Source organism: Caloenas nicobarica, chromosome 14, assembly GCF_036013445.1.
Source record: "Caloenas nicobarica isolate bCalNic1 chromosome 14, bCalNic1.hap1, whole genome shotgun sequence".
NCBI lineage: Eukaryota > Metazoa > Chordata > Aves > Columbiformes > Columbidae > Caloenas > Caloenas nicobarica.
Genome location: NC_088258.1, coordinates 6,468,701 through 6,540,789, shown reverse-complemented (window position 1 = coordinate 6,540,789; position 72,089 = coordinate 6,468,701). Strand labels below are relative to the sequence as shown.

The 72,089-nt window shown below is 41.5% G+C and overlaps 1 long non-coding RNA gene across 1 annotated transcript; it reads left to right on the top strand.

Annotated features, from left to right (window-relative positions):
• The first annotated feature begins 27,292 nt into the window (after positions 1 to 27,292).
• On the top strand, positions 27,293 to 40,012 carry LOC135994372 (uncharacterized). Its single transcript, XR_010606989.1, has 2 exons — positions 27,293 to 27,367; positions 35,661 to 40,012. It is a non-coding gene; the product is annotated as an uncharacterized LOC135994372 (long non-coding RNA).
• Positions 40,013 to 72,089: the final 32,077 nt, after the last annotated feature.

Here is a 72,089-nt window from a genome sequence, read left to right as displayed (position 1 = left end):
GAAAGACTCAAGGTGGATTTCACGTGACATGGCTCAGACAGTAACAAATGCTGTAATATGCTACGCCAACTCATCTAAATGAGTAACTGTTTATTTTTTTTTCCCTGAGCATTATAAATGGTTCACCAAGTCCTTAAGATACATTAACCATCACGTCCCCAACCTCCCACCACCACATAAATCCCACCCTGGAGAACCAGCTCTGTCTTGAAAATCTCAGGTCAAGCGATCATGACATTTTACGAGATGTCAGTACCCTATGTGTCAAATTTGGTCCTTGATTACCTCCAGTTTAGAGACACTCATATTTCCATCAAAGGATCTGATACTCCTTGATTTAATGGCTGGGGCAGTCAAGTTTTTATTGCCGTATAGGTGTCCTTTCAGCTACAGTTATGTGAAGCAACCAAAGCTCAGTTCAATCCTCTCTAATACCAGGAAAAGAAAGTGGCCAACAGACACTTAATGTCAGTGGTCTTGTGGAGCTCAGCATGCTGCTTGACCTCCTGGTCCATGAGGACTAAGATGCAGAATAAGAGCTCACTTCCAAGAGGCAGCAGAAAAGGAGTTTAAAAAAACACCATGGGATTTAGAAAACAGGGAATGTCTTCTGTGTGGTTTGATTCTCTTTCCCTCACAAGACTATTCCCTGTAGAGATAAAATGAAGGATAGATGCACAAACAAAAAAGTGCACCTGGATCAAAGATACACGCAACAAATGTAGCAGTTTTCCATATGTTCGTCAGTTATGCAGAGAAAAGGTTTTGACTAGGACCTCTGAGGTGTAAGTCAGCACAGGTCTCAGGAGCTGGACCGAACAGCTATGGATAGATTTGCTGAAGCTGGAGGTCCCATCCTTTGAGTTCCTATTCCCTTAACTAATTGTAAGTTGGTTTAGTAGCCGTGTTAAAATGCACATTTGAACAAGTGCTGGTGGTGTCCATGCTACATAGAGTTAGGGTCTTCTTGCTATTTTGAAGTGAAATATGAAACTTTTGATGATTTCTAGAAAAAGCTTGGTTCATTACACTGTTTATGCGTAAATACACCATATATTTATAGCCTCATACGTATTGTAAAAACAAAGCTGAAGTTATGTTTTGTTTTACATAACTATAGATAGATTTGGCAGTGAGTCATTACATGAATGGTGTTCCTTTTGAAATGGCAGTGGTGGTATGAAACAGAGTAAATAATAAACAATACTAAACAATGTGTTTCTGAATATAACTCCGCATTCTCATCATGAGCAGTAGGTTGAAACTGAATACCTCCCTCTTAACTCTGAAACTGTAAGCCAAAGGGCTTTTCCTGGACTTTGTGGCTACTGAATTAACAGCAGCTCCTGAATAGACAGAGAATGAAGTGTTTTAAGAGAAGGCATGGGGAGATGGGAACTCTGTGACGGAGTGTTGTGAAATAAACTGTTTGCCAATGGAAACTTAAAAACTGAAGTAGAAGCTTCCCCCCTGTCCCCTAAACAGTGCCTTTGTATCTACCACACGCGTAACTGATTGTATGCAAACAATTCATGCTGAACTCAAAGCTGCTTCGTGCACATGACCACATCAGAGGAGTTGCAGGCCATGGAAAGACCAGAGCTGATTTAGGCATCAATTATGGATGAGAAACATCTTCAGTACAAATAAACTTGCTGGTTCACCACCGTACACAGAAAGTCTAAATAAAATAATTGATTATTCAGAGGTGGAATTTTTGAAGTTCGTCTCAAGAACATATTTTCTGTTTGAGTACATGCACACATACACGCGACCATGAACACACGCTTGGTGAAACCCCCAAACCTCAATGAAACAGAAAACAAACCTTAATCTATTGAGAATCCTCTTTCTTGAATGGCTGTAATCCAAGGAAGCAGTTTATCTGGGTTCCCTCTGAAGTCCTCTGCCATATTTGCAACCCTGAACGTCCAACTAAATCCCACTACCCCTTCAGGACTTCTCATGAGGGGCAAAACTAGAATTCTCCCTTTAACATAACTATTCTGCTTATTTGCTCAACTTCAGGGCACATTCACACATACACAGACACATGCACGTGTGTATAAATATATAGCTTTGAAGGCGACCTATTTTCCAGCTGCAAAATGCTGTCACTATCAGAGGTTTTTGTCAGCTAGGAAAGGGTATGAACCAGAGAGTTGCAGAGCAAAGTGCAATGTCTGCATTATTTAGAGGCTCAGCATGCCAGGTTCACAGGTGTTCAAACTACCCAGGCACCATTTGGCCCACTGTAATGGAAAATATGATTTTAGAGATTGAAATCAGCTGACAAGAAAAGGTGTTTAACCAACTAGCTACTGCAGGACAAAGCAAAAAGCCAAGGTTTTCTTTGTATTTATTTTTATTGGGTTTGTTATTTTTTCCCCCTGGCACCTGCAATACTTCTTGCCTGACATCCTTGGGAACTGCTGGCAGTGGATGAATTTATTAGCTAGAAAATTCCCAAAGTATCTGTAGGAAATATTATTTGCAATTGCAGCATTTCAGACAGAAAGGAATTATAGGGAGGAAAGGGACTAAAAATCAGGTTCTGAGGCTGGACCGACTGTCTGAATGGACAGACCATGTATATAACACAATACAGTACATTTTATATGTGCAGCTTTGCCAATGCAGTCACAGCCAAATATTGCTGGGGAAGGAGGGCAGGAGAAAATGGGCAGGGGCTCTTGATCCTTTCCAGTGTCCTACCTGAAAATTGTGGATCAAATTGGTGGAGTAGCAGCACCTGCTCAAAGCGTGATTTCCACCATATTTCCACACTGGACTGGATTAAGGGGAAGAGCAGAATTATTCTTCAGCAGAGACTGAAGCCCACAGAGTACCAGCCCTCAACAGGATCACACCTGCAACTGGGTGGCCAGAGAACATTTAAGTACGAAGCAGCGTTTCTTCCCTAAATATATGGGACCTGTCTGAACTGCTGGGGAGATATCAAGACTGTTTAAGCCCAGCGCACTTTGTCTTCCTCGCTGCTTCCCAGCAGCTAAAAAAAAGCTCTCCAGAGCTAGAAGTCACAGCAGCTGTGCAAAATGGAGCTCAGCTACCTCTTTTTGCCCTTACAAGTCTATTATTATCAAGCAGAGAAAGAAATATTATCGTAAATATCTTTCTGAATATGCAGAGACATCTAAAAAAGAATCTCTTTTCACTCTCTGTTCCTTCAGTTCCAACTCACTGCTAAATATACACTCACAAGTATAGGATGAAAGTGTATAAAATTGCCTCACTGACTCTGAACTCAAAATCCTATTTCTAAAGGAATTTAGGACCTAACTGACAAATAAATTTAGGTACCTGGAGGTGCAGTTAACAATATTCCCAAATATTCAGACATGGTTGTGTCCTATACTCCACTGATTTAAAAAACCATCAGACTCCTGAATCACCTTTGAGAATTGCAAGTCTGTTTCTGCATCACTTGGACATCGTGAAATATGGTCATATATTTTTGCTCACATTTCCGACTTTGCAGAAACCAAATTATTTTCTTTCCTCTAAATATATGTTTATAAATACACATACACATACTGTAGTTCTGCACTAATTGGTATTTGCAATGTAAGCACTGGTCTTTCCTTCCTTTTTGTCAATGGAAGTAAACATGATCAAAGCCTGCCAGTATTTAATGATGAAAATCTACCATGTCTCTACAGTCTTAATGTCATCGGAATGAACTTGAAGATAGGTTTACAATAAAAATAATTTTTAAAAGTATTTCATAACAAATTCAGGAGAAAAATCCATATTTAGCTTTTCTTTCCTTAGCATTTTATTTTGTCTAAGGGAAAAATAGAATAAACAAAGATGTTTTAAAATGACCTAATGAGGGGCAGAATAAATGCACAGAGATTTTATCCAGCACTTCTAAGGATCTTGGAAGTGCTACAACTACACTGTAGTTTCTTTGTTACAGCTCTGTATACATTTATACAAAAGAAAGATGAAAGCGGGGAGAGAGTGGTTGATATGGGTTGTGAGAAGTTGGTGGAATTAGATGGCAAGGGGTCAGGTTACAGACAATGTAAGCTAAAATGCATCAAAGGGTATGAGGCAAAGGACTAGATCAAAGTCTAAGAAGCCAAGTACAAGAATAAAAGAGTGATAATTGCAGGCAGCAAGAGAAAGCACTGGAATAGAAATGTGATAATGGTATGACCTCATGACTCAGTCTTTTTTTTTTTTTCAAGTCACCATTTTCCATGCACAGGCTGGAGAGGGCAGGAGTGTGTGTGGCGGGAGGGAGCAGTGAGGGGGAGAGGGAGACGAATTTGGGGATTGATAACCTTCCTGGGCTTCAATGAAAAATTCACTTTGGGTTTTTTTTTTGCAATGTGTGTCACTCATTAGTCACTCATAGGATGATGGGGCTGTCTTCATAAGCACTGTTGTGAAACAGGGAGCACAAAACCGAAGAGGGGTGCCTGGGAAGCTGAAAAACTGAAGGTCAGATCTTGCTCTCCTGCACACCAGCAGAATGTAGCAGACACCAGTGGGAGTGCGTATATTTTAAAGTCACAGCTGGGCCCAATTTTACAGGAATTATTGGGCTCTGATGCCTCTCTGTTCTGTGGCTGAGACATCATGGCTGTTGTCATCCAGAGAGCTCCTAAATTATACTCATCTTCGACTGTAGGTTTGTTCTGAGGAAGACATTTGCATTAGATATTTACTTTGATAGGAACCAAATGCATTTCATTTCCAAGAAGAAAACTTCCCCTTCGTATCTAATGAGGTCCCTCAGTCCTCACTGTTGTATGGCACGAACAAGTCTCCATACACCCACAATAGTCTAGCAGACCAGGGGATCTCTCACCATGGCTTGCTGGACTGATGATGCGGAGTCTTCTCAACTCTCACCATGCCCCATTAGGAATCAATGGCATCACTTCAGCTGACTGCATGAAGGCTAGGGTTTGTTCCATGATCCCTGAAAGGACACATTTCCACATTCACATAGGTTTTAGTGTGAGACTGAGTAATGGCCATCATCATCCATCGTGACCAGCCCATACCGACATATTTCCTGGTGTCTTTGAAGGATAAGGTCAAGGCTGGAATACTGTGCGCTGTCCCAGGCACCACAGTATAAAAAAGATATTAAGCTACTGGAGAGGATCCAGAAGGGGCTATGAAGCTGGTGAAGAGTTTGGAGAGGAAGCTGTATGAGGATTGGCTAAAGTCACTTGCTTTGTTCAGCCTGGAAAAGAGAAGACTGAGAGGAGACCTCATTGTGGTCTACAGCTTCCTCACAAGGGGAGGAGGAGGGGCAGGTGCTGATCTCTTCTCTCTGGTGACCAATGACAGAACCAAAGGGAATGGCAGGAAGGTGTGCCGGGGGAGGTTTAGGTTGGACATTAGGAAAAGGTTCTTCACCCAGAGGGTGCTGGACACTGGAACAGGCTCCCCAGGGAGGTGTCACGGCCCCAACCTGACAGTGTTCAAGAAGAGACTGGACAACATCCTCAGACACGTGGTGTGAACTGTGGAGTTGTCCTGTGCAGGGACAGGAGTTGGACTCAATGATCCTTGTGGGTCTCTTCCAACTCAGGACATTCTATGATTCTAAGGCTGCACAGGGTAAAAGCTCCTCTTGTGAACTTATCGCTGCACTTTGCTCCACGCTTGATCTATTGGACTGGATAAAAAATGAGGACAGTCACCACAGGCAAGTCTCCTTCCACTGACCACAGGGCCAAATTGTTTCCAAAATCCAAGCCCGCTCCAGCACCTTTGGAAAGAGCAAACAGCTGATGCCAGAGAATAGCAGCTTCTCTGTTGCCTCCTTCAGCAATGCAGACACCCATTTCTGTTTTATCTGGAAGGCAAAGGAGGCACCACTATCTTGCCTTCTTCCAGAACTTCTGCCAGCAGGCTGCCTTCCTTTCTCCAGTGAAGCCTTAAGACGTTTGTCTTATGAGTAAATCAAACTAGATCACTTGCTGGTCTCTCGATGTGCACACCATTTACTTCTGCAGCTCCCTCCTTTCAATGCAGCCCACTCAGAGTAATTTGTCAATGTATTTGTTTATTTTTCTGACTTAGTGGTTGAGCTCAATCTCAGGACAATGGGACAGAAGAATCTGTCAGAGGGTCTTGGATTAGTGGATTTTGAAGAAGCAAAAAATCTTTGGGAAATTCAGTGAATGTTAAAGTCTTTCATTGCTGGGCCACAGGTTTGTGTCCAAGTCTTTCTTTTTTGAAAAAAAAAATAGGCTATTGAGACATAAAAGAGAGGTAGACATAAAAGTGGTAGACAGCTCCTTCTCTCCTCACTGAACTATCTCTAAGCCTGAGTAGACTCCTTGTCCCATCTTTGTGTAACACTACTTTCCTGATGAGTGCTCAGGCAACTATTGGGTTTTCATTGAAATATCTGCACCTGTCTCATAGACATGCTTAACCAGAATTATTCTTGAATCTGTTGACCTGTCCTTTAGTTTATAGCTGAGCGAAACAGTTTAGGAGACCTTCCAGACAAAGATCTATACCTTCTCCATGTCTGAGTCAAAAATCTTTGGTTGCCCTGGACTGGATTCCTGAGAGACACTCAAGGCAATTAGCAAGTTGACTGACTTAAATCAGAAAGGTCCCTGCTTTCCAAAGCAATTTTATGTCTCTGTGTATGTCATTTCTTGAATTTTCAGCTTACATAGAATACAAAAGCTGTATGGCACATCTGTGAAATGTTGCTCTTGAGCTCAGATGCCAATCAATATTTCCAATGTTTAGTGGTTACCATGCATTGTCACTGGGAGTTGAACTGGCAGAGTTACTGGAGGAAGAACTCTGGCATTTTCAGGACACAGTGGGAGAGTGTAGGAGAACAGACAGGAGTATGACAGTTTCAGATTCAATGTGTTTTTCACAAAGCGTGTGAGAAATTTACAGGAGAATGGAAATTCTCAATGTTGCATCTTCTCTGGCTCCCTACAGGCTTTGGCATTCAGGTCGATGGGCGATGCTCCTGGACAGCGGGTCATATTTGGAGCCTTTATTTGCCATCGCCTGACCCCAGAACACCTGTGGGGCAGTAACAGCAGGTTTTTAACCAGAACTCCAGTGAGCCAGAGCTGCTGACTAGTGGTAATGGCTGAGTGCCAAGCTCTCTTGTAGATACGCTGATACTGACATGGACCAGAGGTAGCTGTGAAGTGTGGCACGCTATGTGTTGCTCTCTGCCCTCACTAAACCTTCCCGCCCTATGCTGATAAGACAGCTCAGGAAATGTTGCCAGGGTTGATGATGGTTTTGTCAGGCCCGGTACTACTGATGTGAGTCATGGAAGATAAAGAGAGTAAACATGTAGGAACTTTTGCCTTGAAACTTGCTCAATCCCACCAAGAGTTCAAAATTTAATATAGAGAAACTACAATCACAAGATCTAAAATGTCTTCTAAAGCTTGGAATGGACAGTAGCCACTGCTCTATAAACACTCTTGGGTAGCCACATTGCCATAATCAAACCCCAGATCTACCAAAGCTTCATCCCATTGTGCACCGAACCATCAATGTTCCCCTCTGAAGCCTTGAGACCATGCAAGAGTCTGGAGAAAGCCACATGGAAGGTAGAATGAAGTGTGATCTGCACAATGATATGGAAATCAGCTTGCACATCAATAGAGAATTAGCCAGCAGGAAGAATACGGTAAAACCCATTTACATTATTTTTGGTTTAGATGAATCTGTGCTGTGAATCCTGACCTTTATACATATATTAGAAATACAAAACTTTGTTCCTAATGGTCTTCATTACCTTGATAATGTGTATGTACCAATCCCCAGACCTGAAGGCTGTGGAAGGATTAAAGAATAGTGGTGCAAGAAATTTGCAGGTATGCATGAGAAACTTGTCTGAAAGGTTGCATTTTATTTGGCAACTACTTGTTTTTCGACACCTGTAGAGGCCCCACACTCGAAACTGATGTCACACAGTGTCTTGTGGTTGTCTACCCTGGAAATGTGGGTAAAAGAAACTTCCCTAAAACCAGTTCCTGTTTTTCTTTTCCATTTCCATTCTTTTTAGGGTTCTGCAAAACATGTGACTTACAATGACTCACATCTTGATGAAATGGCCAATTCAGAAGGGAATTTTCCAGGGTGCTGTTAATTTCAGTGTCACTTGACTTGGATTTAGCCATACCAATTACATTCCAAAATATCAATAGTTATCGATCTCTGACCCTAGGAGACAATAGAGGAGCACAGGATGACCCAGCAGCCACTGTGTAACTGCCACCCTACATCTGGCCGGGGGACTTAACACACAAAGACATTGATGTTCCTTGTTATTCAAAAAGATGAAGCAAGCAAGGCTCACAGCTATAAGAATGGGGTCAAAAGGATAAGGAAACCTTATGTTCTTTCACACAAGAGACATGGCCTTTCCAAAGAAGCAGAAGATGAAGCTTCCTCTGACCCAAACCAGCCTGGCCAGTTTCCTCAGCCAGGAAGCCTCCATATTTTGTTGCATCCCACAGTTTTGATATTTGTCTGGAAATTTGTACTCCTTTTTACCCAGTTGTTTTCCTGTTGACATGTTTGGCCTTCTATAAGAAACTGTAAAGGACATCTTAAATGTCTCTTACTCAAGGGTGCAAAGGGAGGAGGGCAGTCAGTAATGAGTGTGAAGCAGTTGTAAGATCTTTCAAAGGCACCAAAGAGAAAAATTGCCTTATACATAAGTCACATCAAATATTGTCTCTTCAAAGGGTAATCACAAAAGAGTTCTAACTTGCTGCCTGTAGGTTCACTAAGCAAGAGTGTCAAAACTCATCGGGTAGTTTGGCCAAAATCTTCAATGAAGCCTCTGTTGCAAGAAAATCATCACGTTGTTATGATGGGTCCAGTAAGTCAGGCAAGTGGTGATGGGGAAAGTTTCCTTGACTGAAGTGGAGCTGGAGGGATGAACATCTCCCTGTGTTTCTGTTTGTCAAAGTTGATTTTTTTTTTCCTGTATAATTTCAGGGATTTAAGTAGTTTTATTATTTGGTATTCCCTCAGTGTCTTTGTTTGTTTGGATTATTTAACCTTAGTTAGAAAGCAGAGCCATCTTTACCTGGCTTTAGGATTAGTGTTGTCCTCTTTGCAACAAGCCTCTTAATGTCAGAGCTGCATACAGTTTCCTCCCAGACGTCCTATCAGTCCCACACAGCTTTTGGGAAGTGTAGCAATAAATAATGTATCTAGCAAGACCCCCATTCCTCAATATATTCTAACCCCTCTTAAGAGAAGATATTTAGTTTAAATGACAAAAAGCAACAAAAATGGCCATATCCCCTGCAATGCCATTGGGTTAGAAATAATTCAGGATGATGGGGAAGTCGATAACAAGATCAGAGGAGACTCAGACATTTTGTGACTGATGTTCTAATTCCATTGACCTCTGCTAAAGGACATTACTGCTCCATTTAAAAATGCCTCTTTTTTAAAAAATTCTTATAGTTACACAACTGTTTTAGTCCAGAAGAAAGACCTGCAACCTGCAGACAGTTCAGATTTTAACTAGAATAGGAAAGTATTGTTAGGAGACAAATTGGGATCTTCTATGACCTAAATCTTTGGGGTCTTCTATGACCCCAATAAGATGTGAATGGAGAACAAACCTGTGGATATTTAACTTTTGCTCTTTCATGGAGTATTCGTAGCTATTAATGAAGCCCATGACTTTTAAGGGGAGCTGCCAGTTTCAGAGAAAACTATTCTAGAAACCGAGTGCCCTGGAGTTTCTAAAACATGTTATTTAAGCTGGTCGAAGCTTTTCCCAATGCCTTCATTGCTTTAAGATCTTTATCCAGCATGCCATGTGTGGCTGCTGGTGTGTTAAAGAAAACACACAAATGAAAAGTGTGATGGGGCTCCCACTTCTGTCTATTGCAAAATGAAATGTCCTTTTCTCTTGTCTACATGAAAGTGTCTGCAGTCTGTGTTCCCAAGGAGCAAAACTACTTTTTGAGTTGATCCATCTTTACGAGTCAACTGAATCCACAGTGACTGAAGGTGCCAGAACACATACTAAACTATGTGAAATTACTGGCTTGATTCAGATAGAAAGAAAAATAATAATAAAGACATTGTAGAGATAATCCTTAATCTCTCCTCACCTGTTCACAGGAGCCCTTTGCCTAGCCCTGATGGGTTTTCTGCCTGCAAGAAGACACAGGCACAGCGAGCAATGAGCTGCTCGTGTGGCCAAGCCAGGGAAGGCACCTGCTGTGGGGACGGTCCTCCAGACCCCCTGCAACGGGGCTGGCAGGTTGTGAGTGGATGAGACAAAAATGCTTCCTGGGAAGTCTTTGGAAGAGGGATGTGAGAAAACTCCTAATAGCACCAGATATACATCAGCAACACCTTGGAGGCTGTGACCCAGAGATTTGTAATCTTTCTTCTTGCACATTCTATCCTTCTGATACATCCACTCTGGTGACACATACCCTGTGATTTGAGACACTCTCTCTTCTACAACTGCAGCCATATTTTCACCACTCACCCCATAAACCTTTTCATATGTTGCTCTTGTTTTAGGGTCTTCTCTCTCCTCACTCCCCTTTGCACCTGAGCATTGCCTTCAGCTAGGAACTCCCTCATAGTGAGGACACCTCCACTGGGAAACAGCAATCACAAATTTTGCAGATTTGATTCAAGCTGTTATTCACCTCCCACTCCTTTCTCCCCTTATCTTTCAGTTTTGGGGAGATTCATTCCCTTGCAGGGTTGTTTGCTTTCACAGGCCAAGAATGAATCTCTCCCACTCAGGGTGCATTAATGGCTTATCCTTGTGACACTGAATTTTAGACCAGAGCTTAGTCCAAGGTCATGATTTCTACCATTTTGCAAAACAGTAGAAAGCACAAATTCCATAATGGCTTGTGACTAGTGAGTTAAGTTCAATATAGCTGGCTGTTTCTCCTAGGCAGATCTGCAGCAGAACTGACCTCATTGACTGAATGAATCACTTGTCCCCCACGGGCAGGAATGCTTCTTCCAGGACAGGATTGAAGCTGCTTTCTTACAAAAGCACTATCAGTCCCAAGCAGGGGGTTGGAAGCTGCCTGAGCCACACACCTGTCTTGTAGATAGTTCCTAGGCCTGCCAGGCATTTACCATTCAAAAAATATACATTCTTTGTCAGCTTGAGCTGAACTTTGGCAAAGGGTGTCGGGGGGAGAAAGGAGAGGAAAGAAGGAGGGGAGGGACTCAAGGGATTCAGCTGGAAGTTTTTGTTCAACCCCTGACAGAAATAAATATCCAAATCTGTCCATTTGGGCTCTAGTGCAATTGTTAAATGTGTCAAGGCTAGAATTGCTATCCCACGCCATTTTTCCAATGATTTTTTTCAAAATAATAACTTGTTTCTCATTAACAAGATTATCCCAGCAGCTTCAAGTGGAACGAGTAAGAAGTACCCTGGAAGGAGAAAAAAATGAAATAAACCAGTCTGGTCCCAAAAGCAGGTAGTGTCCGACCTGCCCCAAACTGTCCTGTAGGTGTCACAGAGGAGACCCTGTTCCCACCAGGGTTGTGATGGGCCACACACCATCATCGTCCCAGAAATATTTGCCCACCACATCAGGTTAGGAGTAATCAGGGAGTGAGCTGGGCATTTAGACCTGACAGCAAAGCAAACGTGAATGCGAGCCCGGTATATTCAGACTTCTGATGGTCACAGTTACACTCCAAAGTTGGGTTGTGACACGCTCCCTGAACCAACAGCGAACACATCAGACCAGACACGTGGTGGGGCCCTTGGTCTATGCTGATCACCAGAATACCCCCAGCTGAGAAGCATGGAAAGATGATTGATCAAGAGAGCTTGATACATCCCAGCACTTCGTCATGTTTTCAGCTGCAGACATACGAAGGAACTCTTCACATACTTCTAGCTAGACACGGGCTTTATTTAGATATTTATGCCTTGATTATGCTGAATAAAGGCATAAATAAGAGTCATCTATTCCTGTGGCTATGGCTAAGAGATGTTGCATCCAAGACTTAAATATTTTTGCATGCCTGATCCATACCTCCCATGTGCTAAGAAGCCTTTAAGCTCTTTTTAGCTGATGAGACATGAGCAGGTGGTCCAATTGTGAACAAAATGTCAGAATCCCTTCCCAGGTACAAAACCCCACTTATAGAGACAGTCAAGCTATGCTGATAAAAGTCAAGTAGCCCCAGGCACCACCAACCCCCGAATCTCTGCTTTCAGTGCTAACATTAACTCTAATTATGTTCATCCTAAATGTGCTTCCAGTCTGTTTTCATTACCTTCATTCACGTTACTTTACTATCGCTTGTCCTTGCTTGCTGGTCTGATCTATGATCAGATCTATTAGCAGATCTGTTGCAGTGTATTTATGTTCATCAGTTTGCATGTGGCACTTCTGCTTTCCTTGACCTGTAATGTAGCTGATACACTTCAGATGAAAATTTCTTGTACTGGAAAACAGCTTCATGACTGTTTTCAGAGTATTACCAAACGCCTGTTCCTCTTTCACTGAGGTCAGCAATCAGAATAAACACAAACCCTGATATGTCATTAGTGGGAAGCTGTCCTTTACACTACAAAAACAAATAGTATGCATGTTAGACAAGGCATGTAAATAAGGTACCTTTGTTAGATTTCCAGGAGCTGTGGTGGCTTAGAGGTCTGCGTAAAAGCAAGTTTGTTTTCACAAAGATGCTCGCTCTCCAGCTAACTGATCTATCTAGCACCTAGAGAGAACAGAGGTGTAAACACACTTGGGAGACAGCAACTCTGCCCTCTGCAGCGTGGTAACACATGAAGCTGTGAGACAGCAAAGGCCTTTCCTGATTTCCCTGTTTCAGTTGCTGGATGCTGGATGGCAGAGCTGTCTGCAGGTTACATCAGGGAACATTCATCCCAAGGGCCTGGATTTTCAGAGGTACTGAGCACCTGAGGCTCCCACTGTTCACAGTGGGTGGTGAAGGTGCTCTGTGTTTCCAAAAACCACATTTACAATGTAGATCAGCATTTTATATCTACATGAATAAAAGGCCTGAATATTATCTCAGCATTTCTGGAAGGGCTTTAGGTACTTAAAGCTTCCCTTGTGCCCACTAAGTGTTGCAGGCTGAGGTCTGAAAGCAGACAAAAGGCCAATGTCAACCCTTGGAGAAGTTCACTGTTCCCAGTGCAGCTGCCAAAAAGGACGTATTTAGATCAGAGAAGGGTACTCCCTTCTTGAGACTGTTGTAAGACTCTGCAAAGGACAGTAATAAGTTGTGAGACCTTGAATGGAAGGTGCTACTGAACTGTAGATCATTATCTCTGGGTGGATTTTATAGGCATTTCTACAGTGCTCATGAAATAGATAAGGAAAACGATATTTTAAACACATTCTCAAATGTATGTGTCATTTCTGTGTGCTCTCATCCAGCTGGCAGAAGATTTTTAAAGGATACCTAATGAGGTGTTACTATCCCAGCTTAGCATGCAAGATAGTTTACCGAATTTGTATGTAGAATATTTACTGATACAGAGTAATTCTCAAGCATTTTTATATTTAATACATGCATTTCTAGAATTTACCATTCACTCTCAACCTTTTAGTTATTTGGTCCCTATTCAACCAGTTCAGTAAGACCAAGGATTAGCCACCCTACACAAGAGTTCCTTTTCTTCCATTTCTCAACTTTAGTACTGTAACTTAAGTAAGGTATTACCATACCCTTTCAGGAGAAAGGCTAGTACCCATGGTACTGGGCAATGAGACAGGCTTTCACCCCATTCTTGGCTTTATAAAATCAGTAGAAAGATTACCAGCATCAGCGGAAAAAGCATATTTCAACTGACAAAGCAGAAAAGAGGAAAGTTCTGAAAAACTAGAGAAGACTCAATAACTGCCTTCCTTTGCATGACAACAGTAATTAAATCGAGGCCCTTCTTGATATGTGCAACTGAAAGAAAAGAGGAGAGGAACTGCACTCCAGGTTTCTTGAAGTATAGTAGTTCCTGAAATTTCTAGTGAGGAACTGAATAATCGCAAAAAACTCTTTTCAACATGATATAGTAAGATGTTCCTCATATGAGGTGTGTTTCTCCTGGAGCAAATGCAGGTGACTGCCTCATTTACAACCAAGGACATGAGACACTACCTGTGTGAGGAGCAGTTATTGGGAGAGGTGCATAATATAAACACTGGATATCATTCAACTGGCTTATTAGCATGCCAAGGTTTCTTCTTCAGTGTTTGGACCCTCTACAGAGATTAATAACCTTTGGATGTTTGAGCAACAGGTCAAACAGTTACCGTACTTTAACTCTATTCATTTGTGGTTTATTATTTGTGGTATGTATTGCCTATCCATCTAAATTATGGAGTTTAGGTTTGGGGTATTTTTCTATAGAAATAAGAACATGTCCTTCATTCATTCTAAGTCAAGTCAATGCTTGTTGGGAACCATTTCGGAGAAAGAAGTATTTCAAATTCCTATGTTCTTCGGTCACTTTCGGAGCTTCACACAAGCATTCTCCTCCTCCTGTTTTAATGTTTCACACTTGGGCAAGAAGTCAATGCAAGAAAGGTGTCTTGGACCCAATCCTGAATGGTTACACTTTGCTACTGATATATGGAGTCCTCCATGCCGTAAAGCTTGGCCCTTTTCTGGGTTGACCCTCAGAAAGTCAGTAAAGACGAGTGTCATTAAGGGTTACTTTTGTGAGAGGATTAGTGCCTTAATCAAATAACTTGCTCAGAAGAAAATTTAGCAGATGCTGCGGCATTTCAAGTGTCCTACAAAACACCAGCAAAAATTCTTTATACTCACTAAGATCAGATGCATGTCTGATGGTCCCTATTCAACCTGTGTTTGCAGTTTGCATATTTCTGTGTAAATGTCTGTCTTACAATTAGCTTGAGGATGTGCTTACAGTTGCTTTTACAAGTCCTCATTCTTGACAGTTTTACGGATGTTTGCACTAAGTAGCTTTTAGTGCCATACTGGTGAAACTAGGCACCTTGTTTTCCTTTCTTAAAGGCCCTTGGTTCTAATACCTACAAAGACTAATCCATTTGCCTCAGCTAATCCAGTCTAAAAGTACTCCAGTGCACTTGAAAGGATGTCCTGTGAGCAAAACATCTCACCTTGAGAATGGGGAAAAACTTGTTTTGGAGGTTGCTTCCCTCTGAAGCAGCAACTCCAATTGGCTAATCTATTTAGCAAAATTAATTAGAGGGCCATGGATTGAGTTTCATGGCAGACTAAAGCCCAGCTTTCTCAAAGAAAGGAATTCATTGTTGAACCTTTGATGGTCTAAAGGAGGAGAGGTGCATTCATATGTTTTGGGCAACTCCCTCATCATTACTAAGATAAAATAAAAAGGCTTTAAGGTTTCTTTCACCAATCACCCCACAAGTTGGCAATTATATAGGATTACTAGTATCCCATAGACCTGAGCTACCAACAGCTATTTTATTCACTTGTGTAATGCATTTTATGGTAATAACAAAAGAGGCCTTCAGGCTATTTTGTGGTCCATACAGATTTGGAAAGAGGGGGAGCTCTTATTTTTGTTTGTGTTTTGAGTGAGGGTGATGGGCAAAAGGGGGTTTGTTCTGCCAAGAGATTAGCGTGAAAGAATGAAATGAAATGTTTCGGTCTTGTTCAGTTCTAGTCTAATCAAGCCTACTCTCAAATTAATGAGCTCTTACCGGGGGGAACATCTCTCGATGCTGGAAGGCAGCAGTAAAGCTATGCACTTCTATTTCAAAAAAATGTAAAGCAATATCCTTTTTGGCTTCAGATAAAACAGTGAGAGAAGCATTTTTCATCTTTTAAGGTTTGATTTAATGCTACACTGACTCGCTGGGTCTGTGTTTATTGGAGGCATTTTTCTAGAGAGCTGAACAAATTGCCAATAATTTGAGGGTTAGTATTCTGGTCTAGTTTGGCTCAGAGTGAATGAAAAGTGTAGGACAAGGAAGTCTAGTAAGGAAAAATAAATTTCAGTTATTTTCTGGAAAGGACTTCCTAAACCCTCTTCAAATCATACCAATCCTTCTTAAGTGCCATCTTCCAATAGCCCTTCCTTGTTCTTCCCCAAAGATTTTCTAGCCTGCTATGGAAGAGCCATTCAGCTCTGGAGTGATGGTTCTTCCATCAAGGGAGAAAACTTTCCTTAAAATATCTTGTGTATCAATGGCTCACAAGACCACAGACTGAGGGGCTCCTTCCAGGCTGGGATGAAGCACAGGCACAGGTTTGCAATGCCTGAGGGCTGTAGATCCTGGTGTTGTGGAATGACACTGCGTGGGAGAGGCTTCTGTGTGCCAACAGATCCAGGTCACCTTGAAGTATTCCACACCACTTGGAGCAAAATCCATACTTTTTCTACAACAACACCCACATGTAATTTTATACAACCAAAAGCTAAGGTTGGCAGATCTCACACTTGCACAGTAGGCAATTCCCATTGAAATCACATGTGCAATTGTCGTTTGCCCTTTTTCAGTGCCCATTATAGAGTTTTTATGAGTTTTCTCAACACATACCAGTTTTCTAACTTTATTTAGCACTAAGGATGGTTGGGGCTCACTGAATCTGTGTGTGGTTTGTATTCTCTTGTAACTTCATAATTCCAACAATGTTTTCAGGTCTTATCTGCTGTTTTCTGTATCCAAGCATTGTACTTAACTAAGGTGTGTACATATATTCTTTGAGTTTCCAATTATGTTAGTACTATAGTTTGAGAATATTCCCAAGCATCAGTTAATCTTTACAACACCCTTGAGAGATAAGGCCTAGAAGGATTAAGCCCAAACTTGTCACATTTTCTAATGTGAGTCACATAGGGGCTGACTAGATAAATAGCTTGCACTTTGATACAACAAAAGCAGAAGTGTGAAGTGTACAAATACAAACCTTACTGTTTCAGGTCTAGGTGAGATCCTCTTTTTTTTTTTTTTGAGAGGCTGGATCCTTCTGTGTGACAGGGGAATTTAGAAAAGGATGAATTCACCATGAGTGAAGTCGTATGGAAAGTTTCCTCTAAGTTATTTATGTAGCATCTCATCGGAGCTCCATGGCAGATTCCAGGAGAAAATCAATGATTCTGGTCAGGGTTTCAGGACCCTCGACCTCACCATCATCTATGTTCTTCACCAAGGTTCCTGCCTCATTTACTTTCTGCCTTCCAGCTCCTGGGACACGTGAGGCAATGGCCTGGCTAACAACAGCCTCCTTCAGCACAAACCATGATTCATTTCCTTGTTATCATTCTCAAATAGTGCTGGAGGCCAAAATGCCAGATGCTACAATTCAGTTCTTCTAATGTTTGTTAACAAAATACCCTTGGATTACTTTTTACGAAGAAAATTGAAAAAACAAGGGCTTCCCACTGGTGGAAACCTACTGAGTTTCACCTATCCAACCAGCAAGACTTGACTTTGGGAGAAACAAGGTATACCTCTACCATTCAAGCTAAGAGAGGAACTGATATCAGTTTATATGGAGCATTTTCCTCTGTGGGCAAGCCCTGATGGGGGATGAGGCAAATGAGTTGTCAGAGAGTTTGCAAGGTGGCAGACAGAAGTGGAAAAGCTGGCCTCCAAAATTGGAAAGGGATATAATGTTATCCCAAAGACCTATTAACCTATCCAGTCTTTATCCTCTGCTGCTGCTGCATCCCAGCCTGCCTCTCACTGCTCTTGGGTACCCACCAGCATCTTCATTTTGTGTTCAGTACAACACTGCAAACTTCTGGATGGAATAGGTGCAGAAAGTGTTTTAAAGTTCTTCAAATTATTTTTTCCTCATGTTTCATCCCTTCAAAATAATGGAACTATTTTTGCTAGAACATTCCCCAAAATATTCAGGCAGAGGAATACACCCAGTGTGGAAAATTCCAGCAGAGGCCATTACAAGACCTTGTTACCAACTCCTTGTGATTTTGCCAAACACTAACAGGAAAAGCCAGGCTGCTGTAGCGATAGCTGCTGGTGTCAGCTCCATGTGAAATGACACCAGGAGCTGATATTGTTGAGTGGTGCTGCATGTTGCTTCTGCTAGTGCTCAGAAAACAGAACTTTCCCTAGGAAATGGTAATGAGACAGGCCACAGTTGTATTCTAAACAAGTGGTTTTACACTTGTAATGAGCTGTAAAGATGGAACTAAACAAGGAAATCTGTATGACAAAGTCATGGAGGTTTTTTTTCCTGGAAAGGATTGCTGTGCTCAAGCAACCTGGCCTCCTGCAGATCAAGGTCAACAAACTAGAGCCTGAAAGCTCATGGTGAGATGTCTTCATCATCGGCTGCAGAGCAGGGCCTGATTAAAGGTAAAGCGTGTTGGCGTGAACCAGAATTTGAGTTTATAAAATGTAAATAGGAGTGCAGCAAAAAAGACTCAGTGTGAGAATGGGCTGGGAACAGGAATCAGTGCAGCCTGTCTGCATGCCAGCACAAAGATGCAAACATTTGTGGGATGTGCCAAACCAAAACCAAAATGTCTTTCAGCTAAAAGCCTCCCTAAAATGCAGCAAGTGTCCTTTTCAAATAAAACCTCTCCTTATTTATCTCCCTCAGCCACATAAGCTTCTAATTAGACTGTACGCACAGCTTCATAGACAGTTCCTTGAAACTGGAAAACTCCAAGAAAGCTTTTCCAAAGTGAAAGCTGTATCAGGTTGCCCTTGTTCACAGCATGCCCTTCTCTAGAGAAAGAAGCAAAATCAAGAGTTCAAAGCAGAAGACAAACACCAACACACCTGAAATGACTTAAGGACTTATTATTATGATTATTATTGCTATTATTACCATCTCTTACAGCAGTCAAATGCATTTCAGCCCAGAGACTCTAAAGTCCAAAAAAGAAAATCAAGCTGGAAACACTGTCACATCTTTCCCCTTATCTACCTTCTCTTCAGATGCCACCTGACACATTTTTGTACTTGCTTTCATGACAAACATGAATCATTCATATACAACAGTGTCACTCAGACTAGCAAAATGTCTCTGGTTCAGCTTGCCCTGTAGCCTTTTTATGAAGCTGTCTATCACTCTACATAGTTGGCAATGATGTCTGGACTACCACGGATCTGTTTCTGATCATATCTCCCAGTTATACTGCAAATGAGGACTCCTAATATGGGGCTATCAGCAGACAAATTGCTTAAGCCTAACAATGCCACATGAAGAAGTGTAAACAACTGGAATCTGCTCCATTTAAGCAATGCACAATGCCTGCATTGTGTGCCCAAAAACAACTGGAAGGATCGTTTCTGGATTTTTAAGCCGGTCCGTTGCCAAAGGAGAACGGGAAAGCAAACAAAAAAGGGAATGTTTTAATGCATCCACTGACACCATTTCAAACTGGAGCGGGATCACAGAAGACTCCAGTACTTGGAAAAATCAAATGCTTTGCCCTTGAAATTCTCCCTCTGAAGTAGTTTTGGGAAGACTGGGAGGACTGAGAACGAACAGTAAACAGAAAAACATGTCACCCTTCAGAGTCTGGATTTATTGGCACAACCTGATTAAGGTGCAGCTGGAAAACCGGTCATCCTGTGAACATTCCCTTTCCTCCAGCTACCACAGCTCAGAGGAGCAGAGGGGGTTGCACTGAGGGCTGGCAGTCCTGGCTTCAACATTTGCTCTTGGCTCTCTCTCCCGTAGCACTGACACTTCTCTGGCCTTAGCATTTTTGCTAGATTAAATGTGCAGATGTCTCTAATTTTTTTTGTTCATCTCAAAGCATGGGCAAAGAAAACTGGCTCACTTTCAGGTGACAAGTTGTGGAGTTTCATCCTCTTTTCTGTCCAAATTATTTAGGAGAGAACTGGATGTAGAAGTGGGCATGCATTGGAGGTATCTGCTGTAAACTGCTGACATCCCACTACAAGGACTGAGAAAGGTGTACTAACTTGGAGTCACGTAGATGGCAATGACAGAACCTTCACTTGGTGCAAGCTGACTGTGATGTCTGGACTTTTCTTTCACCACAGAGCCCTCATTCGTGTGCTTTCCTTCTCCATGGTGTTGCTCTTTTCTCTACTAGAGAAGAGGGAAAAACTGAAGGTGTGGAGAGGACTATTCCACAACTACCTACAGGGGAGAATTGGAGGTTGAGGGACTTTCAAGAACAGTTTTTCTGCTCCAGAAGGAGGCGACCCATTTTTTTTCCATTTTAGGAAGACTGATATCATTCAGTAAGCACAGAGAAGCATCCACAATCACAGGATTAGAACCTGACAAGAGCTCAAGGAAAAGCACCTTTGAGGAATAAATATGTCCTCAGTTAATAATACTGTTTATTTTGGCCCCTCTTTTTTTGTTGTTTAATCACAACAGGATGAAAGTCTTCAGTCACGTCAACTTGGAAGCTAATCTACATCTCCTATTCATAAACTCTTCCTGCTACAATGCAGTTTGTGCAATCTCAGCTATGAGATCAAGCACTGTATCTTTCTCCAAAAAGACTCTTGTTATCCTTAGATGAACATGTCCAACTTTTGCTCCTACCAAGAGATCGCTCCCCAAGACAGAAAAAATAAACAAGCCTTTTCCCCATGTACTGACCGATGTTTATTGCTTCTTTCTAGTGGAGGGACCCTTGGATCTCCACACTAGTGTGGTCACACTAGTTTTCTGTACATAGAAGACTACCAGCTTGGAGTAAGATGAATCATCAGTTGCTTATTCCCCATATTCACCCAGAACTAGCAGGAGAGTCTCCCCAGTAATCTGTAGCCAGTAGTTTCATGAAGAGAGTGATCAGCCAGGTGACACCTGCTGTGTCGTCCTCTGGACTTTCCCCTGCTCTGAGTCTCCATAAACATGCTGCTTCTGACAGGGTTCACTTGGGACATTTTTCTTGTGACCCTCCATTTCTTCTTCATAGCATAGGGCAAGTTCTTGCAAAGAAATGTGAACAGAAGCATTCTCAGTTGTGGTTAGGAATCATAGGTTGTGACCCCAGGAGGAAATCTCACAAGTTCAATGTGCATTTTTACTTTTGTAAAGTCTTGTGAATGCATCTATCAACAGAGCAATTCTTTGCTTGTTGATTATACACACAATTTCTGTACAGCAAACATGAAGAGAAAACATGCTCAAATCAAGAGAAGGAAATGGGCCAATGTATTATCTGAAATTTCAGCCACCAGATCTTGAATCTGGAAGAGGAACGCTTTCCATAAACCTGAACTGTGGCATTTGAAACAAAACAAAGTGAGTGAAGTTGAAACCAAAAAGACTGCAGGACTCGGGAAAACAAATGGGTTGTCTGATGAATCAACATATTGGTTTCTTTTGGGGCACCTTTTTCACTGCTGATAATTTTACTCCTGAACAAAATGAAGCAGGGAATTGAAATTTCGCTGCACAGAGATTTGGAGATTTCAGCTATTCTATCATACCCTTTTAGAGCAAAATTTATTTTCTTTCACATGGAAAACTTTTGCTTTGATAGAAATTAAAAGTTGTGTTTTACTGTTTCGGGTTTTTTTTCTAATTTAAAGTAATATATAATGTAGTATTGATTTTTTTTAAAAAAATGACAATTTCAAAAGAAAATAATATATCTGGGTTGTTTTCAAGTATGGAGCTAATTTAGGATGTTTCAACATTATTGGAACTTTTTCATTATTTTTTTAATGAAATTTCCCCAAAAGCAACATGAGCTCACAAACTGCTTTTTTATTATTATTATTTTAAAGCTACTGCATTTTACTGTTGGGAAAAAAATTCCAATGAATACTGCCCCTGAGTCAAGTAGAAGCGTGTCTGAAAATCTTTCAGGTGGAAGATTTATTATGTATCATTGCGGGGAAAAAAAAGCTATTCAGGGCCAAATTCTGATACAAGCTGGTTTGTGCAAATACACTGAGCTCCAGCCAGTGAAAACGAGGCCTTTTCAATGTGCTTTGAGCTCCCAAAAAAAGAGACATACCCAGTAAAAAGGGTCCAAAAAGTTAGTGTGTGTATGTGCATGTGCACACACGTGTATGAACACAGCCACCGTGTTACTGCTCCTGGCACTAAAGAAAAGCTCTCTGGATTGTTTTAGAAATACATATGTTCATTGTGATGGCCAACAGCCATATGATTTTCAGGTGTTTTTATTGGCTTTCACCTCTCTAGTGGTTTTGTTTGTTTTGTTGTTGTTGTTTTAAACAGCTTTTATAATCCTATGACCAGATATATTGACTAAATTTTGATACTAACAAGTAAGACAACATTTGCCGAGAGAATCAGCATGTAGCTTGACTGTGTCTAAGATCTTCCCTGCAGGACTGTTATTGGATATTAAAAAAATACTCACTTTATGGAAGCAGGACAATTTGTGATTACAGAAGTGCCCGAGCCAGCAAAAGGGTTAAAGAAGTAAACCAGTGTGTTTCTTCTCACTACAACAACTTTTATTTTTAGGAAGATGGTAAATAGAAAGATGTGTGTGTTTTCAAGCTTCAGAAGCTCACTCAGCCCAAAGGTCGTCTGAGAATGTTAGTCTGATAATATGGCTTTACAGACAAAAACATTGTGATGTGTATAAAAACACTGCAAAGAGGTAACTGCTCTTCCAAAATGAAAGCCATCCCTAGCAGATGCGAGGCACAACAAGCTGGGGTGATTCAGTCTGTTCCTATAAACAAGATGCAATGGAAAGAGGTTGCATAATTAACCCGCTGCCCTAATAAACACTATTTAATATGTGATTTATCTAAAATTAAACTGCTGTCAAAAGCAGCGGTTTTATTTCTCATTTTAATTTTGTTCAAAGCAAATAAAGTCCTGTCTGCGGTATTGCCCTAGGCAATGACATTAACTGTTCCAAATGTGGGGTTTTGCAGCCTGATTTACAATGTTATGGAATGACCAACATTATATTGCTGTTTGAGTGACCTGGATACAGCTGAGAAACGCCAGGCACTCATCTGGAGTAGGGAGCAACAGCGACTTACACTCTCCTTGTGCCACCTGGATTCTGTCAAGTGCAGACAGAAATCAAAGCAACCCTCACATGACAGAGGCTTGTCTAGGCTGGGACTAGGTCAGATCTACTCCTTCAAGCAAACGAAAACCAAGCTGTAAAAAGCTGTGGTATCATTATTTCCTTTGTAGTAGCTCCTTGAGTCATTTCACCACGCAAGGGGAGGAAGTCACAGTCCAGAGAGTCAAATTCATCTTCTTCCCTGTGCTTTGGACTCCTCTGCACCTACATTCAAATTTCTTGGACAAGTTAGGCCTGAAGTACAGGCGTGGCCTGCGATTCAGATGTAATATGGACACTACCACAGAGGACAAGCAATTTGCCCATTTTCACACTACAGACTGATAGCAAAGGCAAGGACAGGACTTAGAGTTCCAGAGGAGTCAGTTATCAGGCTCTGCCCTGGACCCCAATGCCTGCGGGCAGAACAACATTGCCTTTTAGGTAAATCTGAGCTTTTCAGATGCAACCGAATCTAACTGGAAGGAAGATCTTTTCAGGTGCTAGAACTTCAAAATATCACCTCTCTGTGTGAAAGAAAGCTTCTAGTTCAGGAACCACTTGACAGTTATACAACTTTTAGTCTTGCTGAACCGATCCAAGATAGACTGTCATAAACACTCATGTGACATATATATTTCATGTAGAGTGGTAAATATTTATCCTTCCAGAGGTCCAGAACTGAGCAGCACTGGATAATTGAGGTTATTCCTGTATGTACTGGTAATCTCAGCCTATCCCAACCCTACCACATGTTTACTTCAGCTCTGACACACAAGACCACCCTTCCATATTTATCCTCTGTTGTGAACATCATGTGAGTGGAGAATGCCAGTCACTCTGAACTGTGGTAGAGTTTGTGTTGTGGTGACGGCCGTCCTCTACAGTCAAGGAAAAGAGGTCTGTAAAAAAAAGTAGATTTTGTGTTGGGTGGAAGTATGATTGGCATTTTTCAGATTCAAATGGGCAGAATTGTGTTTAATTGTGTATAAAAATGACAAAGTGAAAGGTAGGAGTAACAGGTGAAACTACTGCAAATAAAGAAGACATAATTGCCCATTAACACATTTTCTCTCTTCACTGCTGGTGGAAAAGGCTAGGAATTATCTGTAAAAATGCATTTAAAAAATCCATCCCCTGCTGCGGAATTCTGCTTTATTTTTGATTGGCTCCTATTCCGTCACTATCACCAGAGTATAAACCATTTCACTACCGAAGAATCATAAAATTGCTGCCATTAAAGTCCTGGTAATTAAAGACTGTTTGAGATGGAGTGGCCACAGGGTTAGCAAGCCACATGAGAAGATTCCTAAAGCCATCTTTTACAAAGAGCTTTGATCAGAAACCCTTTCCAGATAGGGGCAGCTGAAGGCGATCTCAAGGCAATCTTCATTCAGGTAACATTGATTTACTTAGGAGCTCCTAGCTCAAAACAGGCTTTGATGGCAATAGCTTATCTCCTCGAATCTGATAAATTCTGAGGACAGATGTATTGCTACAATTAACATAAAGTATATACTGCAGAAAGCAAGGAGGAAAATAACTAGGCTAGGAAAACAGGCACTCCTTATTGCCACCACTCTTACACTGCACACTTCATAGCCAGGCTCCACACTAATTGCAGGACTCCCAAGTAAGCTCCGAGGAAAGAAATGTATGCTGGGAGGCTCCCCATCACGTCTGAGCTCTTTCCAGAGGTGATTTTTACAGCCTAATTAACATCTGTCACCAGTCTCTTCTCTCATCTCTTCATGGGGAAGAAAGCTATGGTGTGGCCTTGTGTTTCACGAGGCCAGGGGCAAACTTGAATTATTAGGCTGGATTCCTGAATTGCTGATTCAGTGTGATTTTATTAAGTATTGATATTTTTAAAGTTCTGGCATTTGGAGTAGAAACTGGAGATGCCTGTGATGACTCTGAATTCCTGTAGAGATTCTTCTCACCCTTTCGGACCCTCCCTAAGAAAACTCTTCATTGTCCTGCAGAGACAGGTCTGGTAGTTAAAGTATCCCATGGTGTGGGAGCTGTCACTCTTCATTTTGATATATTGAGTATCCCAGGCATGAGCTCTTGGTCTAAGGTTTGGGCTCAGGGGAAGGTGCAGGAAAATTGAGGCTGGGAACCACACTAAGACCGTAACAACAATTTTACCAGTGCAAAGTAATGCAAGGAACGCAGTCCTGTCTGTGTACATCTCCCACAAGACAGCATGAAACGATATCTGAAAAACAAATGCTAGCGTCTTCTTCTCTAACACCAAAATTCTTCAAAAGCTTTCCTTAGAGCAGTCAGCAATGGCCAGAAATTGCATCTGGGAGATATGCCTCGAAACCACATAAACACAATCAAACCACAGGTTACCACTCTGTCTAGCTAGCTTGACTAAAATAACATGAGGGTGAAAAGCAAAGCATTTCCTAGTGACCGGTCGGCAGTTGCTTGTGCCATGCCATGTCACGGGGAAGGGCGCAGCAGGAGAAGACGTGCTGCTTCTCATGCATTTTTCTCATCACCTGACAAAACAGGTGTTATTTGCAAGGAAACGTCTACTCAAAGAAAGGAGGTGAGAGAAGGCAACACGAAATAACATGGTGATGCCAGAAAATTTCTCAGGTACCTACCTTGGCACTGGCCCCGTGCCAGTCAATAGTTGAGGGGTGCTTAGCAAAGCTAGTTGGAATCTGGAATTTCCCTTTGAAGCCAGGGATACTACAATCTCCTGATTTTTTTTTTCCATACCTTACCAGAAAAAAAAAAAAAAAAAGAACAGGAAAAACTGAAATTTCCCATGAAATGGAAATCCTGAGTGATTTTGCTCTGATAGCATCAGAACACCCTATTGCAAAGATTTATTTAATATGTCTGCAATTTTCAAAAGATTGCAATGCTTCATGTGCATGGAATTGTTTGGAGTTTTATAAAAACACAAATGCAACACAAATTTTTGAGTGAAAATGCAGTCCTCTGTTTTCATCAAAATGGTGGTTTTCAGTAACTTCTCCCTGAAAAAATGAAAAAAAAAATCAGTTTGATCATAGCTTTCCTTCATTGAGTAAGTATACTCTGCCAGAAAATTTACACAATGTCAAGTCCATTTCCAGTTATGCCTATGCAGAGAAGTTTAGCAAGTGCTTACATGTTTGCAGGAGCTACGCCATGGACGTATGACTACAGTTCCAAGTTGTTTAATCTTTTGTCTAAATATAAATAGATGAGTGAATATCAGTAATTTCCTCCATCCCTCTAGCTGTATGGAGTTTATCTGAGCAGGGGAAGGCTTTAGGATTAGGGCCAGTCATTGGGGCTGTTTCCAGGCTATCTGTTCAGGAAGGCTCATGAGCTGTTCCAAGATAACACCCTGTTCATATTTGGCCTAATCAGCCGTGCTCCAAAAGGCATCCCACAATAAACTGCAGCACTGATTTAAAGGGAAAAAAAGAGCTCGGCTGTACTGTGTCTCTCTGCTCCTGGTGCAAAATGGGAATTTTTCCATGCGGTTGAACTGACTTAAAGGGTCTCTTTTCTTCTATTTTGCTGCTTGGTCCAACCTTCCATTTCTTTAATTCCTTGCTGATTTGAGACCTGCCAGTGAGCAGAAATCACCTTTTCTTCATTGACTTGACAAGTCCAGTAAAACTGGAAGCTGTGATTGGCTTTCTTCAGTTTACAGGAGCCTTATCTCCTATTGGCCATGATCACTGCTCTTATCTTTTCCCGTTAGTGTTGTCATGTTTTTCTTTTCATCAGAAATGTCTTCTTTTTCTCTCTCTTGCTCTCTGGTGGGTTACTCGCCTACCAAATATTCAGCAAAAGGGTGAACACTCACCCTAATGAACTTGGATCCACATTTCTTCCCAGGCCCACCACTCTCCTCATATGACCCTGGTTTCTGCTTTCCCTGTCCAAGTCCTATAGCTAAAAAAAACCCAACCCATCACAGTGGCTAGTTGACATAACCAGATAAAGACGACACAGCTCATAAGGAAAACTTGGAAGGGAAGCCCTAAAGTTTAGATCGCACACAGAGAGTTAAACATTATCAAAATAAAATGCACTCCCTCCAAAAAAAAGGTTCCTATGTGATCTTGTTATCTCCATTAGTATTGAAAATTGTGCTTAAGCTGGGCAACTCTCCTGCTTGGTAATGCCATGATTTAGAAGTTTGCTGAGCTACAGCTATTTGCAGTTGTTAGAATGAAATGTCCTTTCATCTCTGCAATCTCATTCAGTCCCCCAGCATTGCGGGGACGCAGGCGAACCACTATAAATAACTGAGCCTTTTCATGTCAGCTGGTACAAATACCAGCCACTTCGAACAATCTGACCTTTCTTGGGGATTCTGACCAATCTGCAGTGGAAGATGGCTAATATCTTTCAGGATTTTCCATGGTTAAGGTATATATAAAAATTGCTAGCTGTTTGTGTGCGCTACAAATGCTTTCTGGCTTGTTTAATCTGGCTGCGACACTTTGTTCTGTGGTTAAAAAATGAAAGTAACATCCCAGTTAATGCTTTTTGATGAAACTCATTATTCTCACAGCTATTTTTGAACACCGCGGAAGGCAAATCTAACACACCTACAAGACTAATATTTTAATAAACTAACAGAGGCAGTGGTCTAAAGCCATGATATTTTTCCTCTGAACTCTTGTTTTTGAACGAAACCCTGTGAGGTTACCTTGGCATTCCTTTGCATGAAGAAAGCAAAACCTAGAAAATAAATTGCTATTGGTGTTTCCTGAAGTACATCTTCAGCTTTAAATGGAAAACAAAATAGAAAATAGCTTCAGCTTCATAATTAGCAAAAGCTGACGAAGGATGTTACTGTAGAAGGTATTAAATGATTATGAGATTTCCCTTTCTTCCACACACCTGTTAAATGGAATGTGATAATGACTCTCTCTTATTAATGTCTTATGAGAAAAGTCAGAGGGGATATAACCTTGATCAAGAGAGATCCGTCTTTTACTTACTGCTATATTTCATTCTGGAATATAGGACAAATCATGCCTTTGTGAGAAACTGAAGATATTCACTCTGTAGTCACTGTAACTAGAAAGCTAATGAGAAAATATTATAAAATATGGATAATAATATAGATTGTGGCTTTCTTCCTAGCTTTGCTAGATGCTGTACTGAAATTTCAAGAAGATTTTTAATGTCTGGCATCTCCCCGTTCATTCACACTGTAGCTGAGAGGTTCACGCCAGCTGCCTCATGTATAGGAAGCATAGCATAAAGGATCGATGGGTCTTCACCAGCTGGGAGAAAGAGATTAGGCAGGTGAACCTTGGAAAAAATGAGACTATTCACAGAGTGAAGCAATACCTGACAGGAGCAAGACTGGCCATATCTAACTCACTGGATTTGCTAGGTTTCCTAAGGCTCTTTGCAGTCCCTCATGAGAATAGTGCATCTCAGCTATAGATGTTCATTTGTTTCAGGATGACAAATTTCCAAAATACATACAGGGAGTAGAAAAGGATCTGGGTCTAAAACACATTTTAGACTTTTACCACGCCCTTTCCTGGGACTTGCTCTCTTCCATTTTGCCCTTTTGCAGCTTAGAGGCAAATTCTCTGTTGTTATATTTAGTTGAGAAGCTGTGTATAAGATGTTCAAGAGGACAGAGCACAGGTCCTCCTTCTGTAGGATCAACATATCCGGTCTGGAACTGCAAGATGAACTCCCTATCATGTCCCTATATCAGCTCTTAAATTGCCTACAACTAAGCAAAGCAGTAGGTAGTGAAAGAGTATTTGCCTGCTAATAGTGCAGAGGAAAGTTGGAGATAACTAAATTATTGCCATGTTCTGAAAGTGAATGCAAAAACACATTGTCTTCAAATAGGCAGATGCTGATGTGAAATTTGAGAAATCCTTCACTGACTTCAAAATGCAATAGATTTGAAGGACATGAATGAAGAAAAGTGAAGAAGGAGTGAAGGGAAGGGGATCAGCTGGACTACTTCACCAGCTCCCTGCATGGCTTTCCCTGCTCCACTGAAATGAGCAGGCAAATTCTCCCACATATTCTGGGGAAAATTCACAGAAAGCTTCAACCATCCACCACGCAGCCCGGGAGCCCAGCCCACAGCCAACAGAGCCACTTTTTCTTAGCCCAGCTCTTCCCATCGATGCTGAACTTGCTCTCAGCCGTGCTGTGCTTGAGCGAGTGGCTGCGCTTTTATTTTTGCCCCTTTACAGTGAATAAATGAAATTTTCAGCTGCATTTCTCAGGGGCTGTGCTGTCACTGCAGCTCAAGGCAGGAGCTGGGGCAGGGAGCACAGATGACCCCATGACCGGCATTAGCAGTGCTCACTCTATTAAAGACAGCCCTCAGAAAAGGAGAGAGTTACTGAATGTCAATTAAAATGCTTCAGTGATTTAAGTGGGCAACTTCCATGCACCACTTTGTAATGCTACACCCCTCCGTCTCCATTTAACGGCACTGCTCTTACAGCAGCCCCTAGTAGGTGAATTTATGCAATAGCATTGACAGTGACCTTAAAGAGGGATCATTAAACTATTCTCCTTGCCTGAAATTCGTAATTCTATCTGCTTCCTCTGCGGGAGAGGCTGGTGCAAGTAGGGGAGGGAAGGAGCATCTCATTGACCACCCAGAATGAAGGAAGACCCTGAAGAGCCTTCTTGTTGCACATCCTAGGAGAAGAAGTGAGAGAAAAAGTTTTAAAAAGCAGGAGATATGATACCTGCAGTAGATACAAGTTTACTGGTATCTAACAGGAGAGCCAGGGTGATCTTGCTCCCTGATGGCATCACTCTGTAGGATGGCGCAGGTCCGGGTGCAAGCGATGCTCCCCTGCTGCCACTGCCAGGGAGGACAATGGGGACCTTGTTCCCACCGAAGCCACTGTTGTCCCAGGGCTCTAGGAGCCATGGCTCTGCTGTCCCAGCAGCTTTCCGCCAGATGCACCACCAGCACGTTGAAATGCAGGAAAAGGCTGGGAGGTGACATCTCGGCAGCCAGCACCACACCAGCAGACGTTTCGGCAGCTGTGCCTGTTAACTTATGGGAAAGGATGACTTTTGTCGCTTGTCTCATCTCAGACACACTGCAAAGTTCAGCTGAAAGCTTTTAATGGTCCCTTGATGCTGAGCCTGCAGATACAGAGAGATAGAGAGCGTAATAAACTTTCAAAATATGATCTAACTGCGTAACATGTCAAATGTGTATCTTAACTGTATCCAGTGGAGCTGAATGGAAACAAACATACCATTTCAAACCAGACCACACACAGCAAGATAATGCATATGACTAATTTTGATGACTGATTTCATATAAATAATCCACCAAGATAGTAGATGCACTGTAATATCCCTTCATTCCACTCCTTTAATTAACTTTTCATTGAGACTCCGACTGGAAGCGGCTGATTAATGAAGTGCTCACTTTTTACTACTTAGATTAAAAGTACATCCTGTCCTTACCAAAACCAGTGAGAAACTGCATGAAACTTAGGGAATAGCCTGCTTAATGCCATTCAAAGTAATGCCAGCATTATAGCTGTTAGCTGGGTGGCAAAGGAAGAAATAACAGGTGTAGATAAGGAGTGGGAAGAGTGCAGTATTATGGTTGCTACACGTTGTAAATTGCTATGGGAACCAAACAGTTTTGTTCTAGATTAGTTTTGCCACCTACACAAAAGGGGAATAAGACATAGATAACCCTACAGCTGAGTTCTGCTCTTCTGATGTCTGGCAATGTTTAAATGAACTCATGAAGGAAGTGTTAAGTAGCAAAAGACAAACTACTTTTTCCATCTGGGAAAGGTCTTAAAATCTTAAAGCTGCAATGTCTGTGTTTATCAGAAGAGAAAGAAGGGGAAATGCAGGTGAGGAAGTGAGAAGCCAAATCTACGCTGACTGAATTCAAAGAGTATGGCAGGATTTAAAAGAGCAAGTGACCTTCAGGAAATTGATCCCAGTGTTGATGGATCACTATATATAGGATGCAGACTAATAGGTCAGCTGCTGTCTCTTCACTGTAGAAAAGGTAAGATTTCCTACACCTCCAAAGACAGAAAATTTAAATGGCTTCGAATGAAGCAATTTTGACACTTATTACACCATCTTCAGGGATTTTCAAACCATTTTGCAAATAAGGCAGGCAGGTAGGGGAGATAAGTCTTCCCACCCTGTCATTACTGATGGAAAACCTGATAAACAGAGATGTGACATGACTTGTCCCAAAAAACCTCCCTATGAGGGACTCTTATCGCTTGCTTCTCAGGTATGCGATTAACCACCAACCACCTTTCCATTTTAACACGTTTCACCAGCTTTCGTGTTGAAACTGTGCTGAACCATAGATTTCACGTATTTTTTTCAACACTTAGACATCAATTAGTCCAGGTTTACTCAAAACAGTGCCCAGGGTCTCTTTATAGGTCTATAAACCTGAGAGGACCTATTCACGATCTTGGGCTGAGATTCAGGTTTTAAAGGAAATGTGAAACTAGGGCAATTCTTTTCATTACTTCAATTTTCATACTTAGTTCTCATATTCTACATTTGAATGTGCCTGAAGGGCTTGCATGGAAGGCAACATGCAGATTTCCAAGGCCTTTTTCTGTTTCAGCCTTGATTCGAAATTTTGACTCAACTATGGCTGGCAGCCCTTCCATACAGCATTCGTAATACTAACATCTCAGGTATTATTTGGATTGGACCTTCCAAGACACATTAACAATCAAAGGCACATTTACGAGATCCATCTGTAATGGGTATTGCCCCTCTCTCACACCATGGTGTAGCAGAGCAAAATACTACAACAGCAGTATCAAAGCTGGATAGGGGAAGCTAATAACAGCAAACAGAGCAAGCAAAAATAAATAATAAAAGGATTACCGACTGCATGGAAGGCTTCCCAAGGTTCAGCATGACTGTGGGAAAGAATTCATAATCCCAGGTTTCATTCAGACCATTTCTGGGAACAAAGGCACCTGTATTAAAATCAGGGTTGTTGATTTTGGCAAACCATCATCAAATAGAATAGAAAAGAATAGAAAAGATGGTACAAATCTGATTATCCCTGGGCATATAATTCTTCGTGCTCCACACATCCTCTCTACCCTTCCCAAATACGTCTTGGCATGACCTGGTGTCCTTTGTTTTGCAGCTCATCTTTTTGGATTGAGTGAAAGCTGAGATCTGAAAATATCCTTAAGATGGTAATAGGATGAATATGAGAGAGCACTCTGTAGTTGAAATGAACAGGCTTCATGGGGGCAGCCCTCCTACCTGCCAAGTCTCACCACAGTCTCCTGTCCCCTGGATCCTTTTGGAACTGACTCTGAGAAAAATTCAGTCATATGTTTAGTTAATTTTAGACTAAAAACCAACCAGAAGACAACCAGAATTAATTGTATTCATTTAAATTAGAAGTTCTCCCGTATATGGAAAAAGTCCTTGGCAGGGTTTCTCAGCAACTGGAAACACACAAAACTTCTCTTGGTCCATAGGCTGTTCCATAGTAGCTAAGCACCTTCCCCAGTGCTTCTTTCTAAAGGCATCAAGAAAAGCAAGATGGGAGAACAAATAAATACTGGAATCATTCAATAAAATGTTAGAGAGATAATAGCAGCTAGGAAGGAGAAAAGAGAAACTGGCACAGGATGCTTCCACAGCAAGGTGTGGAGCGGCTGGGGACCGTCGCTGTGTGGACACCTCTGCTGAAAATAAAAATGGAGCACGTTACCGTGTCCCGGAGGCTCAAAGCATTTTACAAGCAGAAAGAAGTGCTACCAGCTTAAAGTGTCATTCACTACTGAGCTGTAGCACGGAGTGAAAAATAGCATCTATTCAATAGCTGTTTGGGACATAAAATGAAAAACAACATGGTCATTGAAATGGCAGGAGGAATTTCTGGTAGGCAGAGTGTAATTAGCCAAGTTGGCCTGTGGCCAGGACATGGAGGTTAGTCATCTTTTGTGAAAAGTGCCATCAGATCTTCAATGACTAAGAGCATTCAGGGCCTTTGGTTTATGTCTAATCCAGAAGATGGATAATAATGTTAAAGAGGAAACATCAGAGGCGAGTATGATCATAAACAGGGAGGATATGCAAGATATCTTTCCAGATAGAGGGGAGAAAAATGGAGCTCTAGGCACTGGCCAAAACAAACAGAAGTCACCATGAGTGGATGGGGGTCATTCCAGGCTACAATGAGAATTACATCAGGAACGGACATTGCCCTCCGCACGGCTTCACAAAGTTTGGCTTTAACACATGAATGTCAATGGCAGAACAAGACAAAAATGCTGCACCCGCAGTCAAAGAAAGCCAAGAAGAAAACTCAGGGAGGTAGAAATTAGGAGTCTGATTTCACTTGGGGGAATGATTAAGAATGATTTATCGAGAATGAACTAATGGATCTTTATGTTTAGAGGCGAGCTTCGGGGAATTTTAAGAGTTTACCGCTCTTAGCTTGCATTTGAATAATAAATAAGTATCTGTTTGAGTTCTGGGGAAGGTTCAAGACAGCAGTTCATCTAGTTGCAGCCAGGCCACAAGAAATTGTTTTCAAAATTGAAACAACATCTAGCATTCCTGGAGCCAATTCAGAGGTTCTGACATCTTCTCAGAAAACACTCAAGTAAATAATTTCACCTACTGTTTTTATTATATCTATCCTGTTAAGACAGGTGAGTACCCCAAAGCATACATTTCTGAAACTACAGGATTGATCAGTAACACATCATTCGGCAAGAAAGTCTGCAACTGTGAGAAATAAATCCTGCAAAAACAATCCTGATGGATTTTCAGCAATTGACAGACTGAACAAGCCTGGGTACAAATGCACATAAATTGAAATTTGTCTATGGCTTGTATTTGAACTGAAAGAAGGGTTGAAAATCAAATGTGATGCTTTTCAGCTGCTTCAAACTCTAACTAAAGTGGAGACACACAAACCTAGCCTTAATTATTTACTTTAAAAACATTATGCACTTTGTTTTAAGTACAGCCTTTAACTCTTGTCCGCAAGCTATTTATAGCGATCGTGTCTTTCTCTATCCATTTCACACACACTCTGCAGCAGAAGGTCATTCGTAAGTATATATCAGAAGTGGAGGACAGTGAAGAGGGATGCTAATCAAACTTGCTCCCAACCACTTGCTGTTCAAAGAGTAGAGTGGGGCTGGATACTAATGTATTTGACCCTTCAAAAGCTTAGTAGCCAATTAGCTTTCTAAAGGCTGTGATGAACTGCACTCATTTTCTGTTCATGCACACATTCAACTGTCATGTTTAACAAGCAGCAGGACCACCTACAGCTGCCCAGCAAGGCCCCTTGCATACATAACACTGAGACCGCATATGTAGTCACTAGAGGGGAAAAAAGATGCAAAAAGCGCAGCTTGGGATGACTTCCACAAACAAAGCAATGTCATTTGCAAAACTGTAAGATTCCAGCCAGTTCTATAATTTTCCAAAGTTTTCCTTGAATTCTTGGGAATGGCTCCAGAATATCATTTCTCTTTGCTGCATAAAAGGCAAGTCTTATGTTTCCTACCAGAGTACCTTAGTCATAACTATGCAGGTAACCTCTGGAAAACCCAAGGTGATCCTTGACATCTTCATTGAAAATATCATTACTAAAACGCCAGACCACATGTGAAGATGTTCACACATTTGTTTGACACGTCTAGCTCATGTTTCCCTCTGCCCTTCCACAGCATGCTTGGCCAATGCTGGAGCCCATCATGTCAGAACACTTCCTTCTCATCCATAACTCACAAATCGGTAGTACGGATTTGCTGGTTTTCTTCTTAGATATCAAAGCAAGCTAGCCAGGGATCACAAAGCAAAATCTAGGTAGATAAAAGCAGAGACAGATTATCAGAGGCTCCTCCTATCCCTCAGTTGTCCTTCAATCAGTGCAACACTTGAAGATCAGCAGGGCTGATAGCCCAGCAACCAAATGGACCCGTTGTGAATACCCTTTATCTGAGAAATAACGGCACGTACTTAGTCAGCTACTTGTGAAGGGCATTTATTGGTCTGGTACCAAACCACTGAAACATTTAACATATTCTTAAGTCACATATGTCCCACAAGTGAAGTATGTCCTTGGCAGGAAGATGAATCCAAACAGACTTAAACACGTGCTTAACTATAAGCACATACGTAAGTGTCTCACTGAACTGTGGCTGTGTTGACATTCATGGTACTTGCCAAGGTGTCAAGCAGAATCATTTATTAGTTTCTTCTCTCTCCCCATTTACTTTTTTCTTTTGCACTGGAGTGTTCACAGAGACAAGTTGTGCTTCATACCAAGTAGGAACAACTAATCAGTCTTTTTTTAATAAAGAGAGAAATTAGTAGAGAAGGACAATGGTGACTGTGAAATTGGAGAGAGATGTTGATATCTTATTTTTAAAGCTCTTAATTTTTAAAAAGGTGTTGTATTTTAGCCCTTGGCACCAGTGATTACGCAAAAATAAGGCATTGCATTCAGTTACTTTGAGCTAAAACTTTCTTTAAAAATTTCCAGTAAGCTAAACTTACTGGAAAGTCAGGGACATTTGTTTCATGAATTAAGAGGAAAGTTTCCCCATCTAAGTAGCAAAGCAAGAGATGGAGAATGTTGCTTTTTTCTCAATATGTACCAGTTAGGCTGTTGCACTCTCAAAACTTCATACTCTTTTTATGTCTCTCCATTGAGCTGCCACGATCTGCTCAATGACATTTCAGTCCCATGTCATTTTGAGGGCTTCATCTAAGACTCAGCCATAATTCATCAGGATCGGATGGCAGCCACTCCTGAATGCATCTCCTGAGAGCTGGGACACTTCTCATCCATCATGGAGCAAAAACAATTATCTGAAGCTACCCACCTGCTCCAGGGCCACTTTGTCAAATATGATACTTCAGGGGGTGATACTACCTGTCATACTGATTTTTTGGATGTTGACACGGCGGTTGGAACAAACATCTGTTGCTGCTACTCAGCTGTGATCTCAGTGAGACTCTCCAGAGGCAAAGATGGAAATGTGTCTCAGCGCCTCCCTCCTGCCTGCTCCACCTGAGAAACCCTCCGTGTCTCATCTGAGCAGCTGAACAGCTGTGACCAGATGACACCTTATCCCCTTCTCTCTTTGAAATGTCAGTTTAATGCCCAGTTACTCTCTCATTGAATCCTCACCACTAGTGGCATTCCTCTGGGTATCTACCTGTGCATATGGCCATTATCCCATCCTTTCATATAAATATCTCAGCACCCAAACCAAGGGGGAATTAGACCATTTGTTTTGTAGCTGATGGAAACTGGAGAAACAAACAAACAAACAAACATGCAAAGAAAAAAAAAGTCCCAGAGTGAAGCTCCAAGGTTGGGTGTCCCACTGACTGTGAGTGTGCTGAGATACTAGGACAGGATAAAGGACCCAGCCAGCTAGAGTAACGTACTGGACGCAGTGGGCTGCAACCTGCTGCCCTCCCTGCTGTGGCTATGTGCCTCCTGCAAACCATTTAGAGCAATGCGTACTTTTCCTTATCTCTAGGAGTTGCTCATTATTCAGGTTTGGGAGGTTTTGAGTGGTTTTTGTACTCTTCCTGCTTTGTTTCAGTTCCAAACAAAAAAATAATTCCCTTCCTAAAGCAGCTTCAGTGCATCTGGGTGAGTTGAAAAATGGCACAGGAGACCAGGATCCAGCACAGTGTGATGTTATTGCAAAAGAGATGTAGGTAGGGTCAGGGAGGAGAGTTAGGCTGAGTAATGTGGAGAGGACAGTCAATTTGGGTACCTACTCACAATTAACCTGTGGGAAGCTGGCAGGGTCAGTCCTTGCACTGGATCTCAGCCTAAATGACTTTTTTTTAGGCTGCAGGAGTGAAAACTCAAGCCGAAACAGCAGCCCTGTTGGATATGGCATCAAACCCTGTCTCCCAAAACTGCCAGCAATTACAGGAGGATGGCAGATACTTTCTCCCAACAGCCTCTTGCTTTAATAAGCACCTCCTCTGCGTCTAACTTAAGATGAAGCTGGAGACTCTCTGTGTCATGCACAAAGCTTACATACAGTGTCACTCAGTGAACAGAGACAGCAATATAATCATAGCTACCTCTGCGATAGACATTTCCTCAGTACGACAGCTTCTAAGAGTTCAAAGCTTTGCAAGAACAGCATACACGAAGGCTACGTGTGTTAACTAATAAGTGTTTCCAACTCTATGTGATCACTTTCTAAATTGCCATAAAAGTAGCATCGAGAGCACAAGAAGATGAAACTCCTCTGTCGAGGTGCTGTAATCACACTGAATGCATCTGAGCAGACTGCATAGCAAATGGGTACTGGAGATTTTAAATGTCTCAGTTTTCATCATTAAACATTGCAAGCTAGTTCCTGTTTCCTTCTCAGTCACCTCTCCTGACTCCATCAGGCTATTGATGAAACGCTGAGTGATACGTGGTAGCACGTTGCTCTCAGTGGAGATTAATTATTTCTTTTTAAAGATTTCTACAATCCCCACACCCTCTGGATCTCTTAGTTGGTAAAGTAGCATGTCAAAAACTGATAGGAAGGTGTGAGACGTGACATGACTTCACAAGAAAAGAAAATCTGGAGAGAAAAGGGAGATGGAGTTTAGATTTTGGCAAGGGACTTAATTTTTATGATTGTTTCTTCCCCCAAAGAATTTGTTTCTATTTTCAAATCTGAATGAATCGCTACATGAATTGCTACATGAAATCAGGAGGGACTGCACCTGCATTGGAGCATGAGAGAGCACAAAGTGATGCTGGTTCCTCCCCATACTGATTAATCCCCTTTGTCTGCTGTGCACAAACACCACTACCTGCCCAAAACCCCTTCAGCCCTCAGATTTCCATTTACAGCTGTCTCCAGGCTGTTGCAAGAAAAGGTGATGGATGGGAAGAATTCTATTTCCATTAGAATGAAGCCAACTGAATATTTCCATCTGCTTTATTAAAAATACTAGTTTTCACTTTGCTTAATCTTGAAAAATGCAACATGTTTCTGCAGCTGAGTTTGCGCTTTGTTTAGGAAATGGACGCCTGAGGTAGAGCGATTTTGTGTGGGAACAGAGAACGGTGCAGTTTAGTGCCTTCCCTCCCATGGGCATCCAGCTTGGGAGAGAGAAGCTGGTAGTCCCACAATTACCATCTCCCCAAAGGGCTTGTACTTCAGGTTTTTGGCAAGGTGTCCCCCGAAGACCAACAACAAAGGCAGTCAGGGAGACAACGTGAACTGGAGACCTCCTTGTCATCTCAGCCCTGCCATCAGGCTCACCGCTCCACTCCCTGACCACATCCAAGCCCCACAGAGCATCGCTCTCCATCCTTGATGGGTTTCTGGAATTCCTATTCTTGACACTCTGCTTGTGATTCGTAGTTGGTAACAACTACAGAAGATCACTGGAAGAAACAAGCATTAAAGTGTTTGGATTCCACGGGGCAGGAGGGACAGGGAACGAAACACATTAGAAGCACAAGAGCTTGGCATCTAATATAGAGGCCTGAGGGATTCAGATGTGGGTGAGCAACTGCTCTATCGTGGTGTCTGTATAACAAAAACTCTGCCCAAACAACAGAGTTTGTTCAAGGTTTTTCTTTTCTTGCATTACTTTTCCTATTTCCCTTGTTTCCCCAGAAATAGAACATGACATTTATTTTTATGGACAGCATGATCTTATGGCTATTCCCTTGTGACAGGGTAATCTGAACACAATTATGTTCTGTTGACAAAAAGTGATAAAAGTGTATTGTGTCAACACTCTGAACTAACAGATTTGTCATCTGCTGTACTCTCAGATAATAGAAACAGAATTAGAAAATGCTCTGACAGACTCTATCCTCTTCCTTGGTTAGGTAAGCCCCAGCTCTGTGCTTGGTTACTGTACTCCAGCATTCTCCCTCTTCCAGCAAAATCTGCCAGGCTGTGTTTTAAATTCAAGTGTAAATTTTGCTTTGATGGACTTCTTTTCGCAGCTTATATCTTACATACTTGGAAGTAATTTGACCTAAGTTCTCCATTTCACTTAAGTTCTACTACCCTCATTTTTTTCCACGGCTTTGGAGAATCCAGCCTTTTTGTGTAACATTTTTTGCCATGCAAATTTCCTTCAAGAAAATGTGTTTGACAATAGTACCTGCATTCCATCCTCCCTCCAGCTGACTTCTTCATCAGTTTGTGGACAGCAATCTACCTGGACTGTTGTTTTCCTGAGATAGACACCCACATTTGCCCAATATGTAGGGCCAGCCCTAAGCACACAAAAGCTTCAGCTAAAAGAGCCACATAACTTCTTAAAACACCATCCCATCCTAAGTCTGAGGATAAGTCTGCACTTCCAACTCTTGGTTAGTTGGATGACAATTGCTACTTAAGAGCTAAGAGAATGATGATACAATTCAAGCAAAATAGAAGAAGCTTTTTCATGGCCAAAAAAAAAAAAAGGCAATTTCCAAAATGTCTGTAAAACATTTTGTTTTGCAGCTGTGACTCCTGCGCCATTAAATGTCGTCAAACAACATTTCCATTCAAAAGGGGCATGTGCAATGTGCATTGAGGCTTTCCAAAACCAGATATCAGTAGCCACCAGGTGCAAGTATGGAATGAGTCAAGCATGACAGCATTTGGTCACCTGGCTAATGCTTGTCTGAAGAGATCATGAACATTGACCTCCCCATCAGAGGCGAAGAGATGATAGGTGCCATGAAGGTGCTCTTAGCTTATATGTCTGGTCTTTCCTCAGCTCATTTCCCCAGCCTCACACTACATCGGACTGAAACTCCTAAAAGTCAGCTCTTGGGACTGCAAACATCAGAGTAATCCAGTCTACTCTAATAGGAGATGTGTGCTGGATGCTCTGTCCCCTCCACTTTGCTCCTCAGCTTCTGCAGTGCCCCAGTGCATCCAGCCACAAGGAGCTCGTCGCTTTGTAAGCTGCATTTTACACAGGCGTTTCCTTTGGTTTGATAGATTTGTTATTCAAACACAAAAATGTGATAGTTTTTGACAGCAGAATAAAATGAACTGAGTATGTGCACATGAAGCACTATTGTTTATTCCCCGATCTGTCTCCTGCCAGTGGGATTTTTTAGTGTGAGGGTGGAATAAAGGCGTTTTCATCCTGAAATGTCAATAATGGTCTGGAATAACGTTTTGAGGTAGTTTGGCACCATATTCTGATGCCCGTAGCAACCTTTAAAGAAAACTGAGCTGGACATTGCAATGGGAACTTAGCACCATGTACAATTTAATTCACAACCCAAATTTCCCAGAAGAAGCCACAGCTCATTACCACACCTACAGAACCACTCCCGAAAGAGCACAGATCTTCCTCTCATTCTTCCTCCTTCTTTCTGACTGACAGCCAGACTTGGTGCTCAACAAAAGGATGCTGCTGTGAGAAAACAGCTAAGAAAAAAAAAAAAATAAAGCTGCTAAAGTTCTTTTCAGAGTTGGCTTAAAACAGTAAATATGTTGTGTAATGAACAAGTCTGGATAAAAGCAACATCACTACGGACAACAGATTTTTGCTTATCCACCAGATTGATCCTCTCTGTTAGCACACCTAAGGCTTAACACCATGTAAATCTTCATAAATTTCTGTCCTAATGTATTTGAATACATCAAAACAAGCTGCATATACCAAATCTGGTTTATTTTACTAAAAACACTTGGTCCCAACTCTAACAATTTTGTAAGGTTATGCTCAAGATAATTTTTTTGGTAGAATTTGGTCATGATTTTAACACTAGTCCAAAGTACCTTAGATTCCAAGATACTCAGCTTGTAGCATTTGAGTTTTCCACTGGAGTCAATGAGGCCATTATTCACATGCTTAAAATTAGGCATATGCTTAAGTGGTTTGCCTTTGGGATAAAGAGCCCATTTGGGACTCTTCGGTACTTAGCTCTGATAAAATCCATCAGTCTTGCTTACATGATTAAAACAAAAGCATCTTTCTCAGAACTTCCAACAGATGTTTTCATAAATTTTAACATACTTCTTTTCCCTGTCTCATTCATTTCCAGTACAAGTATTCCCTTAAAAGCTGAATGAGGAAATCTGTAAACTTAATGGAGGAAATTTATTTGGATAGAAAGACATCTAAAGAAGCATAACAGCACTTGCAATGATCTCTGGCCAAATTCTGCACCCATTAACTTTCTTTATGCCTTTCCCCACTGCCAGATGTATCTGTGCAAATGAGATTTTCCGAAGTAACTATTGTCTTCTCTAAATCCCACAAAATCCTTTCTAATAGACTCTGAGCAGAGTTTTTAACAAACCAAGAGAGTGTATAACTGCTCACTCCATATGTCTGAAGTATATTCGTCCTTCTACCCACCCCATTTCATTCTGTCAACAACATGCATTTTGTCAAACCTCTTACTGCAAATCATTCAGTCAATGAAACTGAAAGACATTTCAGCACGTTTTTATCAACAGAATGTAATTTTGTGCAAATCATGCTGTCAACAGGAAAGAATGCCAAAAGAAAAGTGAAAGAACCCAAACTCATTTTGTCCACAAAAAATAAATTACAGTTTGCTTCTATTTTGTGCATGAAGACAAAATGGAAACAGCAAAACTTCCCCATCTGTGGACAAAATTGAGATTGATCTCTTAATTCAGGAGACCAAACGGTATTTGGTAGAAAAATACCAACACTATGAAGGACAGCTAAGATGTTGAATCAGAAGAGTTTTTCTAGCACTGTACACCTTTCAGTGTTTTTATTGTATCACTGAAATGCCACCTGAGATATTTTATCCATTGTAGCAAAATGTTCCATGATGGGCTCGAATACAGGCAAGCAGGCTGAGCTAAAGAAAAGCACAGATGTTATTTCATTTTCCAACTGATAAATGGCTTGGGTTGCTCTGCAGGTGCATGGAATAATAGAATGGGTTGGGTTGGAAGGGACCTTAAAGATCATCTAGTTCCAACTCCCCTGCCATCGACAGGGACACCTTCCACTAGAGCAGGTTGCTCAAAGCCCCACAGTTTCAATATCTGCCTTGCAAATGCTCTCCATCGCAGGACCGAAATCAGTTTCTGCCTCCCAACTACTAAAGGGCCTTTTTTGCTGGTCCACAACAGGGACGGGACTTCTGACCCTCTGTTAATTCCCAGCAAAACCCACCCAGGCAAAAAGTTTGGCTTCTCTAAAGATGGAGTGAAAATTGGCCACAGGGAGCAGGAGATTACAGGAGGACATTGAACCATTTGCTTTCCTACACCTATTCAGGTTTTAGTTCAAGGTGTGATCAGCTGATTGCAATTATAAGGGTTTTTTTATAAGAATGCTATTTAATTATCTTCAATATTTTGATACTATTTTCTATAGACTGGAGTTATTTCTTAATATGGTAAAAACAAACAATAACGTTCCTGGGTTTTTTGGAGAATTTCACTGTGTTTTCAGATCACCTTACCCCTTCCAGTTCCTCAGTGAATTGTTCAAATAAGGCCTTGGAGAACTGACAGTCCCGAGGAGTTTGTATGGTGCTGGAGGAGCAGAGGCAGTGGCTGTCATCCAGCATTTTAGAAATCAGAATGAGACTTACCACATGCCATTTTGGTACACACTGTGGGGGAGAACAGATCATTTTCTCCATCAGTCCCCAATCTTTACTGGGGAAAGCGATGATCCAGCCAAATTCTCCGAGTCCTGCTCATCCACAAAAGAGGGACACACTGAGAGAAGGTACGCATTGTGCAGCATTAAAAATGTAACCGCTTTGAGACACGGGCCAACACACTGACACCAAAAGCTGGCAGCAAATATGTCAGAGGGATCACGAAGTTGGCATGAGAGGGTTTCAGCTAATACAAGAGATTATTTTCAGGGCCTCATTGCGTGCCAAACACAACACAAAGCTGGCCTCAGACAGCAGCACTTCTGCTGGAGCCGTAGGGGTGGCAGTGGAGCAGAGCAGACGCTCGGGGAGAAACCTGGCTTGGATTTGGATCTGGGACAGCACTGGGGCTCTGCGGGGACCAGCTACTTTTTGGCTGTGTCTCACTGCTGTGTGTCCCACCTAAGTGTCTATTTGCAGTGCTCTGCCTAAAGCGCCTATGGGATGGGTCACCTTTCTGATTTTTACACCCGTGTTGACATAGTATTTGGAGGGGAACTTGGTGCATCCCTTGTCTGCACCAGGTTGCTCCAGTGAGCTCAGGATTTGAAAGCCTTTATTTTTGTCAACATCAAGGACCTTCTACAGCTAGTCTAATGTTTAATCCTTACCTGCCTTCCTATCCAGAGCAGCCCCAAAGGCAATAAAGCATTCATTAAAAGCATAGTGTAACTTTAAAAGTGGTAGATACATTCAGTGGGAAGAAGTATCCTGAGGAGTGAAAAAATAATTTCATACCATTTTGCTGTCCACTTCTCATGATGTCTTCTTGCCATTTTGGTTGTGCTGACAGTGCTGCGTATTGAAAGAAGGATTCGCATCTGTGAGGCATAGACAGCAAGCACTGCAAAGTGCTTACTTGGTCTGGGTCAAAAGAAATTTTCCTCCTTTTAAAAGCTATTGTGCTAAAGTCTCTCTGAAAAAGTGGATGAAGGCAATGGCTGTAACTTCAGGCTGGCCATCCTTGTCCACTGGCACTAAATGCCCTCACCCTGATCAGTTCTTCTAAACTTGTGCATCCTCCTTTCCCCAACACTTTGCACTGTGGCAGTGAGAATTGAGGTCTTGCTAACTAACCTGTTTTTTCTTTATATGTTGACTTCAGCTTGCACAAAATCCCCAGTCATGTACTAGTTGTGTCCACCCAAGTCCACATTTTCAACAGAACTTTGAAGAAAAGAGAGGAACTGAAGACCTGGGAATTTCCATGCTTTTCATGGCTGATTTCTTGCATGCATGTTACACAATTAACTCACAAGTAAAGCTGGAAAGCTTATATCAACATGAACCTAAAGTACTCGGCTCTAGGACACCTGGAAACCAAATCAGCGATCACTAACACAGAGGTAGATTGTACATTCCCTGCTGGAACTTACCCACATCCTCATTCAACAGCAATAATAAAATCATGGCAGTGGTGATCAGAAACAAATATTCTGATCATAACCTGTGTTGCTTGCCTATTCTGCCAAATGCAGCCCATCAGCACTTTTAATTTAGAGTGAAAAACTGGGCAAAGAGCAGAACAAAATTGAGAGATAATTCGAGTGGTTATTTTATGTCAATTTAAATATGCCATTGGAGAAAAGAAAAGGCAACAACTAAATGTTGCGTGTAGCAGCAACAGTCTCCCACATCACTGTGGATATGTTGCTGTTGATATGCCAGCTCATGGCCAGGAAGGAGCAGTAAATACAGTGTTCATGCAGAGCCGTAGAGAAGTGTGTAGGAGTACAGTCGGGGTCACCTGTTAAAGACTTTAGCTCCCAAACTACCTGCAAAAAAATGGCTATTTGTATCGAAAAGCTGAAATCCTGGTAATAGGAACCTGGAATCCTGGCCTTTTTTTAAAAAAAAAGGGCAAAAGTTGGCTACTGGCGATTTCTTGCAGAAGTGGAGAACAGTTCATGTTGGGAGAGACATCGTGAGATTTCTGGTCCAGCCTCCTTCTTGGAGCAGGAGCAATGCTGAATTCAGCCCAGGTTGCCCAAGGCCTTGTCCAGCCCTACCCTCCAAACACAACCACCACAACCACTCTGGGAAATTTCATCCAATGTGGACAGTCCTCATGGTGAACGTCTTTCTTCTTTTTTAAAAACAAAACAAAACAAAACAACAACTCTTGACTCTTTTGCCAGTTAGAACCAGCCCACCCCCTTCGAATTTACCAGCATTACCTCTCATGTTCCCCCCCATTAATCTCCTCTCTCTCAATTAGGCCTGATTTTCTTGCATGCATGTTAAGTGATAGAAGCTCTCAGTAATGGGAATCAATCAACATGCCCCAGTAATTCTAAGTGCACTGTGGGGAAACAAAAATACAACTTTCAGGCAGAGGTATCTGCTATGCAGCTAACAAATACATAGTGGCATTATGGGGGAGTGTGGGTCCATGAATCCAAAGTGATTTATTGTCTTCTGCTGTACATCAGGAATCTGGAAATTCTTTAAATGTCTAACATTTAAAAATATTTATATCTTCCAACATGCAAAACTAGAAGATGTTCACAGGCTTTGATGTTGGCACTTTCCATTGCTGGTTTTTTCTCATAATAAAATAATTTCTGCTAATCACCATTCATGATATGAAACTTATTTCATTTGAACTACGGTTCAGAAGGAAACATTTCTTGGATTTATTCCTGTCCCGCAAACCTGCAACTGAATTCCAAGATGGACTTCAAACCACATCCTTTGCTAAAAATGGAGTTCAGTTCCCTGATGCTAGCAGTTGGATCCAAACCTGATGTCGCATCAGTCTTGGCAATCTACAAAAAAACAGTGACTTTCAACACAAAACCCACCTGTACGCTAAATTATTTCTTAAAAAAACAAATCTGGAGCAGGTATCTGCAAGGGTAGGGAATCATCAGAGCTGGCCTCTCTGCTTCACTCAAACAGCTGGCATTCCAGGAAAGATGCCAGTAAAGGACTCAGGGGTGATTTTTGCCAAGTCGAGTTTTTAATTTGTGTAGTTACGTGACTGAATGCAACATAGACCTTTAATGTTCAAAAATGAGAAAAGAAAATGGTAGTTTAAAAAAATACTGCAGGGTTTAGTTGGAGTTCTTTGGCTTCTTCTTCACCTTACTTGAAATCCTCTAAGCCAAGCTGGAAGACCAAGTGACAACTAAATTATTTTGCCCTGAAGGGTATTAACAGGGGTTGATAATGTTCCCACATCATTTGTAGTCAAATTAAAATCCTGGGACTCTGCTCCACCATGTGAAAAGATAAGCTCTGCAAAACTAAGGGGTATGAAGGCAGTGGAAAGGGATGGAGCTCAGCAGCCACGATGAGTTATTTGTTAGAAGAGTCAGTGAAAGATATTTTGACAACACTGGGCTGCCCAATTTTCTCATCACCTCCATTTCGTGCTTTCCTCGTAGTGTTTTTACCCAGTGATGCAAATCACCGCCAGCGTGCTCTGCACTATCTGGGACACTTTGTACGAATGATCATTTTGGGAGGTGTCTCTGAGTGTTATACCTGCTCTCAAAAGACAGTGCACAGACTGTGTCCTGCATTGCCAGTACTCCTACAGAGCAGGTGTAGCCAGCCAGCTCCCAGGCGCAGTTATTTCAATGAGCGGGAGCTGAGTTTTCCTCCCAATTCTCACCCAGGGCTTCTCAAAGGCTCTCGCTTTGCATCTGAATTGCACTCGCTTCTAATGCAAGCAGCAGATTTACACCTGTTTGTGGAGGAAGCCAAGAACATTTTGAAATTACCTGGCCTATAATTTTGGCCACCCTTTGCCTGCTATGCATTTCCCTGATACATAGAATGAATTCATTCACTCCAGCTATTTGGATACACACCTCACTTTTCCAAAACTGCTTGCTCTATTTTAGCATAACTTTCAAGAACGCCTCTTAGTACAGAGAGTCATTGAAAAGTACAGCACCATTAAAGCACCCGACAACCAGCTGCATTGCTCCAAAACTGATTTATTGAAAGGGATTTGTGGAAAAAGGGATTTAACATGCCTACTCTTCCAATATAAATGATAGCGCAAAGCTGATCTGCTTTCCGGTTTGTTTGACTTACACATTTTATATGGCACATGGCCCTGGAGGCATTTATTAAAAGGCACTAACAATTACAGCATGGAAAGAGATATTGTGGTCTGCTGCTTGCAGCCAGGTATTGGTTGAACTCCAGGGCTGACAGAGCCACGCACTTTCTGTGTGGCCTCTGGAAGTCACTTGGCTTCAGGAATCGAGGTGCCCAGGGGAAAGGTGGCCTCAGCCCCCAATTCCTCTCTCCAGCAGCCCTGGGCTACTAATGCACTTACAGCTGAGGACATCAGCTGGGGCAGCTCGCTGCTGCCTGCACTGCTGATTGCTAACCGCTGCCATCAAAACACGACGAACAACACTTCTCTCAGGAGTATAGGATTAATTAATTTGTGTGGACAGTGGCATTTTGGAGATGCTGCACTTTGTCTAATTGCCAGGGACTGCAATAGGTCCCAAGTGCATCTTATTCTCTACAAAAGCGATGCTGCACAGACACAAGCATCCCTGGGCCCTCAGACTGCTTCATTATTACTGTGGCAAAAGCTTTTCTGATGGTGAGAGCCCTTTGAAGACGACGACTGAATCAGCTCCCAGATATCAAAGGTTTGTTCTGGTTGCCGCAATGCGCAACAGATTTCTGCTGTAGCATTTCTGGGTTAACCTCTCCATTATATTAAGTGTAGGAGCAGAAATATCAAGACCCTAATGGAGAAAGGGAATTTTTGTGAATCTCATCACCGTGTGTCCAGAAATACTCCAGGCAGGACCCTCTTAGGGAAATCTGAGAATGTAGATATGAGAGTGATTCTTTCTGGGGCTGTTCCTGAGGCTCAGCCTGCTTTATCATTTAAGAAACCATATGAAAGAGACTCAGAGAGTCTGGAGAACAGGCACCTCAGAGCAAAACTAAAATTCAAACATGAGATAAGTAGGAGGAAGGCAAATGTCATGGTTTCTCTGGGAAGCACACAAGAAAGAGTAGGGTCTATCTGCTGCAGCTGTTTGGAGACATCAGGCATCACCCACGCTGTGTGCCAGCAAGCCTCAGAGGTAAAAACCACACCTATCTCCTTCAAATCTCTGGGGGCATCATTTTCACCTTCTAAATGCTCCAGCTACCCAACCTGCGTCGTCTGTTGTGCCTCTGTGCAAAAGTCCAAATATGCAAAATACAATAACCCCCTCGGAACAGCACCACGAAGGAAACTTCAAAGACCTGCTGAAGCCAGTGAGAAATGTGCCTGTTGGAGGAAGGAAAAAATGAAAATATGGGAAAAAGTAATTGCGGTAGGATATGAAGAGCTGAGACAGTGCAGGGAAATGGGAGCTAGGAAATGCTGTTGAAGTAGCGCAGCAGTGGAAAGACCTGCAAAGGCAAGTGTTATGGGACAGGCTGCTGGAGAAGAAAAGCCATGGTGGTCTGTAAGAGACAGGCCATTGCTGGAGCCGCTGCAATGAAAAATGCCACCTGAGTCCTTCCGCAGGACCCAAGTACGAGAGCAAAGCCCACAGCAGCACCAGAGCCTGTTTTGAGATAGCAGCATCCACCTCCATGGAGACAGTCTGCAATTGTCACGGACGAGCAAGATTCCTTTGCACTCTGATGGACTTTCAGCCACATCGGTGACATCTTGCAGCCTGAGAGTGCTGTGTAGGTGTTTGTTCAATCATTACCCAAACATCCCCAGTTTTCTTGGCGAATACCATGTGATTTACAGGTGCTTTTGCAAAGCTCCTCATGTATTTTCGGCATTCTGGTCCCTACCCCACCACGTCCATCCACTGGGCTCATGCTACCGCTCCAATGATGAACGCGCCATGAGATTTCGCACAAAAGAAGGTCCTGGAGAGACACAGGTGTAGGACCAGAGTCTTATACTCAATGTAGTGATATAAAATACAGAAACAAGGCAAAGTCTGCGGTGCTTTCTCCATTCTTTCTGCCTTTTTCATTTCCTGTTGCTATGCTATTCCCAGGCAAATACAAAAGAAACAGCTTCCTCAGCCACAAAAATGAGATTATTCCCAAAGCCCCTCTGTCTTCTCATATTTATTGTGATAGGCAGTGTTAGAAGTGTTTGACAACAACTCAATTATTCGCAATGAATAGAAGCAGGATAGACAGGCAATTATCCACTTTACCCTTGTGAGAGACACCCATATTCAAAACCCGCATTCAGGAAGATCCACATTATTTCCAAACCATTTTGCATATTTTTAATTACCAGCTTCAGTTTAGCTGGATGGTTATGACTCCAGTGCACTTTGAAAAGGCTGAGCACTTGGTTTTAAGCCAGGTGTGCATTGTCTCATTCGCATCAGCATGTTAATGTGCAATATTTAGACTGTTTGGGTTACATTTTAAGAAGCAACCTCCAAAACGGTGCACATCATTACAAAACCTGATTAAAAATTTTAATCAAAATACAATAAATGAGGAAAAATTCCCTTAAATATATATTTCAACAAGATAGAAACATTGTATTAAAAAAATAAACGGCACGGAAAGATTCTATTGTATGGACTTTTTGTGAAGATTTTCATTTTTTTTTAGAGCTTACTTTCAGAACAAAAAGTATTTTCTACTTAAATGTTTTTACTTAATATTTGAAATATTTTTACTTAATATTTTAAATCTTTTGAGCAACCTAAAATGTTCTTTCTGAAGGAAATATTTCTGTGATTTTGATTTTGCATCTTTAGTGGATGAGGACATTTCACAACTGCAGAACATCACAGGAAGCTGAAAATCTAGTTTCTACTACTCTGAAGTAAATACAAGTCCTTCTGTATTTTTTGCTCTAAAACATGACCTCTTATTGCAGTCAAATTGGAGTTAAAAGGGGAATAATTTAAAGTAATTTTTACTAGCTTTCTGCTGAATAATAGTATGATCCTCAGGCAAAAAAATGGCAAATCACAGCTGAAGTGGCAGAACTGTTCACTTTTAAAATTTGAAATTGGACTTTTACACCCACTCTTGTGCGTGTTAATCAGAACATTCTGGCTATAGGAATCCACATTTCCCTATGTGAAGGTTTCTAAGTTTCAAGGCATGAGTATTATTTTTAACTCTTCAGCTGCTGAAGGCAGGATTCACACCTTTTTTTTTTTTTTTTTGAGAAAAGCTTAAAACACTGAATTAAGCAAAAGGTATTACTAAGCGTAATTTAAAGCCTTAGAACCATAAGTCAAAAAGCAATTATATTATAAGAGATCTTGTAACAAAGTAATCAATTCAAGAAACTCTTAGTTTCCATCCTCATTATGCACTTCTCTTCCTCTTCAATTTTATTGCATGTTTTTCATCAGTGTTCCTCAAAATATTGACTGTGAGCTGGACAAACAGTACACCTTGCCTGGACCACGCCAAGGCCCCAGACCAAGGACACATCCCACATTCTTGTAGGACCTCCCATACTTCTCATCATTATAGAATCATAGAATTGTTTTGGTTAGAAGAGACCCTCAGGATCTTCAAATCCAACCATTGACATAGCTCTAGCACTAAACCATGTCCCTAAGAACCTCGTCTAAATGCCTTTTAAATACCTTCAGCAATGGTGACTCTACCACTTCCATGGGCAGCCTGTTCCAACGTCTGACAACCCTTTCTGTGAAGATTTTTTTCCTAATATGCAATCTGAATCTCCCCCGGTGCAGCTTGAGGCCATTTCATCTCATCCTATCGCTTGCTACTTGTGAGAAGAGACCAACACCCTCCATGCTACAACCTCCTTTCAGGCAGTTGTAGACAGCCATAAGGTCTCCTCTCAGCCTCCTTTTCTTAAGGCTAAAGTCATCTGCAGTGTAAAAACACAGTTCTTGGCTCCAAAGGTGACGTGCAGAGCCTGCCTGGCTAGGTCGAGCTGCAGCCAGGACCTCTGCAAAAAAGGGAGAGCCTGCAGTAAAATTATGCAGGAGATCCCAGTGAAAACTGAGCAGATCTGTTCCTCATTTTTCCTTTTAATCCCTATAGTAACATGTTCTTAAGCACATATTCACCGCCAAATCTGACGTTGCCTTGTCTGCGAGGCACCACTTCGTGTTTCCACTGTGTTTTGCAGCACTGTGAGCTCTTTAAGGTAGTAAAGAAAAAGCTCCCTGAAGTCAATGAGCTTTGGATCAGCTCTTAAAAGTTTCACTGTTGTGACTATTATTTAATTTTTATATTTTCCTTCTCATTCTCCCAGAACGTCAATAAGAAAACTTGTTCGGGGAAATCCTGGTCTGTATTTGCATATTTATCCAGTAACATTGTGAGTGACATTGATCCATGTTATACAGTGTGTTTGTTTTCACTGTGCAGATTTCATCTGCTCAGGGGGTTCAGTTATTTGACCTATATTAATATTTAATGGTATGAACACTTAAAATAAAAGTTCAGGCATGGCCAAGGCTTTTGGTAACTTCGCTTTAAACAGCCACCCTTCATAAAAATCTGGCTCTGTTTGAAAGGTTTTGATTTCATGCAGGGATTGAAATGAGGAACAGTACTTTTGATGACTGTTTCATGACTTTTTGAATATTGCCTTGGCTAATATTGTTGTACATCAAGCCTACATTGTAAAGGACCTTTGTACAGCTCTTGATTTACTGAGCAGAAGAGATCTGCAGAAAAATGAAGAGAAAAATCTCAGCTGGAATAATAAAATCAATCATTGTATCAAAAATATGTCTGTTTTTACTTTGCAGTCAGGCTGGATCAGTATTTTAGCATGGGCAGTTACTGATAATGTAATGTTGCCTTTCTCTTCCTTGTTTCCCTAAAGTAGTAACTTCTTAGGTTTTTCACTGAACACTGAAAAAAAAAATACATATATATATACATATATATAATTCTACTAATTCTGTCCTCTTCCAAAACAAAGTTTCCTGGGTTGCCTTAATATCCTGAATTTCAACCAAAAAGCAATCTTTCCTGGCATGCCCATAAAAGAAAACTTAGCCTATGAAAATGGTAGGAGGTTTCTTGGCATTAGGATAAATTATTTGTATAGTACAGTTCAGTCGATAGATTTTTTTGCTATGAAGCAGCATGAAAGCAAGTGAATGGCTCGCTATGAATCAACCAGCTTATTTTCAGTACCTCTTTCATTAATCCAGCATATCTCAGCTTGCCTTTCACTCCATGCACAGGGAAGAATATCCCTGTGTCTACCTTCCGTGAACAAAATGCACACTTTTGCCTCAGGCTAGGGATGTGTCGAGAAGTGGAGGAGAAAACATAAACCAAGACTCGAAAGAAAGAAAAACAATCTTTAGAAACACATTCAGCGTAACTATATAAGAATCCTAGAAGCTGACGACATAAAGAAAAAAAAAGGAACTTAGAGCAAATGTGCAATCAACTTGGTTATGATGCAGTTAAAGAGTACACAAAAGCTTTATACAAACTAATGAATTGATTTAAGGCTCCACTGGGTGATATACAATGACATATTATTTCTGTAACCTGTAGTTTACTGTTCACATAGTAATTTCCACCTCCCATCCTGTCGAATAGAAGAAATTTTTCACCTTAGATGATGGTGAGACCAAATAGCAGGAGAGGATGTATAAATGAAAGTAATTTAGTGAAGAGGGTTTGACTGACATGAAGAGACAATAAAAGTTATGATGTTAAGGATATCAAAGTGAAAGCCAGGTGGGCAGACGAGAATAGGCAAGTTCCCAAGTCAATGTGAAAGGCGTTCTTCAACACTGGGGAAAATCCAGCCATTTATTTTCCAGCTTATCACTCCATGGGTCAAAAACTCTGTATTAAATTTGGAGCACAAAGACCTGCCTTGTCTAACAATTGTACTTATTGTAGAGACAGGCAGGAAGGAAGAAGAAGGGGAAGACTTTCAAAAAGCTCAACACATACTTTAGAGAAGATGACTTGGGATTTTCTCTCTGAAAAACAGACCATTTGAATCTCACCTCCCCTACTTCTTGGGAAGACATACATTAAAATGCCCTTTTCCAGTGTTCATGACCGTTTTTTATTGGAGCGTGGTTTCCTGTTTCTCAGTTCGTTGGGTGGTAGTCACCAACTCCACTGAGGAGACAGCCTAGCTCCCTGAGAGTGTTCCCAGATGGAATTGCAGGACCTGGATTTTTAGAATAATTTGAGAAATTAAGCTCCTCAGCTTCTCCGCAATCATTAAGCTGCCTACCCAGTGCTTAGAGAGTGCATGGCTTGGCCCAGCAACACAGTCAATCTTCACCTGAAGTGATGCAGGTTGGATAAAGCCCTTGCAGATGGCAAGTGGCTAAAATCTGGCAGATTAGTTTCCAAAACCAGAGTTCTGACAGCTTGTGGAGGAGCAGAGCTACACGAGCGATGGGTGCCAGGACCAGAAGGGCTGACAGGTTGGGGTCCCACTGCCAGTGTGGCTCCCCAAGGACTCCCTCACAACCCAACAGAAACTGAGTTGGTACAGTGACCACCAGCAGCTGCCAACCCACAGAGATTCGGCTACTGGATTTGTGTAGTGCTGACACTTAGACAGCCATCAAAAGGTCTTGCTCCTTCTGAGATGGCCTTAGCAGATGCTTAGGCATTTTATAAATAATAATAGAAAATAAGCAAACACTGCAAAAACCCACAGGCACTTCAGTTGTGTGAGGGATCCTACACTTCAATAACATTCCTTTTCCCTCCTCTTGGATTCATTGATGGTTTTGTCTCTGTTCCTATAACAGCCCTGCAAAAAAATTAAAAAACAGGCTGGGAAGAGAGGTTTTTGCTTGAATGTCTTTCCATTTTAAGTTTCTGTCTCCCCAGAGACACTGTGCTGGTCAACGGGTCAATTTTGTCATGTGGTTTATTTTCAGCATCTCAGTCAGCTGATCTTCATCTTGAATAAAGAAAGACAAGCTTTGGGGACCAGACTTGCCTATGAAGTAGCAGTTTCTGAAACCATTGGCTTCTCATCTGCAGCTCAACTAGGCTGGGATCAGTAACCAATTCACAAACCTCTTTATGGGCAAGGGCTTAGACTGGGAAAAAGAGCTATGCCTTGTAAACATAAGCAATTCCTCAGTCCCATGAAAGGAGTCACAGACACAACTCCTTCTGATGTCTGCGTTCTGCCAACACTTGTGTCAATACCAAACTATCGCACCAATGTTCATGAAAAGAAAAGGCACAGGAAGTGCAAAAATAGAAGTGATTTATTTTCAGATGCAAATAAATGTTTCAGGGGGACAAAAAATATTATTTATCCATCAGCTAAACTTGAATCCCTAAAATCAAAGTAAGGTTATTGGAAATGTTGATGGGAAATAGGAAAGGGTAAAATAGAGATACCTTTTTGAGGTTATTTCATTGGTAAGCAGGTTCCACCTTCATCCTTATAGCTAAAATGACTTTATTCCTTCTTCTTCACCAACTGATGGGGCTCTTTACCAAGCAGTGTCTAGCACTGATCAAGGTGAGACTCTGCCTCTTTGGAGAGGCAGCCCTCTTCAAAGATCTGTTAGTGTCATGACTTGCCAATGATGTATTGCTCTAAAAATGATGCCTTCTACAAAAGAACAGGTCCTGGAGCAGATTTAGCCCTAATTACAGGAAGGAAGGAACAGGAGAGGTATGCAGATACCAGGAGATTCATCTTGCCAAAATACAAAGTCTGTTGCTGGAAGCTGGAGAATTTAAATGGTGATGCTTTGGGAAGAGACCCATGCCAAACAAATATCTCCTCTGCAATAATCAAGAATTAGGCTAGAAAAATGCAGATATCTGAAACCATAATGTATGTGGTTTTTTAGATAAGAAATTTACTTCTAGCCAGAGACACTCAAAATACCTTTTTACTTCATCTTCTAATATAGCACGGTGTCTCACGTTGAATCTATGACTCAGTATCATACAATCACATCCTGTTTTTATTAGGTAATTTAGTCCTAAGTAGCAACCGAAGAAGTCCCACTCCCCTCTCAGTACTTCTCAGATTTCCTGTATTTGTCACCCGAAGACGATTATTTGATATCCTGTGTTACTGCTAATTATAATTATTTTTTATACTAAATTTCTGCACTAGATTACTATGTTTGTCTAATAACACTTATACCCCCATGCAATGATACACAAGGGTGCACGTCTGAGCGTTTTTTATGTGTTTTAGCAATTTTACAGTGCAAGACTTACAAAATGGTTGAAGTTATTCTATGGCCTTAGACAAGTCTTCCAAATTAGTAGCAACTGCAGGGTAAAAAAAAAAAAAGAAAAAAAGAAAAAAGGAGTCTAAATCTCAGTTCCCACTCTAACCAGAGAACAACACAAATATACCTCTGTATTGGTTCATTATTCTGTATCATATAACCACTAGTACACTGTCTTTGAGAGCTGAGCATAGTAGGGATTTAGTTACTAAATGCTCTTATCATAAAACAGATATTGAAGTTCTCAGGTTTCCTGTGTTAATCTGTTTGTTTTGCTGTATCTGGAGGATAAAAAATGTGGGAGTATGAAACATTTATCTGCTAATTAGCAATTATAAAACAGTAATGGAGCTTCTGTGTTTTAAAATATGAGAGACAATGTTTGATTTTATGTTTCATTTCGAAATACCATGAGGATCGAGGCATATTTTATAAATAATTTTAAACACTCTATATGAGGAGATACGTATTATAAAATGAAAGAGAGACAAAGTCTATGCTGAAAATAATGACCTTTTTAGTAAAGGTGGGTGTGTTTGTGCAAATACAAATGTATGGCTGCTAGTGTCAGCATTAGTACTTGCCTAATTCATTTAAACATATGCAAATTAATACAAGGTGTCAGGCTATGCCAGTTAATTGCACAGTGAGTTGAGCTTGTCAGCAGAATTTCCTTGCACTACCCTTCCTCGGCTTCACTCATAACAGTGACAGAGCACCGACATGCAGAAATATTTGTTTTTTCTGTAGATACAGGGCTGAAGCATTTGGGGTTTCTAGGTGCTTGCCTGGCAAGGTGCAACTACCACCATCATCAAGGAAGAGGAGAATAAATCAATCACTGGTCTGTAGAGCTATTTTTGTCGCCACTTGAGGGGATCTTACATGTAAGGTCTAACCTGGCAGAGTCGCTGCCCCTCCTGAGTCATAAACTCCTGTTCAGCTTCACGCTGCGAAGCAACACCGGACAAAAACCCCCACACTGAAAAATTTACACTGAGCCAGCAGGAAATTGAGCCATTTGCAAACATGTTCGCCAGGGAGAAGCTGAAAGGTCACATTCAGAAGGGGATTGCTGCGTCCTGATTTCATTGAGAGCAATATGCTCTGGTAGGGGACACACAAGCCCCATGAGGTCTTCTGGCTGTGGCCAAAGCTTGCAGAGACAGAGCTGCAAATGGCCATGGGCACCAATGCAATAGTGCAAGACAGCAACAGAAAACCCATTTCTTGTTAAAGGGATATTGATTGGCCTTTATAATCAAGATGTAGCCACTTCTTTTATTGACTACTGTCAGGTGATAGACTGTGTCTGCAAAATAGCCTTTAAGAGTTCTCTCCCAAAGACTCACAGGAGGCGAGGGAATATATAACAAAACAATAAATGTTCATTTTCTAAATCTGTGCTGGGCCCAGATCTTGAGAACAGAGGAGCATTCAGGTGGAATTGGGCTTTTCAGCCCAAGAAAAGAGAAAAATGGGGGAGACAAAGAGAACTCAAAAAAGCCACAGTGGCCTGATGGTCCAAACTGACCAGGAGCTCTGTTTATCTCACTCAAGCTGGCTCACTGGGTACATACAGCAAGATGCACAAAGCATCCCTCACTGACATGGGCAGCTCTGCTGTGAGATTCCCGTTGTCTTCATGCTTACAATCTCATTTATTGTGAGACGACACTTCTGCAATGCTTTCTTTGTCACTGCTACACACGTGGGGGCTTCTGCGAAGCATCGAGGGCTTTGCAGCTCAGAAGGGCTTCCTCACAGTCCGGTGAATCGCTTTGTACCACAGAAAAACTGCCTTGTGAAAGGGTAGGAGAGACCTGAGCAATCTTTGAGGTGACCAGATTACTCACGAGCTTAAAGAATATGGTCCAGGCTTTGAGCTGTCACCAGCAGTGACCTTGGGAGGGAGCAGAAGGACACTGAGGCTCTGCTGCTCTCTCATTTTCCTGATGAGGAAGTGAGGCATCTACATCCATTATTTCTGAAACTTCCTTCTTTGCCACTGCCTTCATTTCCAGGTCCAGCTAACTATGAGTGTACAGGGTAGCTGTGATGAATTTTCCAGTCCCATGGCCAGGTCCTCACCTAAACAGAAACCGCAGGCTTTAATGGCAAGCCAGAAGGAGCTGCCTTCCTCACCATTAATGCCCCTGAGGATTAAAAACCATAGGATTAAGTCTAGTAGGATGCCAGCCAAAGCATCCTATTGTTTCAGAAACAATGTATGTGCCATTAAAGCATGGCAGGGCAGTGCTCTCATGAGCTCCTTGAGACATTTCTCCCTTCCCATCACCATTTCCTTCCCATCACCACCCTGCCAAGACACTCAAGAAGTAAATGCTCTTTGTAACAGCCACTGCTCTTCGGCAGGTTTGGTGTTATTTGTATTAATCCCAATATTAATTATCACTATTAATTCTGGGGAGTTGGGAGGGCAGTTACCAAGCTGCGTGCCAGAGCAATGCCAACGGCATCTCAGTTCTGCAGGGAGTTTCATGTCCATCCATCAAAGGCAACACAAAGACAGAGACTTTAAGAGGTCAGACGTTGTAAAGCCATAAAAAGCTTATACTTCCCTGGAGTCCTCTGAATCCGACTCCCCTCCTTACTCTGCACCTTCTCTCGCAACTGCCCTGTATCATGGCAACCAGCTATTGGGACTGTGCATTAATAAAAATAAGCTGTGCAACCAGAAATAATTGAATATTACATGTTTTGCCTCATTTGTGGCTTTCGCAAGCCCGTGCTTTTTTTTTTCCTCTTCCTGCTGCCTTTTTTCTTGAGACTCCCAGGTGTTCAGACCCAAGCAAGCTGGACACAATTTTCAAATAAAAATAGCCATCTTACCAAGCAGATTCAAACAAATTTGTGGTTTTTTCTGAATTGGAGATTTGAGGGAGTTCTACTTGTGTTGGACCTGAAGTTCAGAGATCCCATTTCACGAACCACGTGTCATGATAACATCCAAAGTGTCCTGGCTGTTTTGTCTTGAGAAGTTTCCAAGGGGAAACAAGTCTGCTGCCTCGTTTGAAAGACTTACCAGGGCATATGGGACACCAGTTGTGCTTTACTGCAACACACAGGCCTCTGCTGTCAACAAAACTGTGCACTGCTAGAAACAAAATTGAAAGAGAGGGGAAAAAATTAAAGTTAGCTTTTGTGGAAGGAAGTTGCTAGTTAAGAATATGGTTGTTGGAAACAGGTGTTAATCTTTACTGGCTCGGTCCCTGCAAGAGTCACACAGGGTGCCCGGCATCCCAGATGTCCTTCTGCTTCTTGTAATGTCCCCACCAGCTGCGCTGACAGTGACGTAACTTCTCCTCCCGCCCCTGCACTGAGAGACACAGAAGAAATAAAGGGGGAATATATTTGGCATGGAAGTCCTGCCTCAGAAAGTGCTATGCTGGCTCTGGCTGCCATTGCATGTCGCAGACAATAACAGCAATGATTGCAGCTCCGCTATCAGAGTAACTCAACAGCAAACTGCTTAGGGTTTTCTGAGCTCTGGCCATGTTACTTGTCTCAAAGAAGTTCCTTCTCCTTCACATGCTTTAACACATTTTAGGAGTTTGGCAGCACTGCTCCACAGTCCTGCAAACCTGAGGGATGTTCCTGTAGGTGGAAGAGATTCAGGGCTGCTGAAATGGTCGCAGTTACCTTATGAACAGGTCCAGTTTGCAGCCATCAGCTGTAACACAGCAGCTTAAGCATGCAGCACATGCAACTGTAACGTACATGGATAGACCAGCCATGTGTTATTCTGCTTCTGGTTTTGTGCAATTAAACATCTGCTTTCCACAGGGAAATAATCTGTTTTGTATAACCCTGAGGGAAAAGAAGCTGTTTTATTTCATTTTTCACACTATGCGTTTACTCTTCATTAAGACACATTACAATTAAGGCAGCCCAGCATAACTCAAAGCATTCCCTTCCACCAATAATGACAGGGGGCAATTCCTGATCGCTGGCCACTTCAATTGCCAACTTATCAATCTTTTCACAGTTACTGCCTGTTCATTCAAAGAGCCTTTGGGGAGCTCCCAGCTAATGTGCTAGCTCCAAATGCTCCCATGGCATGATTCACATCCCAGCCTCTTTGACCCACTTCTAATCATTACATTCAAATCGTTACTTTTAGATTACACACTTATGAAAAATAACCTCTGTGTAAGCCAGAAAAACCAAACTGAGTACAACTTTCAGATTCAAACCATCTCACACTACAGCAGAGTCCAAGAGCAGGGCCATAGAATCCGAGAATAGTTGAGGTTGGCTTGCACCCCTGTGTATCACCCAGTCTAATGCAAATGCCTATGATCACCTCTGCTAAGAGATACCATCAATATAAATCTGCAAGAACAGAGTAGGGAGATGTTGCAGCGGGATTTTTAAACTGAAATGTTTCCTGTGATGTGCACTCAGCTACAGACTTTCACAAAAGCCAAGGGTACTTACTCCTTGTAGTAATTTGTCCATACAATTTGTTTTGTTAGGTATCCACATATGAACCCACATCCAGGCAGTCTGGAGACAAGTGCACACAACTGTTTATGCCCAGATACCTATTCTCTGTTTACTCTTGCAGCAAACGGCATGTAATTGCTCTTGTATTTACCAAACACGAACACAAATCTGGGCCCTAAACTTGCCCGGTCCATTTGACACCTCACTAAACCGCAGTGGCTCCCTCGGACAGGTCTTTTCTTTCCCCATGCTTTCCACTTTTAGCACATTTAGTACATTTCCATTTTCAATTTCGCACATTTTCCAGTGCAATCAAGTGTGTTTTGAAGCAGTTGGGGGTTCTCGGATACATACGTGCATTTTACACACTTTGAGATTTCTAAGGCAAGCGAAGAGAAGAAACAGTTTGGCTCCCCGTAAGCCATCACGCGGATCTGGAGCTGACCCAAGAGGGTGTGTGTGCATGTGTGAAAGGGGGAGAGAGCACTAACGAGCTCAGGTTGCATCCAAGACAAAACAGTTACTCATTGCCAGAAGCCAGCAGCTTTGCCTACTTGAGGAATTCCCATCCCTAACCTTTGCAGATAAAAAAAAAAAAAAAAAACACCTCTCACATTTAGCCAGCCCTTCATCATCCTCTCATTTATCAAACACAAACAACTATCTCTAACAAGTCAACTAAAGCATACAGGGAAATGCAACGTTCCCAGCTCTTAAACCTATCGGTTGCAAGCAAAGAGCCAGTGGCTAAACAAACAGAAGAGTAATCTTTCAGAGCCCAATTGGCTTCCTATCTATTCTGTGAGTGCCTGAAAATTCAACGGTGATTTATTAACCACTATTGAAGGACAGAGCTGTTAATAAAAGCTCACCTCCAAATACCTCAGAAAATGTCAATACCCGCTAATGACAAGTTCCTGAGGCTCCCATTTATCCTGAAATCAGCCCAGCACAGTGCATATGCAACTGCTTCCATTCAAATAATGAGCTTTCTTTGAAATAAATATGTAGACCCAGGAAAGAAAAAAAATGAAAAAGCACTTTTCATGATCTAAGTTCTTAAAGGCACAGCTGGCAACTCTGTATAGTTAAGCTCACGTTCAGTGTTACTGAACAAGGACTGAACTCAAAAAGAAGAGGTTTAGAAGTAGTGCCCAGAGACTCACACTTGCAAAGGTCGCTCATGTATTATGACTTATTTGCATTTGCATGAAAACTACAGGTTTGGAGTATTTTTCATGTACACTGGCCTAAATTTGATGTAGTTCAAATGAGAGCAGAATTTGGCTTTGTATCAGTGAAAGTGTTACGTTTATGATCTCGTAGGACTTAATATTCTGTGTGACTATGTTTTTGTGGAGCACAGGATGTTACGCGAAGGGCCCTCTTCGTTAGTTTACAGACTTCTTTTTTAATGCTTGAAACATTTTAATAGTGCCAAAGACCATACAGATGTTGTGGCAATTAAAAAAAAAAAAAAAAAGTAAGTTTTTTTTGCTTGTAAGTAAGGTACCAAAAATCGTACTATTCATGACTGCCAAAAATAGCAGCTTTGGATTTATCATAGAATTTCAGTATTGAAAGGAGGGAAAAAATGTCAGAGCAATCATTCCTCACTCTGGGAATCAGTGAATACGCTGAGTGGTCCAGACTGTGCAAGATCCACAGTCCAGACTCCCATCACTGTGTCCCTCCTGTGCTCATTTAGAAATGTCCCAAGTAGGTATAAACTTCTATTGCAGCAGAGAAATATTCCTGCTTTCCCAGTTTCCAAAAGTTGAAATGACAAAACATATTATAGTCTAGGGGAGTAGGGGAGAATCAGCCCCATAATAGCAGCAGTTGTTTAACTGAAACTCCCCACATCTACTTTTTTTTCTTTTTTTACAAAAAATATTCCCCAAGATTAGCTTTTTCTTGAATTATTTCTAATAAATTCTGGTCGCAACCCAATGCAAATATGTTGAGAAAAGCTTTTGTCAGACTTTTCCATGAAGTTACAAAAAGATATCTAAATAGAAAAATTAAAGGAAATTTTAAGAACTTTATCTTCATGTCAAAAATTCTTTCGTTCAGGTTTGAGCTTAAATTATGGTAAAAGCTTTGGTAAACATTCCTCCTTATTTTACATAGTTAGTTTTTCTGGTTCTAACTTACAGGTCTACAAGTATTTTCATTGCATTTTTCCTATGTGAGAGTTCATTAGACTGTTAAATCCGTTTTCAATAAAACATGTGAGGCTTTAACCATGCAGAGACTAACGAGTGTCTATGCAATAATGATATGAACTCTATCCAATATATGTGCTGTTCACAGCATATTAGTAAATATCGGGCAGAATATAAGTCTCTTGTCATAAAGGAGCCCATAATTTAAGACACCTAAGGAATTCCAGCCCTTTGCAAGGCATGAAGTAACATGCAACTCATGCTGTCATTATGGCTTATGTGAGAGGTTTAGATAAAGGGGAAAAGTGCCAAAAGCAAACTAACACTTCAGAGGCACAGTTAAAAAATGACTTGGTTTTTGGTAGGGAAGGAGGGGGTTTAATTTTTCCCTTGCTGATTTTTCTAAAAATCTGAGTAATTATGACATACCATTTCTTGCACAGCTTCATACTTCAATGCATTGCCCAGTCTGTGCTGTGCAAATACATCGTCAGGACACAAGCTTTTCTTTTCTAGGGCACAGACCTAATGATCTGATCCTCCGCTGTCAAATCACCCCGTTTGTGTCTGGAGCAGGACCCAGTGGGGAATACACAGGAATCCTGCAGATCAGCCAGGAAGCACTCCAGCCCAGGAGGGACTTCCCTAACTCCCTTCTTAGGCACCAGTGCCAACATAATGTTCTTGGCTTCAAGAAGTGTGAGTTTCTGATTCATTTTTATTTTTAAATGAACCATTGCATGGTGGAAACCCCAAGTCTTTCCAGTCCAATGATTGCCATTATTAGTGACAAGTAGTAAGGGAACACTGAGTATCACAAAAGAAGGGCAACCTTTACTGGAGGTAAAAATACTATCTCAGATCCAAGCTGATAGAGCTGCTTTGTGTGAGTAACCGGCTGAAGAAGAAGCAGGGAGAAGAAGACAAGCAGGGAGTCACTCACCATGTCTTCAGGAAAAAAATGGAGCACACATGAATTCAGCAGTTTCACGAGTGCAGTGGATCACCCTATAGCCAGGGTGTGCAAATCTGTGCACATCCCTTCCATCACTAGGAGGGCCTGTTATGGTAGGAGAGGAGGTGATGGTTGTAAACTAAAGGCTAGACACAAGGAAGACATTTTTTACGCTGCTGATAGTAAAATACTGGCCCAGGTTGCCCAGAGAGGTGGTGGATGCCCCATCCCTGGAGACATCCCAGGCCAGGCTGGACAGGGCTCAGAGCAACCTGATCTGGGTGAAGATGTCCCTGCTCATGGCCAGGGGCATTGTACTAGACGAGCTTTGAAGGTCCCTTCCAACCCAAACTATGCTATGATTCTCTAATTCTATGACTTGCAGTTTGGGGTTCAAGATGCAAATCTTGGTAAATGCAAACCCATGGTTTTTCACATAGGGACGTTTAAGTATGTAGCTGACAGCTCTCACTTGCATTTTACATTATAGAGATGGCAACTCTGCAGGCACATCAGCATTTGAAACACTCTCGAGTTACTGCGTATGTAATGGCTCGTGTTTGTGCCACTGGCAGGTCTGGCAGAAACCCAATATCACTCCTGACTATGTGGCAACCCTGAGTTTAATGATCAAAACTGAAACGAAAAGCTTAGATAACATTAAAGTCACGTTTCACCTCATTATCTGTAACTTCGAACCACTAGGTCAAGGCTGAAAGTTTCCTGGGGAATTTTTCAGAAGGACAGCCACATAGCTAACCTCAAAGCACGTAGACTTCAAAATCTCATCTTTTCCAGGGAATCATTTAAAAACTGCTCAATGTTGTCGAAGAGCTGAATGCAGGTTTGAGAATGAAATAAACCACTACCTGACCTGTGTCAACTGGGTGTTGTTCTGCTGAAGGAAGGAAACCAGAAGTTCACTCCCCATAACCTTTTGGGTCCATCACCATTTTTGATTCTCATTAATTGCCTCGCAGTAATATGAAGGGCCCCCAACAGAGATCAGCACCTGACACCATAGATGGATATAGAGGGTGGGATTCCTTTCACCTAATTTTAGCTGTCTAAAAATCAGCTATCTAGTTTAAACTAGATGTCCAGACTCTCTTTATAGTCAATGGAGAGAGAGGCACCTTTGTGGTAAAATTTGTCAAGGGTCCAAGCTGATTAATTTAATGTGTGTGTTTAGGCCTGAATTCTGCAAAGTACTTAAGCAAGTGCTTATCTTTAAGCATATGAATGGTACCAACCACTGTCAGGTTCACGCTGAACTGGTGTGTGGAGCCATCCCTGTGGCCATTCATTTGAACCTTAGTATGTAAAAAATCCTATAACAATTTCAGCACTTAAATAAATCCCCTGAATTTAAATTTAAAACTCAAGCTTCTCCTGCAATAAATGGGTGTTAGTTGGAACACAGCACTGCGTTAGAAAAGGTTGGTTTGATATTGTAAAGTCCAGTGAGAAAAACATTCATGTCTATAAAATACCCTGAGTGATATCCCCACCTTTTAAAATATCTTGTTCCTTCAAAGTCTCTTTTTGCTGATAAAAGCAAGATCTGAACTATTTATTGAAATGCAGGACAAAAACAGTAGCTCAGGGGGGTCTGTATGTGGATTCATGTCTCAGGTTTGCATGCATCTGTATCTGTGACCAAACCTGTCCTCAGGTTTGTTCAGCTGAGATGTCTTTCCTAGCAGCTATTTTTCTAATCTTGGCATCATTCTGCCTGCAAGTTGCTGACAGATAGATGGCATGCAGATCCCATAGAAGAGGGTGGGGAAAGGAGGGCAGCAGATACCAAACTCAGTGTCAGGAGAAAAATATCAGAGAAGGCAAGTGAGACAAGCAGAAGACCCAAAGTAAATGCAGAAAATCAAATCCCACAGCAAAATATCTTTCAATTGTACTACACAGCATAAGGACCTTTGTGCAAGTATGGGTTTTTTACCAATTTGGGTTTCTGACCTTATTTTATAACCATGCGCTTCATGCAGAGCACTACTCTGAGAGATGTGTCTCTCTTCCAGAAAGGCCAAGTAATGTAAACATCTGGCAGGTCACCTTGCCTACGGCCCAGATTACAAGAAGTCACAACAGAAGCGCAAAAAATTACCGCTGCACTTCAAATCAGGCATCTCAGATGCTAGTGAATGGGACAGCACAAAGACTGGAGAAATCTGAATAAATTCCCCTATTTTCTAACATAAAATCTTTGAATGACAAGGTAATTTGCCCATGAGACTCCAAACGGGAAAGAAGCCTGAAAAACATCAGTATCTGGAGATTTTAGCTGTCTTGGTCTAAGAGAGAGAGCAGACAGGGAAGCCAAGATGATTCGCTTTTTGTGGAGGAAAATAAAAAAAACTACACTCGAGCAGAAAGTCAGAAGAATTTTTGCAGAGGCTGATACAGAATCACCTTCACAATCATTTTGTTTCTCTGTTTATACTATATTACTTTTCTCTTTTCTTTTCTTTTCTTTTCTTTTCTTTTCTTTTCTTTTCTTTTCTTTTCTTTTCTTTTCTTTTCTTTCGTGTGTAATAGTTACAGGCAGCTGATTGGAGATGTTTTATAGAGCATGTCAGGAAATATTAATATCACTTTTTAATTACCATACAACACTCTGAGTGCTTTTACAGGAGGTAGTGAGGAGGAGAGCTTTATAGATAAAATGAGTAATGGAGCACCTTTCTGTACCTAAGGCCTTTGGAGTTCTGAGCGGAAAATTAAATTCCAAAAAATCCAATGAATATATCTAACACAAATACATTGTTTCTAACTCTTTCGAATTGTCCCTCATCTCTTGGTATTTTGTTTTTCTTAAATGGTCTCCCTGGAGACAAGTGATTGCATGAGGATCAGAGCTTTTCCTTAAAATAGAAGAAACAGTAAGGTTTTCTCTCCTGGTGCCTATGAATAAAAAAATGAACAATGTTTCCAACAACCCAGAAGCTAAATAAAAGGGGTCCTGTATTTTGCACCCTGTGTTTATTGCCTCCATTTTGTAGGCTCATCTCTTTATATTTGGAGACCTGAAAGATGAGATATGATTATTCATCGTAAATTATCAAAATACAAAGTAGAATAAATGGGGGGGAATGAACAGCTTAGGTGTTAGACTGGCAGACTTTGGATAAGTATTCCTGGGCTTTGTTGAGCACCCAAGCAGAAAGCCAGGTGCTGGAGCTGCACCGAGCAGCCACACAGGTCAACCCATGGTCATTGACTTCAAAGGACTCGGGGGCAGGTTCAGTTAGCAAACTCCTGGGATTTGACTGTTCCTTTAAACTTGATTTCTTCTGCGGCAGGTATTGCCGTTGATTGATTAAAATCTTAGATCACTGGCCCAGGCTTACTCCACTCCTTTATTGAAACAACTATAATTACTACTTCAGTTCCCCACAAAGATGTGTATTTCTCTCTTTGTGGAGGGAAAAAAATAATGTATTTTCCCCAGTGATCAGCAATCCACATGGACTTCTAATAATCAGAGAGTTTCCTCTGGTTCAGCAGGATGTTGTGAAGTTTATAATGTTGAAATAGCAATTGCTGGCGGCTTTCTTCTTAATTTCTTGCATAAGAGAAGTGCAGCGACCAATTTCACATTTTACTGTTACCTTTAATAAAAATTAGCATTTAACTTGTCAGAAAGAGCTATCTCTCATGCCAAGCAGTGTCATAATGTTGAACACTCTGCAGTAGTATGTTTCTGTTAGATTTTTTCCAGCAGCAGGGTAGCTCCAGGAATAAAAGAGCCAAAACTCAATTCCTTGTAATTATTGACAGATAGTTCTCGAAATGCATGTGCTTAACAAAAAGACAAGCCCAAAAGTAAAGCCAAGTTTAATGATCAATCAGTGATAGTCTGTAACCAATGGACACTTGAGAAATCTGTATGCTGCCTGTGAAATGAATGAAAATGGCTTTTTAATTATGCATCAGCTGCACGAATTGTTTGCAGCCAAGCCACTTAGAGTCTGTGTATTAGAAAGATCAAGACAAGAGTTTTTGTCCTGGGAGTTCTTGAGTTTGGTTGCAACTGTCTTGCCACTTAGGCAAAGCCAAAGCCTTTTCTGGTGGTTACAGCTGAGAGATTTGGATGCTGTTGCCACTGCCACCTTCACATGCCTGAGCTTTTTGCTCCTTTCCTCCCTCCTTGCTGTCCCCCTCCACTGTGGTTCTGAGGAACGGTCTCTCAAGTTGAGCCCCCACAGCTAGGCTAGCTGCATAGCTCACAGTGACATGTCCCTGTTGACTTTGAGGAAGGTCGGCTGGACATTCCCAGTGTTGTCTCCAACAGCAACAACTGCTCATGCCAGGCCAGCTCCCCAAATCTACAACCCACATCACGTTTTCTACCCTGCAGTGCCTGAACTGGCTATTTTAAATATACGTATATCTGCAAGATCTTTTGTCAATGCAATCAGCAATGTGTGAGCCCTCTGGGGGGCTGACTTCTGGAGGCAGGTGTTACTCTCCGCAGTTTATAATGTGGTCTAGACACCTGTCTGCAGCCAGATAGCCAATTCTGAGACAGCGAAGTGAAAGGAAACCCACCCTACATACCTGTCTACAGTGGCAGGCACTGATTTCAGCTAGGAGCCTTCAACGTTACTGTAATGCACTTAGATCCATAAATGTTGACAAGTCCAATTGTCTGTGGGAAATTAATTTTTTTTTGTCTCACTAACTTCCCAGAATTGCGCCCCCTTGTATCACTTCCACTGCTGACTCCATAGCGCTTAAGCCAAATAGAACTAAGGGCAGGAAACATTTGAATTGGTAGATTGCATGTTTTTGGATGTTGCCTGACCACGTCATAAGGTTGGGCTTGCTAAGACATGGAATTCAATAACATGGATGATGTGTTGGTGGGTAAAGAGTGTTTTCCTTCATTTTCAACCATCACCTTTGGACAATCCTTAACATTAAACAGTGCTGAAAGTATTATTTCATTTGTCTTCAATGGGAAGATCAGGAACGGGCCACATCTTTGGGCCATTACTCAGGAAAAATCTTTCTTTGACCTGACCATACTCCGGGTTAACAACCTCAAGACTTGGTCCTTGTGAACAAACCAAAATAGAGACAAATGTGATCGAACTAATGAGATAAAAGTCACTCTCCCAGAGGGATTTTAATCAAGTTATTGTCTTAATTTCTGTGCAAGGAGTGCTTCTTTATATAAGCCCATTGTCATTTTGAGTCTGGCAGGGATTCTGTAGGTTTCTGAAGGATTTTCTCATGCAAAAACCCCCAAACTTCTGATAGCAGAGTACATCACTTTTCATCCCAAATGCTCACTAAGCTTCTATTTTAAGGAAGAAAAAGAAAAACAAAACAAAACAATCACAACCAAACGCTGATGACTACTACTTAACTGCTTATTCTAAATTTATTCTAAATCAAATGACATCTTGTATAGACTTTTCCTCTTAGGTTGTTTGAAGGCACTGCCAAAACTATAAGATTTTGAGAAGTGCTCAGATTTGGCTGAAATCTACACCACTGAAGGAAGGGTAAAACTCCAACTGACTTCAAGAGGAACAGGATTAGGCCAAAAATGAATGCTTCTGAAAATCCCACACCATTATTTTTATCAGTAATATCTGAAGGGAATGTGGCAGACACTCACAGTTCGGATTCACTTCAGATGTAGATCCCAAACTTAACATAATGAACTTGATTAATTCCAAGAAAATATAACTAGAACATATTTATAGGCATTAAGCCATTTTGATGAAAGAAATATTTTTCAGCCTTATGAAGAACAAGTCGTAACAGACTAGTGTAGGTTCAAAAATCTCAATATGATTAATGAATTGGATTATACTCATATCCGTAAGCAGAACAGTAATTTAATTCGCTGATAGTAAAAGGACAAAAATTAACCAAATATCTAGTACCTTCAAGTGCAAAAAAACTTAGTAGCCCTACAGCACTTGAAGCAGTTCTCCATTTAAACCGTGTTCTGTAAGAAACATGTATACCTTAAAAATGGAAGACATCCCTTTAAGCTGAATTAATTACATTGATAGAACTATATTTATAGCCTTCAGATCTCAAGGATGAAAATAGTCTTTCTATATTAGAGAGTGATCTGGGCTTTCCAGCTGTTATTTTGCAAGTTTTAGCCTTACCTCTGACAGTCTTAAGAAACGGACAGGCTGCTTAAGGCATTCTTCCTTGTAATCAGAGACAGCACAGCAGTCCATCCCACACCGCGAGTGAAAAGCTCTGTAAAGTCATTCCCGGGTTTAAAGCATTGCTTTGCATCTGGCCATTCAAAGGAAGAAATGGGACTTAGGGATTTTAGAGCTGGCGACTACAAAAACTGGTGAACGCCGCTTTCTGCAGTTGGCAGCAGGAAACAAAAGAAGAGCTACACTCCAACTGGTTGCAGGAATTCAGCCCAGACTTTGACAGACTTTCAGGACTTAAAAGGGAGGAATGGGAAGGGAGAGCAGTTGGATCCGAGCCATCCAAAGGACTTTCTGACCCGGAAGGATTTCTTCAAGCTAGAATAACCATTCTGCGGTAGGCTTTGACAAATGTGCTTAAATAAACAAGGTAGCCCCAAAAAATTACACTTTATACCATTTTCTGGAGACAAAAGGGCAGCTCGGCTGGAAGAAAGACTATCTGTTAGTTTGTCGTGGCTGATTCTCTTCAACTCACAAAGTCTTCGGTAATTGGGAGGGATTCACAGAAGTTCAGTACATTCCTGATTTTTGTAAAGCAGTGGTAACAATGTTCGTGATACGCTTGGAAACTCTCACCATTTTACATGTTCAAAGCATTGTAGAAACATTGCCTAATTAACAGTTGCTAAACAGTGCTTTATTCAGGTGGTTCGGATATGCCTTTGAAGGGTACATAAGTACTTAGATTGTATATTGTGAAGCAATTTGATGTATTTGTTCATTTTAATTAAGTTTTTCCATGTTTACATACATGGTACAAGGTAACAAAATATGATTGTGCAGGTGCTGGAAAGGAGAGGATTCGTGAGGCACCCAAGGGGATGTAGAGAGTTGTAATAGGATGAAACTGGAAAGGCAAATTAGGCAGATGATGAGACAGTGTTTCCTCCTAATTAAAAACTGGACAACTTCTTAGCTGTGCCACCATGCTATATTTGTGGTAGTAAATGCATTAATATTAGCCAGAACGATGCACGAGAAAGCTCAAGGAAAGCAAGTGAATTTCAGACACACGTCTCAGAAATGCCATGGAAATACAGGGTCTAGTCCAAAGGCCATCAAAGCCAATGGAAAGATTCCTACTGAATGCAGAGACCTCTGGATCCCAGGTTTCCCAAGGGAAATCATGAAGGCATCATTGCTGGCTCATTTTAAAGCAACAAAAAAACCAAAAAAACCAAAAACATAGAAGAGAATCCTGCACTGAACAGGGGTCACAACCAGTGTCTGAATTCTGTTCTTGCTTAGCCCAGTGATCAAGTAGCTGGTCTGTATCAGCCTTCCTCCTTTATTTTTTATATTTTCATTAAAATTGAATTAGCTGTATTGCTGTCCAATCAGAGCTGCTCACCCAGTAACAACCTAGTAACAACAGATAAAATCAGTTATTTCCAAAAGTTGGTCATAAAAGGCTGTTACAGCAGACAGAGTAAATGACCCAAGAACGAGTATTGCCCCAAAGTGTAGTCTTTAAATAATGACACCAAGGTCACATCTGTCACAAAAAGAACAATTCTACTGCTGTCCTTTGTTTACCATGGTATTCTGCATTTGGTTCACTTAAAAAGAGAAGGAAGTTTACATGGCTGTTAGAAATGACTGGAAATGTCCAGGGACTGTGGTCTCTAGATTTTAATTCTTCCCATAACATATTTTTCAGAGCTAACTGATTTAGGGACATGAGTTCCTCCCCAGTGTTTCCCCAGAGACTTTGACCTCTTCAGCTCCTGGATTCCACCCTTCTGACCATCACTAAATATGAAGACTATCCACCATTTACAAAGATTTTACCACACTGTTCCCAGCTTCCAGTATTCCCTCTGATTTTTTTCCTAGACATTTCCTAGGCATTAACACCTCATGGATACATTTAAATTTCCATTTAGCTATAGCTTTACTCAGCATGACTGTAGATAAGTGTTGGAGCAAACAATCATTGAAGCTTAAAGAACATTTTTAAAATAAGTACCAAGGCCTCATATTTGTTCCGAAACTGTTTGATTTTCAGAGAATACTGTTTAATTTCATTGTCATTTTTTCCTACACTGACATATCTTCCTGAGTTGTTGGGTTTGTTTTCTTCTGTCTGGCCAGCAAACCCCCAAAGCCTGCCCTCATGCACTCACCATGGGAGTTTCTGTAGGACACTCAACTTACTAAAATTTGCGGAATTTCTTGGTCCTACTAGTTAGAACATGATTTGGTCTTCATTCAAAGTGAAAGGCAAATATTTGTCTGGCAAGGTGACTCTAAGCATTTACTACGTGTTGCTTATCCAGTTGAGTCTTGGCAGTTCTCCCTACCCTCATACAGACTGACTCTCCTCTCCTTTAGCTTTTTACGCTCAGACACACTCAAGAAAAAACTTACACTGCTGCTGAGACTAGCAATGCTAATATCTATTCTCTCAGTGTGGGGTGTAATTCTGCATTCTTACTCATGTCTTCACCATCTGAAGCACAAGTATCAGCCCTTCCTACCCACAAGAATGAATGCATTAAAGACGACGGCTTGCTCAGGCAGGACAGTAAAGGAGCCCATATAAGTACTTCGCTGAATAGACAAGACTGAGTCCTAAAATGGGATAAACTTTCATCTCGCTCTTCATGAGGATCGTACAGCCATTTCTCTCTGTGGGATCTTACATGAAGAAATCAGTTCTTGTGAACATTTCATTCCATCCACCCTCATGAAGGACACTTACTGGCATGTTTCCAGCCATACTCAAAGATTGCTGAAGCCTCCTGGCAGCAAGCCAGCCCGTGTCACATCCAGGGGGCCCACTTTGCATTTTTGGCTTGTATGTGATTTTTGTTTTCAACTATGGTGGATAAAGTTTTCAAGTGTATGATTCATCGGTGCTCTATGTCAAGCCTACAAATCTTTGCTTCTGAAAGCCTTGCCTTGCTCCTAAGTTATATGCCAGCCAAGGCCAGAAAAGCAGAATTGTCATTCAGAGGCTTGCATATGCCTCAAGTGAAAATTACTTAGTGGGGGGTGACGTGACTTTATGATACCTATACTGTCAACTGAGGAGGGCTTTTTTTAGTTGAGTGTGATGACAACTGCACCCTATTTATACCAATGAACTTAGGCGTATCAAAATAGTAACATGAAGAGGAATACCCTGGGCAAAAACCTCGCACTGCTCAGTTTACGTTTTAAAACAAATGTTTCTTCAGCTTGCAATTGATCACTGGCTACAAAGGTTGGAGAAGTGGTTTGTGGCTTTGACTCCACCCTGAAAACAAGAGCAGCTTTGGGGCCTGGCTCACTCGGGGTTATGGGACTGACCAGGCAGACTCACGCGGGTCCAGGTTGCCATCCCTACAACCAAACATCCACGCTACTGCTGGACAATCCACTCTGTCTCCAGGGCGATTTGAGCAGAAAACCACCATAAGGGAAGAAAACCTGTAATTTTGTGGTTTGCATTGGTCTTAATTATTTTTAGGGGGCTGCAGTGCCCCTGTCTTCCAAAATTTAGAGTGCCCTTTCTGACCCAG